The sequence below is a fragment of the Tachysurus vachellii genome, chromosome 2, assembly GCF_030014155.1.
Source record: "Tachysurus vachellii isolate PV-2020 chromosome 2, HZAU_Pvac_v1, whole genome shotgun sequence".
Taxonomy (NCBI): domain Eukaryota; kingdom Metazoa; phylum Chordata; class Actinopteri; order Siluriformes; family Bagridae; genus Tachysurus; species Tachysurus vachellii.
Window position 1 is genome coordinate 7453624 of NC_083461.1, and position 72089 is coordinate 7525712.

Genomic DNA, 72089 nt, shown 5'->3' on the forward strand with positions numbered 1-72089 from the left:
TGGCCCACGTAAACAGCTCCCTGGGGAAGAGAGGTAATAGATAGTAATTACTCACAAGTCATTTATTCTTGAGGAGTGTTTAGCGCTTATCTGTTTTACAATTAAAATGGAGAACAAGCTGCTCCACACACTTATTTTCAATCTACCGAAGGTCCCAGTGCTGCTGACAGCACTTGAACTTTTAAGACCTTCCTAATGTCCCTTAACAGATAAATGTGGAACTATGTATGTCTTGTACTGTAAATGTTTTAATATTAGCTAATTTTCATTTAAGATGCTTCAAGAAAAACAATGCACTTTTGTACTTTACAGTATATGTATTACGGATCAGTGTGGCATTTTGCCGTATGACGGAAAAAGAAAAGACTGAGAAGCTAGTCAACTGCAAGAGTGTACTATTGCACTGATACGTTAGTGATATGCAGGTTTTAGATTCTATTGCATAGTTTGATATGTATCTAAATCATTAAACACTTGGCTTATTATTCAATTATCCATTTTAAAGCATTATTCAGAAGGCATGAGGACAGGATCTACAGTGACAACAAAGCAAAAGAAGTGTGTGATAAATATGTCTGGTCCTTCCAGCGAGTCCTGGAAATTTAAAGCTTTAAAATTTGTGGATTATTTATAGTATATAAGACTAGGGGTAAATACGAGCTAATTGCCCATTTAAGCTCACTGTGTCCTCAAGACTCATATAATACATAAGTGGAAAATAGTGATAGAGTTCTCAGGGTTCGTGAGTAAGATGGTTTGCAGCTTCCTGAGAGACTCACATGCCTCAACGTCAATGAGATGTAAAAAAGCACCAACTATTATGGATTTTCTTTCTTCAAAGTGTTTCTGTTTATCCAACCCTAAAGAGTGATGTGGAGGCATCGAGATAAAGCAAGTACGTTTTATGGTAGACAGTAAATAATCTGAACATCACACTCATAGTTCATAGACATCATGAGAATAGATGTTTGCATAAACTCATATGAATTCATTTTAAAGCTTGTACATGTTTCTTGATATTTGCGCTTTAGAACATAATAAACAAATAGATATCAGCCACAAGATCACATTTTAACCACAGTTATCATTTGTAGTATTCTTATTTCCATTTTAAAATTGCTGAATTACAATGAAGAGTTAATAAGAATAGCATTTCTTGAGTTTTTTTTCTTCCCTACACCTTTAATCCTTATTTACAGAAAACCACATGCATTTTGCCGGTTTGATGTAGGACACAGAACAAGATTGGCGTAAATCCAGTGGCTCTGAAAGTGAAGGTCTCTGGGGAGGACGCCAGGGGTCATAGAGGTCATTTAGAAACGACAGATTCACTGGTGTAGCATGCTCAGATTCACTCCAATGGACTGGACCCTGTCCAAAAACACTAAGCAACTACACACTACAAACAACATTACCATGACCTCTTACCTCTCACTCTCTCTCTCTCTCTCTCTCTCTCTCTCTCTCTCTCTCTCTCTCTCTCTCTCTCTCTCTCTCTCTCTCTCTCTCTCTCTTTCTCTCTCTCTCTATCTATCTATCTTTCTCACACAGACACACACACACCAGACAGAAAATTATGTTTGAACATTAATACTCAGTATTTTCTGTGACGATACAAAATAATTTTTTTCCTGAACAAGCCTAAATGCCCACATTTTTGTCAATCTTCACTAAATAGTTAATAATAGAAATATATAAGGACATTACATTTGGGTATGAACTATAATCGGTTAATGCTTGACTGCCTTAGCACAAGAGGCGGTCATGTTTTTTTTTTTCCTTCCCCTCATTTGATTGTGACAGGCCTCCATTGCAAACAGTATAATGTCTCTCCCTCCAGTGGGCTTTTGCTCTTGACAAGACATGTAGCACCTCTTAGTGAGGGGTTAATAGTGAACAGCAAGAAAATACACTTTGAAACACCACCAATTTTGCCCCTGATGACCAAGAATCCTCACTTCACACTACATCTACTCAAGCACATTTTAATTTTTTTTTCCATGTTGAAAGATTTAATCTTCGTTTGCCTGAGGCCCTCTGGGCAGGAAGCATTGACATTTGGAATAATTGTTGTTACAGGGGTAATCTCTGGAGGGGGCATGCAGGCCGAGAGAGGGGAGAAGATTTGAGTAAAAGACCATGTCAGCTTTTATTTGCGCAGGGATTGCCAGAGGCGTCTTTCACTGATCACTAATATAAAACTGAGAGAGAGAGAGAGAGAGAGAGAGAGTGAGCAAGAGAGAGAGAACATGGCAGCACTAAGGAAGGAAACATAAGCATGTAATGTGGTGAGTTATCTAAAACGTTCCCCATGGGGAGAGGGAAAAAGCTCCCAGGGAAAAAAGAGAAGTGTGCTGATGAGCAGCAGTAGAAACTCAAATATCACCACAGGCAGTTATAGAAAATGGACAAAATTTCACAAGGTAAGAGCTGCTCTAAAAGACCATCATTTCCTATTACACAATATAAATTACCTTACAACACACTCTTTTAGTGATAAACCCCAGACAATGATCAATTAGAAACCTAAGATAGAGAGATAGAGAGAGAAATGCTGTCCTTCCAGATAGCTGATGTAGAGATGCAAAATTAGAGAAAGATAAAAGCTTATGTACAAATTTTTATGCAAAGCTGTATTTAAGAAGCTTGTTCATGAAAAATAAAATCTTTTAAATGTTTCACTCATAACCCCAGGGCTGAAAGCAAAAGCACTCAATGCATTTCTGCTACAATAAGGAGCAATTTTCACTGGAATGGCCTGTAATGTAAGCAAAAGAATAACTATTATCTATTAACTACCTACTGCCTCTAGCCCTAAGCTTCACCACTCATAACTTTGCAATTGACATGCAAGGTTTCAAAAATGCTCTGCGAGCTCAATTGTCCATGGTCCTATCACAGCTCTATAATGTGTATGACTTTATTCCCTGTTTCACTGCACACACAGAACCTTAAGGATTGTTCAGCTGAAAGGTTCTGTGTGGGATCATAAAACCACAGGTTTTGTAGAATCCTTAAAGAAGCTAAAAACCATTAACTCTCCATTAAAATGCTTGCAGAGCCATCAAAAGGTGTACAGATAACTATAGTTTAGCGTTTATGCTTCTAAAATGCACCAATATCATATAATGAAGACGAAATGAATTAGAAGCCTTACAGCCGTCAAATGACTGAAATGAAGGAAGGATGACAAAGTCACTCACATTGAAGATAAAGGAGAGATGCAGTTATAAAGATCATCCTGTTCATACCAGGACCTTTATTTATAATCTGCTCATATACAGTACATAAACATATTAAACATCTTTTCACTCTTAGTACTGTTTCCCCTTTTCTCTCCCTCGCTATCTTTTTTTTTAACATTTCTATGCGTTTATAATCACACTATCCGGCTTTATCAGAAGAGGATTTGTTTCAATCCTGATTTCTTCCTCATGATGTCTCAGGCTGAATTTCCTTGCCACTGTCACCTCTGGCTTGCTGATTAGGAATTGAAAACTTGTATTTAGATTCATAGGATTTTTTTAATGCTGATTTTATAATTAATTTATTGAATTATAGTTCAATTATTAAACAATATTTGTTTTCTATTTCGACGCCTGAGATAGGCACAGGCTCCCCGTGACCCGAGGTAGTTCGGATAAGCGGTAGAAGATGAATGAATGAATGAATGAATGAATGAATGAATGTTTTCTATTTCAATAGATTTAATAACAGAATTCCATTTATTTATTTACTTATTTGTTTGTTTGTTTGTTTGTTTGTTTATATTTTGGTTCACAATTGTAAGATTTAATGATAAGCACATCTGTCTATTTTTATAATTATTTATTTAGTATTTGGCTCAAGCACTAGAACATTTTTTGTTTAAACACAGTGGTTACTATAATATAATAATTCATATACTATAAACTGAAATTCTAACTGAAATACACAGTATGTAAAAATAAAAAAAACTTTTTTAATTATAAAATTATTAGCAATTTAAATACTACATACAGTATAGCCTGCAGTAAATTGCTCATTTATTCATTTTAATTTTTATTTTTATTTTAACAGAACATGTGGTACATGTGCAAAACACAAAAGTGTGAGAATGAGATCAAGAGTGAAAGGTAGAACAGAGTAAAACTCCATGGGTGCCCAGACTGCCCAGCAACCCTGGACGTGGAGAGGAATGTGTAATCCACGCAGGCACTGATGGGGACAGAAGGGCCTCCCACATCCCCACCCGTTTTCCCCTATTGTCCTTCCTCAAAGAGCGGATAGGGAAGGAAGCTTTGGATTTGGGGAGATGGTGGTGCTGTGGTGGGGGTCACTGTCTTTTCTCAGTTGTGTAATTCTATGAGCACCCCAGGCTTTTGTCTGATTATTACAATAACACCTTTCTGATCCTTTGTGCCACCTTGTTGACTCCGCTTATTGGTCAAACGGTCAGACATGGAAAGGATATTACCTACTCTTCCCCACCACACTCCCCCATTCACCCGTACCTCCTTTTCTTCTGCAATTTCTGTCTTCCCCTAGAGGTACTCAGACCAGCACTCAGGTTTACATGTAGAATTAGCCTGTAAAAGAAGCTTAAGCTCACAGTGCAAATTAACACAACCCCCCCCCCCCCCCCCCCCACACACACACACACACACACACCGAATCAAACACAATAGCAGGAAGCAAAAAGAAGCAACAGAGAAGAAAGAAAAAAAGATGGAGTGAGCCAAAACAGAAGAAGAAAAGCTGACTTTTCTTTTCTGTGAGCAATATTTCACATCCTTTTGCCGGCCCTCAAACAGATGCACAGGCAGATGGAGGGAAATTAGTGCAAAATAGGCAAGGAAGAAATGAGAGAGAGAGAGAGAGAGAGAGAGAGAGAGAGAGAGAGAGAGAGAGAGAGAGAGAGAGAGAGAGAGATGAAAGGAGCTAAAAATGCTTTGGCTGGTTAAGAAGCAGGTTAACACAGAGTAATGAACAATCCCAAAGCATGGACGACTTGGTGTTAGCAGCCAAGCTTTGCTCAGTACTGTATGAAGTGTTGGGAAAGACGGGATGCTGGTCTCTGGGTCTCTGGTGTGAACTTGTGAGGCTGCTGCATTTTTAGAATCATCACAGGACAGGTGAGTTAACTCAGTGGAGACTTTTGTGGTGCTCCTCAGAAATCTTAACACTTACAATTAAAAGCTTAATGTTGTTAAAGTGGCAAAAACTTTATTTGTTCTCCTGTTAACAAAGAAACATGAACTAACCTCATGAATACAGTAATTCCTAATTCTCAGTGAGTTGCAACGTATTTATATAGAACAGAACATGGTCCAGTCACTTCATTCAGAAGTATGTGAGCTGAGTGTGAAATAGTAATACATTAGTATAAATAAAATTAGTGTTAATATTCAAATTTGACCCTGCCTTAAACTTAATTGATTAGTGTTTTATTACAATAATGAATTAAGATTTCAGAAGGTTATTACTTAAAACCCAACGCTACAACTACTATTGAGTACAAAAGAATGTCTCAAATTATTTTCAAATTATTTGCTGCATTTAAAGCAGTCAAATGACCAAAGAGATTTCCAATTCAATAAATATTACTAATATTTTTGTACTATTTTTCTAATAGTTTTTGGCAACAATTTAACTGAATATTTATTTATTTATTTATTTTTTTATTTATTTATTTAGGGGCATGTTACATAACCGAAAATGATTATTTGTATAAGGTAGTTTAACATAAATTCTTTATGACAGTGCTACAATTGCCCAGTCCTCCTGCTATGGAAGCAATTAAATATTCTGCACACTACGGCAAAACTTTAAAGCTTTTATCATATGATTTTTAACAATACTTCAGATTTTCTGTTCAATTTTATTCTAAAATCAATAATAGATGCATTTTGCCAAAGTGTTTTTCATTTGTAAAACAAAATCCTACAATAAACCAGAGCGTAAAAGAAGATGAGCAGCAAAAAGTTCAGACAGAGTGAGTTAACACATGGCAGCATTAAGAGCAGTGATCCCAGCTGCCTACAAGATGGATGCAGTTCAGGCAGGGGGTTCAGCATCCACTCCGTTTATAGACGGCAAAATATCATCTCAAACGTTCCTACTCCAGAGGCTCCAATCTCTGTTTTTACATTTCCCTATCATTTCTGCCCACAAGGAATATGGATAACAAATGAAATATTCAGTCCTGTTGTCTGAGTTATTCTGTGTATTATGTGGAAGTATCAGAGAGTCCGTTTAAAGGATAGCCCCCCTCACTGGGCCGCAAGCCGCAGGGGAATTCAACAGCCTATCAACTTCCCCTCGCATAAACAGGTCAGGCGCATCTGAGCACCCCAATATGTTCTACTTTAAGCTTTTCACCATGCAGAATTTCTAAGCAGAAATTGAAAAGAGGAGGGGAGAATCCTTGGGGGGGATACAGCATATAGTCCCTGTCTTAGAAATGATAAATTTGCCTAGCAGACATTTTTTTTTTTTTTTGAAATGGCCAAAGAAAATGTTATTAATCTTGAAATCGACAAGAGGACAGAAAGCAACAATAGAGAAAACTGTAAATAAGATCACAATTGTGCAAATTCATGTGAATGACAGTGCTCTCTTCCCAGATATTCTGTCAAACACTGTTTTTCATATCTGCTCTGTATGGAAAAAGTTTTCAGCAGAGAACAATTATCTGAAAGAAAAATGAGCAGAAACATCACAGAGAATGAAATTTACTACGAAAGAGATGTTTGAATCGGCCTTCGACACCAGTTTTATGTATCATTAAAGAAACTTGAACTTTTTGGACTCAATTATGTTAGTTATTGAAATAGATTTTTTATTGTACTAAACATTACACAAAACAGTCAGTTTTATATGGATATGTTTATGCTTCGTATCTGAGCCAGACTGAACTATAAACTATTTAAACTGAAGCATAAATTTTTTTACTACCCCAATGTTTTCAAACTGTCTTTAAATAATCATTACACATTGGTGTTGCTAATGTAGTGAAGCTCAGCACTGTGTCCTTGAAGGCCAAATAAGAAATGTGTCATCGTTAGCACCCAATAACAGAGACGTGTTTATGATTAGCTGCACGGACCCATCATAAGCACAGAGGAGTCTGTAAAACTATCACAGGCTTCAGTAAAATGGACAGATTTACCCCCAACCTTGAACGAAAAGCCGCTCGTAGCAGCTAAATATAGTTATTTCACCTCTTTAAAAAATGTGTCCTACTGATGCGAAGTTCACATCCTATTGTAATGCTCCACGTTCTCATTAGACTTAGGGTGACAGGTTGAGTGATACGTATGCCCATGTTGAAATAGCGAAAGAGAGAATAAGAACAGAAACAAGCACATGGACATGCAGGTTAGCTAAAGGATATACAGGTACAAGTCTGAAAACTGCAGCACTGTCAGTTCTAACACACACCTTAATGATAATCTGACTCTGACTCGCCATTATATCCGAATGGCAAACACCTGACAGAGATGCTTAAATGTCCGTCTAGTGTAACATCATTAGGTAATTAAATAAATAAAGGACACAACGTATGTGACACTGTAAATGCCACGGCTTCAATTTAAATGTTCAGCTTCTCCAAAGGAGAGAGTGCCATACACAAGAACATGTTTAATAACCTATTAAGTTAAGGCTTCAATTTCGTTGTTTTATGAATATTTTCCTTTGGGAGCAGAGCCATCAGCAGAGAAAGATGGAAATTTAAAAAAGATAAATAGTGTCATTAATTCTAAATGTTTCTCTTCCATTATCCTTGAAAATGAGGAGTTATTATTATTTTTTCTCTGAGAACCAGTCGTAATTAGCTCCTTGCACATGATCCACTAGCTAGAAAATGACCATGTATAGAAAATTAAAAAATTGTCATTAAGTTGGTTTTAACATAATATCATTTGTCTTCATATATTCCTCAGCTGTCACACTGTAGTCTTGAACATTGATGGGCTTTTGTGCTGAATGACACAGAAAAGGAAACAAAATTACAATGCTTGTTAAGCTTTGCGAGTGCCTCTTATGCCTTTTCCTCTTATGTTTTCGATCAAGATGAGCAAAATATTTTCTGTTACACTGTATAACTTGCCAAAACAAATCATGAAAGCAGCAAATCTTGTTTTATTGCATGGTCTAAATAGCTACTTGTACTTAAAGGTATAAACGTTTTAGTCTGTTATATCAATATACTGAAGCACAAAATACTCTCAACACAATACCGAGCTTATCGTTACAAAATGTACACGCATACAAATTTCCATCAAATTATCAGATAGATAGAATGTGTAAAGAGCATCACTTCAGTTCCTTAATGCCCGTACCAGAGATTTCTGCCATCGTTGCAAAAATAGAGAGAGGTGTAGCCTTCATACGGCACCCAAAGATTTGCTGTGATTTAAAATCTAATGCCTGCATTAAGCCTCAGAGCAGAGATCCATTAATCAAAGAACGCCTCCAATCAGATAACATTTTTTAGTCCGGTTTTAAAAGCAGTGGCATAAATTTGTCTTTCGATATAATTAGTCAGTATCAGTGAAAGGCAGAGAGGGGAAATGGAGTGTGAAGCAAAGCTCAATGTTAGCGCTCACTGTCACTTATCGAGCTGACACAGTATTTGCAATCATATTTCGCTGAATCAGGCAAAAACTTTCTGTTCCTCTCACTTAAAGCAAAAAGGTAGCACAAACTGTGCCAAGGTGTAGTGTATAACAAGCTAATTTGAGTTTTCAGTAAGCACAGTTTTCACTAGCACTTTTCACTGTTTAAGGCTGTTTTGGGTAATTAAGAAATTTTATTTGGAAATAAATTTGATGAAATAAAATAATTTGCTCAAAATGACAAATCTGGCACAATACCTGTGTTGAGAATTAAAATAAAAAGCTCAAATCTTATCTGTACATCTGTGATTCCATTTTTTGTCACTAAACTGAATTCATTGAAACTTTATAAAACCTTCTTTTTTAAAATTATTATTAATAGTATAGATGTCTGTAGATCTGTAATGTTTTGTCTGTTTATATTTGTTTTATTGCCATCAGCGCTCTATAACAGACACTATTTAACGCTGTCATTAGTTTTTAAGCATATACATAATAAAGTAATAAAACTTTTTGTAGGATTTCCAAAAATAATGCAATTTATTACTATGACATGAAAGAAGTTTCGGCATTTCAGTCACACCGCATGCTCACTTGTTCCTCTCTATGGCTTATTATCGTGGCCAGACACGTGACCCCAGTGTGTCTGAATCTGTTATAATTACTTTATTACAATACAAACACGTTACTAAGTTTTCTAGCTCCGTTTTGCCCCAATTGCAAATCAATATTCTGACTCATCACCTTTATCCTTGTATGAAATATTTCTATCCTGATGACCTGGTCGCTTCAAGAATTAGATGAGGATAAAAAGGATGCAAACCTTATACTATGGCCATCACATTCACCAGATCTCAACTTATTTAAACACATATGGCAGAAATTCTATGTATAAATGTGTTAGAACACCATCACCGAAACAACACCTGAGATTATTTTAAGGAGAACAGAGTGATGTTTATCAGCCCAGAACCATTCCAGGGACTTGTAGAATCTGTCTCGCTGAGCTTTGAGGCTGTTTGCGGTAATGTCACATCTTACTAAGACGCCCAACCTGCAAAAAATTGTTGTTTGTTCTTTTAACTTGTCATTCATGCATAGAGAAAACTTCTTCTTTTAAGGAATTACCATACTATTTTGGATTTGAAAATGAATTCAACATCCAACCAGAATCATTATATCGTAATATTATTCTTATTAATTACATAATTAAAAGAAACCAGAAATATGTATTAAATGCACAATGTGTTTTTTTCCTGCATGTTACAGAAATACAGGTGTACACTGTCCTCAGACGAAACACAGCAGGTTGTCCATTACATTTTAATTGATCATCAGAAAGAATGGCGAGAGAAATGGAGTTTAAAATGACTGTGGAGCCATTCCCTACGACTCTCATTACTGAGTAACTGCATCCATATTCATTATTGCTCTCCTGTGAGTCAGAAAACAAAAAGACAAAGCGATGCAGACATCATCGTACCCTAGCCCACTCACTTCTCAGTGACATCATGAGACAGACACTGACAAGCACAATCCAACCTTCAGACCCAACAAAACCCCACAATGATCCTGAAATAACAATCAACCAACGGACACTACAAGCCATATTCATTTCAATTCATTTCACGAATACACTGAGAATTTATAGAAGACCAATCCAAACTGTCCACCTAGTGGATAGATACAGTAGCTTACTCCAAGTTTATTCAGAGCATTTAGATTATTTTCCACATTGGAATGAAAATACAGCCACCTTGAGCAAAAACTAATGCATTAATCAGGTTTAATGGACATCGGATCAGCAACAGCTCGCCTGTCACAGTCAAGCTAGCAACCGTTAAACAGGCAATAATACAAAACCAACATGCAGTAGCTTTCATGAGAGTTTTATATCATTATAAACAATTAGATAAATGGAAACTTCGGTCCTAACTATAGCCTTCATAACCTTTCATACCAATGCATGCAAATTGTTGTTAAAAAACAAATGTATATCCCCTGTCCTAATCCCTGAGTGTAAATGTGATTGCACTCAAATTGTGCAAAATGTTCAGCATTTAGAAATTCTACATGAAGCTTTAGTTTTACAAAAGAAAAGAAGAAACCTCCAGAGATTTTTTTTTATAAAACTACATAAAACAACAAGGGTTTAATTCATGAATAAACAAAAATAAAACTAACTCAAAGCATTCACAGAGCACAGAGAGTTATTCATTCATGGTATATAGCAAATGTCTTATTGACTTATTGACTTAACTCTTTTCTAGACTGAGTGTTCTCCTAAATTTGTTTTCATTTCAAATGATTTATTACAGCGAACATGTCTGACACCATTGGCCTTTATCCTAAACTTAAAATACATGAATCCAGTTCTCTTTGAACAGAATTATAACACCCTAGAGTGCTTATAGACCTCATGGTATTCTCTGCTGTACCCTTAAGGACAACATGTTTTCTATTAATAGTTGGTATTTATTAGAAAGTCTTAGCTATAATAACGGAAAAAAAAAATCCCAAGAGTATGGATTGATATGATGTAAATAATTTACAAGCTTTACTATTTATTACTATCTGGTGAGTCAAAAAAGCAACAATATGCCATTTATTCTGAATATAGCCTCCACATGCTAAACAATCCTGACCAATCAATCAAGCTGCACCTCTCTCTCTCTCTCGTGCTCTCTCTCTCTCTCTCTCTCTCTCTCTCTCACACACACACACACACACACACACGTACACACAATTTTCTTTTCAAATACTCCTCCTTTGTCTCCTTCTGAAATATAGATAAATGTGTATACTGTGCTTCCAGAGATTGAAAGATCCGTCTGTAATAACGATCTGCATATGACCTTGGCTTACATGTTTTTCTGCTTCTATCTAAATTATTATCTCTTTAACAGCTAGATTAACACTGAAGATCTCTCAGCACTTCCATGTTCATAATTTGTGATTGCAATTTATTTATTATATAAATAAATAAAACAGAGTTTGTAATGGGGTTGAATTTCACCACATCTTATATAAAGGTACAAGAACTAGTGTGTACCCCAGTGTGTCACATTTCTGCTATTTACAGCTATAAGTTTTTCTCCATAAATCTATTTAGTTTAAGTTTTATTTAAAAAGTAAACACTTTAGAGACTTTTGTTCTAACCAGTGTTTTATTTCGTCATCATTTACTTATTAATCAATCTTAATGAAATATGAAAGTCATTTACATAAATGCAATTTTTATATATTTATAAATACAAAATAAATATAAATAAATATATTTTTTATTTTTTAATATTTTTTTTTAATTGTGTACAGAAATAGGAATGAAGATAAAAAAAAACATTTTAAAAAATGTCAAAAATATTTTTTTTTACTGAATTAAGTAAAGTACTTCACTAAATTAAGTAGTACTCCATTCAGATTAGATTCAACTTTATTGTCATTATGCAAGTACAAGGCAACAAAATGCAGACTGGCATCTAACCAGAAGTGCAATAAGCAGCAAGTGCAAGATGTACAGTATAATCAGTATAAACAGAATAATATATAGATGAATATGCTATGGACAAGATATACAGGTTTAGTGCTAAAGACATGATATACAGGGTGTTATATATTATATAGACAAATATACAGGTGTATTCATTAGTGAAAGCAAGATATTTAACATAGAAACACAGGAATACATGACATTATAGAGCAATATTAATCACTGGACCTAGCAAGCGGTAATGCTAATATAGTATTACTGTAATTTAATGTAACACTGTTACAGAAAACATCATACAACTAACAAACTGATATTCACATACTGTACCTGACCTAGTAATAGACAGGCTGTTCAGTGCACTGCAATATCATCACAAATAAAGGCACAACATCTAATGTAAACCATATCACGCGTATAAAAAACACAAAATATCCATGATTCACTACAATTAGTGCCATCACAGAGTCTAATAATTATTTTATCTTATTATCTTTGCACACTGCAAATTAATAGCAATTTGATTTAATCCTTTTAAAAGGAACATTACAGGGTGAGATAAGAGGACTAGACTTTGCTTCAGACATGATAAATTGAAGGAAATCCAACAATATTTAAATATAATATCACAATTTGGCATTGGAAACATACATTTTATAGACTTTCCAGTGGAACTGATTCTCTGTAAAAGTGCGGAATATTTCAAGGTAATTAGCCTTAGCTTAATAACTAATATTACAATAATATTGGATGGTTTCACACTAATCTTTTTTTTTCATCTTCGTATCTCTTACACCACTTTGTATAGGATCCAGGCTTTGTGAAATGGAAAGTACAACAGAAAGTATATTAAGTTTCACAAATGATAGTTTCTAAACATCATTAATGTCTCCAAGTATCAACATGTGATACAATTCATCAACATACGGACTTCTCTGGCTAATTTGCTTGTGATGAAAAAAATCCAAAATAAGTTTCAAATCACAGAGATGTGTACGATGTCCATCTCTCCAGTTCCTGACAAGAGTTGTGGCGTTTGATTTTAGGAGCTCCAGCCTGAATACTAAAGCTGTTCCTGGCGTCCTTCTGGTCTGAGAGAGAGAGAGAGACATCGATCTCACTTTAGAGGCACAGACACAACGCTGGATGTGAGGGATGTGGGTGCTGCTCGAGAGAGATGATGCCTATTCTTCAAATCCTGCACACTTCACACACTCGAGCAGTTGTGAGTGCACACTGCTACTCTCTGTAGACCTGGACAGAGTTCTGAAAAACTTTGAGCATATGCTGTTGGGGTTTTGTGTCAAAATTGTAACGGTTAGAGGAGTTTTGCAAATATTAATGTTTAAAATTAAAATAGAAATTTGTATTTTTCTGGAATTTTTTTCAGTATTTGTCTGTGCCTTACTGATAGCTGTATTTGGTTCATGTAACCACACACACACACACAGACACACACACACACAAACACACACACTGAAGGCCTCAGTGGGACACTGGTACAGTTAAGGCCTTTATTGTACTTTGGGGTTAAATGAAACAGATCAAAATGAACCATAAAAGCAAAGAGTTTCTCTTTAAGCTCCAAAACACCCTCAAACTCCATCTGAACAGCCTGAGGCAAGGTTGCCAGGTCCTAGCAACACCTCCTGCGCAAATTCACACACAATGACCTGCAGAGAAGTTTGGAGAAGAGGAGTTGTGAAAAAGAAGATGCATTTTTTTCTGCAATGGGGCTCACTGTGTGTATCTACAATTACTTTTTTTATTTATTGACTATTGTGGACATTATAGGATCTTTACAATATATCTTACACTAAAAATGGTTCTGTAAATTCTGTCTCTACATCACTTTGCATTTGTTTTTCCATGAAATCTAAAATCTTTTTAACAGAATATTTTCAAACCAGCCCAAAAAACCCACACTTCCTTTTTATATCATCAACCTTGTTCCATAACAATACAAAATTTGGTGTAAAAACATAACTCTGACAGCCTCGACTTCAGTTTAAAGTATTCAAGACACAGATGTTACTGTAACTACAACTTTTTGTAACATAAACCAATGCCGTGTGGTGTTTAAATCAGTTTCATCAGTATAGGATGGAGAAGGTATTAGTGATAAATTCAAAAATACAAAGTAAACTTTAAAAAAATTCAAATTTACAATCGAATGAGAAGATTAGACAGAGGTTAACACTATATGAAAATTAACCAATGACAACACACCAGTGAAGACTAAAACAAATAAAATTACTAAAGATTATGGTGCTATTCATCCAGAATAGGGGCACTGTGGCTTAGTGGTTAGCACGTTCACCTCAGACCTCCAGGGTTGGGGGTTCGATTCCCGCCTCCGCCTTGTGTGTGTGGAGTTTGCATGTTCTCCTCGTGCCTCGGGGGTTTCCTCCGGGTACTCCGGTTTCCTCCCCCGGTCCAAAGACATGCCTGGTAGGTTGATTGGCATCTCTGGAAAATTGTTGGTAGTGTGTGATTGCGTGAGTGAATGAGAGTGTGTGTGTGCCCTGTGATGGGTTGGCACTCCGTCCAGGGTGTATCCTGCCTTAATGCCCGATGACGCCTGAGATAGGCACAGGCTCCCCGTGACCCGAGGTAGTTCGGATAAGCGGTAGAAGAGTGAGTGAGTGAGAGGGTGATCCAGAATAGAGAAATTAAAGATCATGCCAATGTTTTTCTTTGCTTTAGCTACTTTAAACTAGAGACAATATTTTTCTTTATGGGAAATTACAGGTTATAGGTTACAGTTTTGACATTTAAACCAAATCAGAAAAAAAATCAAATTTAAAACATTTCAAATAGCAAAATTAGGCCAAAGGAGAAGCATCCACTATTGCATCTGGTTTCCAACACTGAATGTTTAATTAATGTGCATCTTAACTTTTTAGGTAATGTTCTAGCTAGTTGCTGTAAATGTAAATGCAGATATAGATTCATTTACCTCATTGCAGTTTATTACAGTCTGTATTCGGTTTTGACTCCACTTTTTTACTCCACATCACTTCACTGCATGACAGATGACTGTGACTGACTAAACACCATTCATGAAAAGTGTTTGAGGATGCTTCGTATTTGACCTAAATTAATTATTATTAATTATTATTTTATATAGGGTCTTAATTTCATTAATAGTCATTAACATAAACTGTAATTTTCAGTCATTATGTTTCTAAATGTAAGTTTTACTGTATATTATATAGTATATTAAAAACAAAACAAACAAACAAACAAAAAAAAAAAACAAGCATTATTGAAATATACCACAATATATAAATATACCAAAAACTTTTTTCAGCTTCCAAGCTCTATATTTTCTGCAGCCTCAAGAAATGTACAGTATGCCTGTTTATACTGATATCACTCAAGCTGAGGTCCTAATACCGTATTACACATGAATACACAATTCAACAGTGTCTTTATTACCGTAAAAAGAGTCTAAGAGCAACTCTTAAACAGCTCTGTTAAAGGTGCAGTGTGTAATTTTTAACAGTGTATTTATACTCATAATAACTAGTAGACTGAGCTAGTTTCTTTGTTTTAGGCTCCTGATTATATTTTTATGAACTGAAAAAATAACTTTTGAGGGAATGAGAAGGGTTGATGTGTTTTTGGCATTTACAGTTTACTTTATTAATCTGTGTTAATGTATGTTTTTTTTTTCTCTCGCTTCCATTTTTCTTTTTATTGATGTAAAAATGTACTGTGTACTAATCAGTGTATGGATGATTATAATTGTGAACTGTGTCAGAGTCACCTGTGATCACATGATGCTGTTGAAACAGGCTCAACAGGACTAGACATAAAGCAGACTACTGCATGGTCTTCTGAAAGACCAGAGCAACATAAACAGCAATGAAAGAATTTTTGTCCATGGCTACAGCAGATCGTCATCACGGTCACACACACAGAACAATTCTTAAACAGAACTTAAATTGTATGGACAGGTACATTAAGATTTAAAGTTTAGATAAGAATGGAGTTTGTATCTGTTCTTAGAAATTTGGATTATAAAAAATAATAATAATATAATTAAAAAAAATGATAAATATTCATATTCATATATTCATAATCAAATATTCATCCTCTGTGTTTGTGTCCACTACAACAAGCAACCATGGACACAACGTAGACAATGTCATGTTGACTATAAACATTTATTCTGATCACTGAGACAGAGAGCCACTTGTGAATTATGTATATGTTTGTACAGTGAAAAGAAAAACTCGGTTTTGTCATCTGTGTCACTGCATGGATAAAATCATAAACACAAGCCAACAGAACAAAATAATATTTAAAAAACAAAATTGAAATAAAAACCCTAGTCATTTAAAGACTTAAATATGATCTTCACCTCAGAAGATTGGGAAAGGATTTCTGACTTCTAAATTCCCTGGTTTGAGCAGCATACATCAAAAGATATTTAGACATATATTTAGATATTTAGACCTTTCACACATATACACACATTGTACTAGTATCTTTTTTGTTAGATGGTGGTAGCAACATATGACACCATAATCATTAGGTAATTAAAATACTGCTAATTTAAAAATTATAACCCTGCACCCACATATAAGCTGGAGGTAATGTGAGTATTTTTTTATATGTAGTAGCTCCAATACCAATGGCACACTAGTATCTTTAATAATAATAATAATAATAATAATAATAATAATAATAATAATAATAATAATAATAATAATAATAACGAAAAAAACACAGTTATTAGGGTTTGAGAGCTTTTGACACTTAGGTCATCATATTTTTAATGTCTTATCAGAAAGTGTGTATGTGTGTGTGTGTGTGTGTGTGTGTGTGTGTGTGTGTGTGTGTGTGTGTGTGAGAGAGAGAGAGAGAGAGAGAGAGAGAGAGAGAGAGAGAGAGAGAGAGAGAGAGAGAGAGAGAGAGATGATTTGTGTACTGGTGACTTTGATTAGCTCTAGACATCATATTTCCCAAGGTATTTTACCAGGAGGCAAACAAGAAAGAAAGAAAGAAAGAAAGAAAGAAAGAAAGAAAGAAAGAAAGAAAGAAAGAAAGAAAGAAAGAAAGAAAGAAAGAAAGCTAGCTAGCTAGCTAGCTAGCTAGCTCAGGCTTAAAATGGTTTCCCAGAGATGAAGGTTACAGTTTCAGTGATCATTATAGCACTGACAGTGACAGCAAACATTATCTAAGAAGGATCACAAGCTAGTAAAAGAAAACTGTTTTATGGCTGTATGATGTTTCAACAAATTTCCTCTCTTACATTTATCTGGGTCTCTCATACAGTATGTACATAAAGACAAAAAGATCCACCAATCAAACACAGACATACCCCAACAAAAGCATCCCAAGCAGGAAAGACAGACCCCTTTTACATTACCATCCCAGTTCACTCATATCAGTGCAGAGCTCTTTAAATTCTTACCCATACTCATTATAGACAGCTCTTAGCCAGGAGGGAGCTCATGAACAAGAGATCGGGACTCAAAAGGCTGATTTATGATCAGTCTATTAGCATAACTATAGACAAACTGACTTGGTCTAATATGCCAGAGGGCAAAACACAGCGAGAAAGATGTACATCCAAATCAGAAGGAACAGGAGGCCTGATTCTCATATTGCAGCAATATGAAGGAAAGCTGTTTCCTGTCCAGACACAGGTTTATTTCAGGGCACACACTGACACAGACACACACATACACACTCACACGATCCTGAACTTCATACAGAACCTGAGAATGCACACAATGGACATAAAGATTCAGAAACTTTGGGGATTAGGATAAATAAAGATATTATTATTATTATTATTATTATTATTATTATTATTATTATTATTATTATTATTATTGACGCATTTATTTCATCATTATTATCATCTCTCTCTCTCTCTCTCTCTCTCTCTCTCTCTCTCTCTCTCTCTCTCTCTCTCTGTGTGTGTGTGTGTGTGTGTGTGTGTGTATGTGTGTGTGTTCAAGGTGCTACCACATCGGCCCACAATTCAGTTCCAGCTGTCAGCTCTCCTGTGAAACATGCTCGTTTAGATACTTATCCTAATTTACGTTTTTAGGATGTTCTGTTTTACGACTCTACTGAAAGAAGCAGATTTCTGCAGTATTAATTTTACAATCTGAAATATGAGCGCTGGAGTTATAACACTTAAACAATGAATATCATGTACAATGACATTTGATTTCCCCAAGAAAAATACAGTAATTCCAAGTGTGAAGGAATTGGCAGTAAAACAGGTTTTACTTCATTTCAGGTCTTTAAAGATTCACACATTAAACGATTAATAACCGCATAGTTAATAAAACCATTAATAGCAATTATGATGTTCTATGTTCCAACAGAGCACCAATATTAAGTGAACACTGCCGGCTTTTTTGCTAATTATTACACATCTAAATAAAAAAAAGCAAACCGATTCACCTTTTAAATTGGGCTCTTAATGGTAAGATCAATGGGAAGCAGTTGTAATGATCTAATTAATGATGTCGAAATGAAAAGCTCGCACAGGGCGGAAGGGAAACTCTCCATCTGTTCAGCCCTCCAACCATTTCACTATCTTCCCTTCCACACGCTTTCCCCTACATACACAAACGCTCTCCAAAGACAGACTATTTATTCTGTATAACAAGCTATAGCTATATATTTATTAGACGCACAAAATACTTTAGACTGGTGAAGAACAAAACCCATAACGCAGATTACAACCTTGTGGATTGTAGGTTAATTAACAAAAATTGTTTAATCAATTTCGAATAAAAACTGGTAATAACAACAACAACAATAACAATAACAATAACAACAACAACAATAATAATAACAATAATAATAATAATAATAATAAGTATTATTATTATTATTATTATTATTGTTATTATTAGTATTATAAAAATATAAATTATTATTATTATTATTATTATTATTATTATTATTATTGTTGTTGTTGTTGTTGTTGTTGTGGCGGTGGTGGTTATGAAGGTGGTGGATACAAAATATTTTTTTTTAAATAAAAATGGATTAATATATCATTAATGTAATATATTTCCCTTCACTCCCATACGTACAGCTGATCCCGATAGGTCTGTTTTTCAGTTAGACATGGTCACTAACATGCAATTAAACTTTAACTAAACCGATTTGGTGTAACGCTGTAGTGTTAATTTTACAGCCTGTCATATGTTATACAACACAAAATACATTAAATGGGTGCATGGAATAACATTTGAATTTTCGCAATAAAAAAGACACAGGCTGGGTTTTGTTCAGGACTCCGAGTATTCATTCATTCATTCATTCATTCATTCATTCATTTAATCACTGTAGTCCAAATAGGGCATCAACAGGGGCTACTATAGTTACTAAAGTACAGACGACACATTTATTTAGTACAGTGGTATATATGTTTTTGTCCATGTAGCACATAATAGGGAATCAGAGCGTGGAAACTGAAGAACATCCTTCCCCTTGAAATAAAACTTTTCTTCATGTGCATCATGAGACTGACAAGAAACCACCTCATCTGGTGGGATGTGGAACATGCTGTATAGTCAGATGCTGTACCCATGTGGTGCTCAGAGAGCTCTTGTTTTTTTCCTGCTCTTTCTCTCAATCCCTCCGAGGAAAGAGGCTGAGAGAAAAAGAGGCAGCGTGCGACTGAAGATGGATCACTTGCTGTCAGTCTGCGAGGCCCTTATGAAATTAGTTCTCACGTTTTACATCACGCACATTACATTTTGATATGTTTTTGCCTTGCTTTATTCGTCTCCTTCCCTTTCAGTCACATTCGTTTGCTAGAAATGATGGCAAAATCTGCCTATTTTTTGATTACTTTTAATCCCACAATCAGAAAAAAAACGAAAAGCAAAAAACATAAACAAGAAAACAAACACACGTCTGTTTCATCACATATTATCAAGGCAAGAAGCTTTTATTGTCATTATTTTTATTTTCAGTCATTATTTTATTTATCTTTATGTTCTTCCAGCATGAAAATCACACAATATAAATAAACAATATGCCTCTGCTACCGTTCTCTGAGCGTGAGCTAATATAAACAGTGCTTTAAGAGGACACGGTCCGATGTAATTGCTTAATAACGGGGTTAAACGGCACAGCGCGAGGTTCACGCGCCTCCCCGTGCAGGCTGACCGGAGTAAACAAAGCGTTGATTCACTATATCTGTTTACAATCCGTTCAAGATTTTCTTCGTACAAAAACACCGACACTTCATTTTAGTACGGAAAGAGGAAAAAACGAGTAGAGCACAAGGGCAAGTGGGGAAAGACAGGAGAGGAGGAGGGGGGTCTCAGAGAAAAAATGTAGCTGTGGGGTAAGTGTGCAGCGGAGGGTGAAATTGCAGCCCGTAGTGCTACATATTGTAGCAGAAAACGCCTCCAAAAGCGGTGCGAGCAAGAAAAATCATCCCCTAACCTAACTAGGAGGCCTGCACCTCCACCCCTTTGGCCCTGAGAGATCTCTCTAAAAACACCCGAGTCCTGCGTCTGCTCTATACCACTTCTCCTGACACTCCTTTTTGTGGTGCATTAAATTACTTTATATTGTTTTACATATAAATAACAGTAAAACAAAATCATACTGATGCCCTAACCTTTTAGCGTGCATGCTTTTAATAAATTAAATAGAGCAAACTTACTGGTTTTGTTAAATTAAATAAAACAGGTTTCTCTGCTCATTATCTTTAAAAAACAAACAAACAAAAAAAAACCTAATAAATAAATAAATAATATTAGGATAGTTTTGCGATACCTCTATTTTTTTAAACAACATAACAACAATTGTTTTAGCGAGATTGAAGAACTGCATCTAAAATGTCTTTCCATTATCTCCGATATTCATGCAAAAGTCTTTTTCGCTTAAATGAATATGCGCATCAGTGATGTCAATGCCTTATCAATAATTAGTAGACCTCAGTGGAAGTTTTCCTTCTTATCATTTTTTTTTGCTCAGCAGCATAAAAACCACAGAGCGCCATCTACAGCGGAAGTGGTGAGGCATCCTGGGTGCCCTGTCGCAAAAGCTGCGCAAATGAAAAATGCACTGAGATAAACTGAAATAATAAACGAATGGCATGTAAATATAGAGAGTGATGCAGTATATGTATAATTTATATATGTATAAAGATATATATATATATATATATATATATATATATATATATATATATATATATATATATATATATATGTGTGTGTGTGTGTGTGTGTGTGTGTGTGTGTGTGTGTGTGTATAAAGAAGAAGAAGAAGAAGAAGAAGAAGAAGAAGAAGAAGAAGAAGAAGAAGAAGAAGAAGAAGAAGTTGAAACGTGGCCGAATTCAATTACGCAAAAATGACTAATTTTACGCGCATTATAATCTGGCATGTACATCAGCATCGCGTCCTATGCTTTAATAATAGAATTAACATAAACCATGTCATGATATAGATGCTAAACTGAATTCGTTCAAATAAATGACAAAAGAGAAAAATGTATACCGTTTGATAATAACAGAATAAAAATATGATCTAGAGAAAATGTAAAGTGCGTCTAAATTCCCACTAAACTCTATTGCCATTGCAGAGCAGAGAGTTCAGAGCGCATCTCCCTCCCCCTTTTTGGAGTGACAGGCGGATGGCCCTCCTTATTTTAGCCGCTCGCTTTTTACGTTGGCGAATCACAAAGTGTTGGAATCTGCTGCCTTTGTCTGAGAAGTCATCCATATAAGCAAAGAGGGGATCTGCAGCTTTTAGACACCGACACTACCGGCCCGGGGCTTCAGTCCCGGCCCACGCATCTCTAGCCCACGCGCATCCACGTTAGACTGTGGTGTAAAGGTGACCGAAGGAAACCCCTGAATAGCTTTCCGCATCTTGTTCTCTTTATCTGAACTAGCCGAGGCCACCCGGGATTTAGGACACAACCAGGCTCGATGGGACCATCCGTGCTGTTCGCGCTTTTCGTGCACGCGCGCTGAAAACGCCTGCTTCTGTAAACATCCGCTTCGGTTTTGGTTATCGGTGTCAGTTTACCAAACAAGCTTCGGTCATGCTTGACACCTGACATATCCTCCGTCCTTTTTCTTTATCGCTGAGCGGACAGTTTCTCAAGAGGGAACTTTTCCCCCCTGAAGTTTTCCGATCGGAACCCGAGGGAATCACAATCTTCTGCACAAACACCTGCGTCTTTTTGCTTTTCTCTCTCTTTTTTTTTTATATTTTGATCTACAGAAGGAAAGCGAGACGGCGACTTCAGTTGATTACCTGTCTTTTCTTTGCTATCCAATGGATATTCACTGCAAAGCAGATCCATTCTCCGCCATGCACCGTAAGTTTCACATCTTTGATAAGACCTAAGGATGTGATTATGACATTATATTTATATATATATTTAAAACCCTAACTTAGCTTAATTCTGAATAGGCTGAAATGTTCAGTGTAATCTCACGTGGAGTGTACTGAAACAGTTTATTTGTTAACAACACCAATAATAATAATAATAATAATAATAATAATAATAATAATAATAATAATAATAATAATTTACAATTTAATTGTAAATTGTAATTTAATATATTTTCCTAGTAACATATTTCATATTTCAGAATTCAAAACTGTTTTTAATTGCAATTTTTACTTTTGAAATGATCCTTTGCTTCCTTAAACGATGATGTCATTCTACTGTTTTCCAGTTAATTGCATTCAAAACCAGCACGGAATCTTTTGCAATAATGAAGCCATATAAAAAAAACCCTCAATAAATAAAAGCTAATTCGGCCTATAGTATTTCTCCATCTAAACAAAACAATCAGCTTTTTCAGCATCATGAACTGTTGCCGCCGTCTTTCATTCAACATTATTAATTTAAGATAATGAAGACATTCTTTTTGGAGATGTGTAACAGGAGGAACTCTTAATTATTTATAATAACGGAGTAAGGAATATGAATTAGCACGTAATGTAATATCCCAACAAAGGACAACAAGCGCCACTGCTGGGATCAGAAAGAAGAAAACAACATGGAACTGGGTTCAATTAAATATCTAATAATACCATGTAAAAAGAAGACAAATAAAAGGAACCCCAAGTTTTTAGAAGAAAAAAGAGCCGAAATATTTAAATCACATATCACAACAGTAATACAGAAACAGTATTTAGCTACCATAATTGATTGCATGACTATAATAATAATAATAGTAATAATAATAATAATAATAATAATAATAATAATAATAATAATAATAATAATAATAATCTCTCAATTATTTTAAAACGTGTAAACGTACACGTTATTTTGTTACAAGGAGTTAACATATACATACAATTATAATTTGCTTGGTCCAAACTGATTTTGGACGCGTGTTGGTAACATAAAAAATAAATGAATCAATAAATTAATGACTTAAGTAAATGCTTTTTACGTAAACATCATGCAGCAGCTAAAGACACGTCATTTCACAATTTTAGTTTCAATGTGCGACTCAATAAATCATTGCTCTACTTCTGTAATTCTGTTTCATTCATGTGTTATTCTAATCGAAGCCTTAACTTGAAATAAATAAAAACAAAAATTGTAGTTTGGTTCACTTTCTTGATTAAGACGCTTTAATATTTATTAGAATGGAAGAAAAAAAACTGAGAAATTGAGCTGAGTGTGTTTTTCGTGGCGTGTGTGTGTGTGTGCGTGTGTCTGCTGTCTTTCTGTCCGTATATCTGTCTGTACAGGGCATGGCGGAGTTAACCAACTGGGTGGTGTGTTCGTGAACGGCAGGCCGCTACCGGACGTCGTGCGCCAGAGAATCGTGGAGCTCGCGCACCAGGGAGTGAGACCATGCGACATATCACGCCAACTGAGGGTCAGTCACGGATGCGTCAGCAAGATCCTGGGCAGGTGAGAGAGAGAGAGAGAGAGAGAGAGAGAGAGAGAGAGAGAGAGAGAGAGAGAGAGAGAGAGAGAGAGGCGTTGATAATTAAATTGTTTGTTCACGAAGTCATCTGCGTTTTCTGCATTGTGCACGTTGCATGGATGTGAGAAGAACAGTTCGTGAAGGAAAGCTCACAAATTTTGCACTGAACTCAAGTCCAGAAATGATTAAGAATTACTTTCACATACAGCTCCACTTTAAGTCCACTTTGGACTTAAATGTTCACTCTTGACAGCTCTTAAATAAAAGCCATCTAATACCTAATACATCATTAGCTATAAATAATATATCTAATAAAACCAGACAGCATTCGCTGTAATCCACGTTCAGTTCAAATTAAAGCTCGGTTTGACTATAGGCAAATTATTGTCACATTATAAAAAAATAGAGAATTTAGATTAGGCTAATCACAACTCAGCCCTTTTGTCCAACCAGTCAAGCTTCATAAATGAAATATAGTCAATTTTAATACATGTGTAATTTTAAGAAATCTGTTTATTTCTTTTTTTATGTCTACTTTTATTTAAAGCTATTTTATCTAAATTATTCTCGATAGAAAAAACCTGTTTTAAACATATATATACGAATACCATATGACTTCTTGAACAATAAAACAATCATTTTGTGTTTTAATGAAATTAGACACAGCGTAAATTCGATATTGTTTATTCGTTGTATGCTGTATTTTAAAGGCTGTATGAGATATATCAGATGTGAGAAATTATTGTTTTGTATTATACTACTGTGTACTGAATTGCTGTAGGCCTGCGTGTACCATTATTCCTTCTGGGTGCTCCAGGTACTATGAAACAGGCAGTATAAAGCCCGGAGTGATCGGTGGCTCCAAGCCGAAGGTGGCCACTCCGAAAGTGGTGGATAAAATAGCGGACTATAAGAGACACAACCCCACCATGTTCGCATGGGAGATCCGGGACCGGCTGCTGGCGGAGGGCATCTGCGATAACGACACCGTGCCCAGCGTCTCCTCCATCAACAGGTAAGCAACACGAACAGTCATTATTAAAGCACACTCCATGTGTGGAGAGCAGGGGATTGGCTTTAAATATGACTTAAACGACGCAGAAACTTTTTAATAGCTCTCCGAGCAGGAATATACAGAAAGGGCGTTTGTAGGGCGTTGTGGCACCAAATATATAATATAAATGTGATTTTCCATAAAAAAACATACAAAAGATAAAGTTTACTCCAATTCACTCTCCTAAATATTTCTACCCGATTTATTTCCAGTTTGTTGATTTCTAATAGACGAAATGGTGTATGTACTACTGCTTGGGAACATGATTCGGTTCGGTTTTCGTATTCATATTGAATCTGGTTCCACCTTGGGTTTGAAATCCGGGCTGAATCTCGGACCCAAACAACACGCTATTATATTAAATAGCATGTCAGACTGATCTGGCACCGGATTTGACGCGTTATTGAGGATGGCTTCCACAGCGCCACCACCACTCCACATGGAACAAGATCACAGACTGAATTCGTAGGATTTCTGACGCGCGACTGAGATTGAGATGGATTTCATACAACAGATACACAACTGCCAGATAACGCATTGCTAACTTTTATATAAGTGGCCGAACAAAATTCTATTTGAGGAAAGGTTGCTAACAAATGAATAATAAAAAAAAGTCGAATTAAGCTGCAAAAAAAAAAAAACTCCACACAGATTTGGTAGGAATTCTAAAGAGGGACAGAAGATTCCACATGAAGCCCTACACAATATGTTCATCCAAGCAATAAATCATCAAATCTGGAATTAGGCTCCATTGCAGAAGTCTGAAGTAAAAACGAGACGGTGGTTATTGATAAAGAGCAAAAGTGCATTGGAGTAAAAGCAGCAGGAGAGGAAAAGAAAGGCCTGTGAGCTTTGGTTAAGAGTCACTCTTCCATAAAACCAGCCTCGGCATTATATTTTAATGAGCCTGAATGCCAAAGAATAGACACGCCTCAGACAAGAAAAGGGGGAAAAATCATTTCATGCCTTGTGATTGCTTAAAAAACAGCTTTTGACACAAATGGATGAGAAATTCAAAATGTAGCCTGCGTAAATACAATTAATACCACCTCTTTAAGCTTTTATGAATTTAAAATCAATGCCTGATGGCTATTTAGAAATGGAAAACTGGGACTTAAAATTAGGAAAAAATAAAATATGAATGTGAGGTTTCCATAAAAAGAAGAAAAAAAAAGAGAATGAAATCGAGTATAGTGAGTATGAAACCCTGTTATATCTATCATATTTATAAATATTTTGTAAATATTAAGATTTTTAGTTGTCTCTCTGACTTCTATAAAGTTCTTTAATGAACTCCATTATCAGTGTTTCCCTATCAGAGAGGGTTCAAAGTAGAATCTCCCATAAAAGAACCCTTAAAGAACCTTAATAGTGTACATTAACACTCCATTGGTAGCAATACTAACAAATATAAATCTGAGGAACGCGTGCAAAAATATTGATGTGATATAAGGTTTACTTTTCAACACATTTATTTAATACAAATTAATTATGCAATAACAATCTCAATAAATATTTGTTTTTCTACTTGTATGCGTAAGAGTGTGTGTGTGCGTGCGTGTGTGTGTGCGCTTGTGAAATGCTGAGCTTGGGGCTGTTGACAATGAGAGGATGGTTCAGCTTTAAACACCTTTCTTTGGCATGCATTATTAACTCTTACAGAGTTCCTGTTGCACTGAGGTTTCTGCTCTTTTAGTCACTCACAACACTGACCACAAGATATCAAAACAGCCCTCAATGGCACTCAATATTATTGATTCCTGTGTAAGGCAATTTTAATATTTCTTCAGGGAATGTTCAGCTATGGGAATGGCATTAATTCATTCTCTAAAATTACTTGTTCAATAAGAAACCAAATAAAGTGTTTGGATTTATGGAGACTGCACAAGTGATGGGGTCAAATTACTGTTTGAGAGAGAGAACAAGAAGTAATATATAATTATTGATATTTAATAACTGGTAAAGCTAAATCAGTTTCTTTACAGCTGTGACCTAAGAGCAGGAGTGTCTGAGGTGACATTAATGCATAATATCATGATATCAGTGGCAGCATTGTCATTTCACTGGGTACATTTCTGACTTTTAAACAGGACAACCCCAAGACAAATGTTTCAACAACCAAACCAATTTGTAATTCAACAATTCGTTTCAGAATTACTATTGCCTATAGATTATAGAATAAAGCTTTCTCAACCTCATAAATGTTTAGTATTGTTATATATGTTATGTTATGTTATATTAGTAATATTTGGTTAAGTAAATTTATAAAATAAAATTTTCATGCCAATTTTTCCAAGCCAGATTTGACATATTTGAACTAAAACATACTCAGTGGCGACTTCAAGCTTACAAATGAGTCTGACAGCCTCCTCTATTCCTAAAGTGTCTCACAGATTAAAGCAATCAGATGCTGGCGTAAGCTGGTGCAAAGGCACTAAGCAACTATTGCCTTCCTGTCACATGTAATTTACAACCTTTTATTTGCATCTGTTTGCCCATGTGGCTAATCCTGATCTTTTTATTTCTGTTTGTATCAATAAAACCTCATCCACTCCAGCTCTGGGGTTTTCCTCAGGAAGACGTAAAGAAGTCTTTAGCTCCAACTACAGGGTTCTGCTTTATTAACTATAACCAACATCCTTTTATCTACAGTATAATAATCTAAAAAAGCTCACCAAAGAAGATACATAGCTTGATTACTGTACATAAAAACTTTTCAAGTATCTGTACTTCACTGGAGTTAATCTAGAAGTTAATCAGGCAGCTTTAGCAGTTTGAATTAATCCGATCAAGAAGTTGAACAACCTAGCTTAATTTGTCAACATTGTCAAGTATTTGTCAACATTGCTTGTTTCTTCACCAAACTGCACTAACTACCAAAAATATAATATACTAATTTTTATGCTTTTGATTTGGGTACCAAATTTTTTTTTGACGTCTGTTTCTTTTATTATTTTACTTTTATTTCTACTTTATTTTTGCATAGATGTTAGGCTGTTTCTGCTGTACAAGTCTAATCTGATACAATCTGATACCAAGTCTTCATCATAATTAAAAAATGTTATAAACTCTACAGAAATTGAAACTTTGCAAACTGTAAATTTTTATTTCACAGGATTATTCGCACTAAAGTTCAGCAACAGTACCACCCCTCTCCTGATGGAACATCTCTCTCAACAACGGGACACACTATAGGTGAGATCTTTATTGTTAGATTTTTTTTTTGTAAACATGTCAATAGGGTTATACATACAATTCATATATGTACCTAGGCATAGATAAGTAAAGAAATAGTAGTAAACTCTTTATGAATTCGAGGAGTTTATCACCTCAAACGACATGTTTCTTAGCTTAAAGCTCATCACCTGTATCCATTTATAGTCCCCAGCACAACGTCCCCACCAGTATCAAGTGGATCCAGTGATCCTGTTGGTTCATACTCTATCAATGGCATCCTTGGCATCCCTCGCTCCAATGGAGAGAAGAGGAAAAGAGATGACGGTAAGCACATGGGTTTTCTACATGTTTTATCCTTCCCTGCTGGATGACGAAGCAATAACTGCAAAGATTTTATTCTTACTGATACTTTCATTTAGTTTTTTCACCCCAATGGATCACAAATTCACTTATTTATTTATTTAATTGCTTTTTAAGAAATATTTTTAATCTAACTTAATAGTCCTAATTAACATGTATTGTTTTCAAGAAATGAATGGTCAAACCTGTATTATATTATAATTTCTTCTTAGGCTTTAAATATTTGCGCATTCATGCTTGCTTAATATAAATCTAGATAAACTACTGCTAAATAAATTATATTTATTGCTACTGGAAGCATATTTGTTTTTGTCCAAATTTTTTTTTAAATCCAAATGACCTGAATTATTTTGCAAGGCAAATTACATTGTTAAACTCAGAACTGATGTTTTTGTGTCCTTTTAACACTGCAGTCGCATTATAAAAGTATGCATTTTTGTTGTTTATACAATAGCATGATAATTCGATGTTTGACTCTTGAAGCCGTTGTAGCTTTTAAGATATTTGCTTTTTTTTAAATAATAAAGCACATGACATTTGTCTGTCTGTCTGTGCTCTTATTGGTCCTGAAGTATGATGAAGCGTGATTATGATATGAGTTTTGGTTGTGAGGCCGTGATCTTGGCTGATCTACTCTGCTGTGATTAAAAGCTCTTCAGTAATTGCATGTCAGGCCAATTCAATAAGAACAAGAGTAGTTAGTCTCAAGAATCCACTCAGCACAAGGACCCCAAATAATATTCTCTGTATTTTTGTGAGTCAGTGCTCTTTACAGGATATCCATACATCTCCAGATATCGCTGTATACTGTATACATCTAGCCATGAAGGACCTAGAGTGCGTTTACATCCATTCTATCCTGCACATCAATCAGCCCAAAAAATCACATCATATGATAAAATAAATTGAATGATTAATATGAATTTTGCAAAAAGCAAACATGACTTATTCATGTGCTGTAATTCTCCTCCATGAGGTCAAAAATTATGAAAGGTTTCAATGCTGTAGTGCAATCTGATGTTCCTATGTACAGGGGGTAAATAGCTTGCTGTATGTAGCCCGTAGCTTCTAAATCACCTCAAAGATGAGTACAGCGCTCAGTGTGAGGCTGATACATACGACAGACGCATTTGGCCGGCGTATGGTACAGAGATCTGGGAAAGAGGTCATTCGCCTGCTTATAGTATCAGTCACTATGGGATGCATCCATTTGTTCTGTTTCGGTTGGGCACCGCAAGCGGCAAGGGCACAGCGCCACATTATAGCTGAACCACAGAAATGATGGGAGTTAGGAGACTGGATATATGTGTGTGATGTGTGTGTGTGTGTGTGTCCCATGTTTTAAGATGACTGACTGTTTCAGGGGTTTTCCTCCTTCTGAAATGACCCTCCTGATGGGAGCCTATTTTCTTGATTTAAGTATCGGCACTGAGGAAATGGTGGGGAAAGAGTAATGGGAGGAAGCAGAAGAGAAAGTACGAGGTCTGGGGGGTGGGGCTTTACAGTCTGTATGTTTTATGTATGTCTGCATGAATGGATGTGAACTATAAATAGATGAACACATACACACAACCATATAAGCAAGTGTAGAAATATTTTTTAAAGACTTCATTAAAAATATAATATTCAAATATATTAGCACAAAGCGATGTTTAAGGAGCGGGGTTCACCAGTTATTATATACTGTTCCTTAAAGACTTTTTAGATTACATTCACTGAATTTATTGTATATCTAAAATGCATATATTTTTTACTTATATGTTGTAAAAAAAAAACAATCAACTAATATGTGACAGTATTAGTCTTCTAACCCAAAATCAACCACAATCCATTTGTGTGTTTGTTTGACTACTCAATTCTACTGGTTATTAGATTAACACGACATATTTAATATGCTTGCACACACATACACACTTAGGATTTTTAAACACCAAGCTCAGTGTTGAATCAGAGGTTTCACAGCCATGACATTTCATAACAAGAGAACATCAGCTGTTTCTGTCCTTACAGTAGGATTGAATTCAGCAGGCTCTAAGTCTAGCTCCTCTTACCCACGCAGTGATGAGATAATGCACCATGACACGCGTTTATGTACACCACCGCTCTGCCAGGGATGGCCACAGGGACACAGGTGTCAGCTCAGCTATTAATCTGCCACTGCCACTGGATTACTGCAAATTAAAAGCAGTGAGATGGAGTGTGAGAGAGCAAGAGTGCAAGAGCGAGCATGAGAGAGAGAGTAAGAGAGAGAGAGATATAAAGAAAGATCTGCTGCGCCTTCGCTCCCGTGGCTGTCCGAGCAGAGATGGAAGTGACATTTAAGGGAATTTGCAATTCCGCTGAGAAAAGTAATTACCTCACAAATTAACATCTACCAGCCATACTGCTCCCCCAACCCCTCCACTAGTACCTCATATCACAGAAATTACTGTACTGCTGCTTCATACGCTTCGGCTATTAAGGAGATGAAAGATCACACCGATCACCCTTACACTCTGCTCAGTATGGGTTCACACACACCGCAGCTGTGATTCTGCCTGGATGTATTCTAGGTATGCTTGATATCTGACAAGTAAAGGTGTGCTGGTGTTTCCTTCGCATCACTTTAGCAGAAACTTGATTACTCTCGGTTTTGACTTCAATATGAAGAGGTATAATGTTACATGCAGGAAATCAGAACAGGATTTTAACATGGATCTAATCCATCGCTTCAATACAATTTTGTTTCTATAGAGATTTCAAATGTAGACATTAGACATTATCAAAAGCGGTTTTATCGAAGTAGAAGTTTAATTTAGATCACTCATGCGCAAACTGCGGTGATACTGCCAGATAAAACTTCTGGTGATGACATGAGGAGACACAAAAGAGAACCTTCTTCTTCTTGGTTTCCTCCATCATCTGAATACTGTAACATAATCATTATTGTGAATAAGAGTCCTGAAATGAACACAGCACGCTTTATGATAAATCCGGGGCGGCTGATTTTATTAAGAAATAAAATTGCACAAATTTAGGGTTAGGGTTAGGAACAGAGGTCCTGCTCAAACCGTTCTGTACAGCTTCATTTAACTAAAAAACAAAATCCAACCACATTTCTCACTCTTACATTCATATAAATTTATCATGAGATTAGGTTCAGGGTTTAGGGCTTAGAAAATGTACATTTAGGATTTTAGAGCAATGAGTGTAAGGAGAAGTAATATAAGATATTTTTAAACCACGACCTTGAGTGTACAATATGTACAAAACAACAAATTATTCAGATTTTTTTAGTAAATTAATTATTACTCAATTTCAATACAAAGGCTCATTTGTATATTTCAAAAGAAGCATTTGAAGACTCTTATGACTTTTCATCATGGAAACTGTATTAGAATAAATGCTGACAATTGAACTCAACAGTTTTCAACGAGGAAGACGGCTGCAGGATATTGCAAACCTAGCTTCACAGCTGGACTCTTATTGCACAAATACTATAAATTCATTCATTCATTCATTCATCTTCTACCGCTTATCCGAACTACCTCGGGTCATGGGGAGCCTGTGCCTATCTCAGGCGTCATCGGGCATCAAGGCAGGATACACCCTGGACGGAGTGCCAACCCATCGCAGGGCACACACACACACTCATTCACTCACGCAATAGGGACAATTTTCCAGAGATGCCAATCAACCTACCATGCATGTCTTCCATCTATTATATGGTATGACATGACATATGATATTTTTGCTCTTTAAAGTTTACTTCTTTAGTTTTTTACCTGAGCTGTGAAACTGATGTACCCTAAAAATTAGATATGTTTACAGCCACCAGATTAGCTTGCGTTAATGACCACACTCAACTCAAACAGTCTTGCTTATGTGGTTTCTTACAGTGTACTGTATAAAAACAGACAAAAGAAACATGCGTATCTAAAAACCTTTAAGCACCTTCCTTGAAGCAAAAACAGTCTGTAAGTGTTATAGACGTATAGATGGGATTTGTAGCATGTAATAGCGCAGTTCACACTTGATTTGCATATTAATTTATTTATTAATTTGATATAGTTATGAGTCAGACTATGTACAAATGTTATTACTTATCCAGCATTGCTTATTGTATAATGGTAAAATGGTGGCTATAAGCATTTGTTACGTGTTGGCTACATTTGCCAACTGTGAGCCAAAGGTCTTTGGTTTATTGTGGTAGGGGAATATTGTGTACATTTCATTTATGTACAAAAGATAAATTTGAACCATCTTTATGAGAATGTATGATGATGTTTCATGCATGCCCGCTCCCTGTCCATCTACTTCTATCACATTTTCCTGTTACAATCTTTTCACCCCCTCTATTATCATCTCTCTTTCTCTTTTCTGTCCCCATTCTCAGTCTTTCTCTCACTGAGAGGTCATGCCCTGTGGGTGTTGTGCATCCCGCAGTGTTTCAGAGCCACTCCTGCGTTCTGATAGAGTGGCCTCCCTCGTTACCTCAGCTCTAATACTGCCTCACGTCAAAACGAATCCAGTGCTCACACTCGCAGATCAATACTCCAGCAGCAGGGCAGGAGAGAATGCGACTCGGGGCCGGAGGCTCAAAGCGCGCAGCCGATCTGACTCCAGGTGAAGGCTATTACATAAGCACTGATGGGGGGGAAATGCAGACTCCATCTCTGACAAGCCAAGGTGTTCTTGATCACTGGTTCATCAGATGCTTGATTACCCTCCAAATCCTGAATAAAGATATTTTGTGTACAAAATACACAGCGATTTATTGTTATCACTGTGGATATGATACAATCTCACTGATTCCAAAGAGATATAAAAGAATCACATTCTCATATTTTCTGTATTTATTACATTTAAAGCATGTTTTTCAGCTGAGTCAAACTAATATCGTAAAACCAAACGTAAACACAGACGGGTCCGTTTTCATCTTCAAGCACATTTTTTTTTACAGCTTTTGTGTTGGATTTGCAGAGAGACGCTCTGCTGACGATGACATTTGATAACTGCAGTCAAAATGCCAAAGCCACATTAGCCTGAGCAGTAATTGGCTTGTGTGTGTTTGAATGTGTATATGTGGGTTTGTGTGTGGGAAGTTTGTGTCAATGGTGTGCATGACAAATGCACTTGTATTGATCAGGTTTGTGGTCCTGGCCCTGTAATGGAGGGTAATTAATGACTCCATTTGCCCCAGTGCACACTAGAGGAAACGATCCCCCTGCCATTAGGACCCACGAGAGCTGCATCAGAGATAGCCATAGAGAAAAGAAAGCATATGGACTGGAAAAATTCTCATGGTAAAAACTAATATCACTTCTCTTCTTACAAAGTTACAGAATCAATTGAAATCCCTTCAAGTCAGTTTGAGGCCTAAGTCTCTCTTCTCAGTGCAATATGACATCCGGTCATCGATTTGTCATAATTTCATGACCACACCCACCCATGCATGCACACCGGGTGAATAATGGGCAAGGTGCTCACGCCTGGGGTTATGTGGTGGGAAGAAGGTCACAGAGAGGAGCACAGAGGCAATAATGTGCTGAAATGGAACCAGCAGACAGACATGATTGATCAATTGAATTCAGCAGTAGAGAAAAGTGCTGGATTATGCTCAGCATTACAGGTGCGATGAGTCAGGCCATGATGTTCATCTCAGCTTCATTTCAAGCTTTGTCCTCTTCCCCCCCTCTATCACACACTCTCTCTATCCAATCACTCTCATACTACCTCACTCACACTTATACTCTCTCTCTCTTGCTCTTGCTCACTCTTTCATAGCTGGGCAATCGATATTGCTTGTGCATATCATACATTATCAGGCTCATGAGCCAAGGAGACAATATAATCTGTGGCAAATTTAGACTGGCAGCTCCATAGGAGAGCAAAATACCATTATGTGTGTGTGTTTGTGTGGTGCTGTGGGGGATATGTGTTTATGTGGCAGATAAAAACACAATTGTGGTGTGGAAGGCAACAAAAGCAGACACCTCTCTCCTCTAAGAGAATGGCTAATCAGGTCAGCAGGTTATGTAGAGGAATTGCTGCATTTGCAAATTGTTGTTTAACCACAATGGGGCCTGAATAATCACTTTATACCTGAACAATAGTTTTATGTGACCTGTGTCAGCTTCATGACCATAGTAAATTAATAAACCCAGGGAATACAAATAAGTGAGTAAGTGAAAGGAAAAATCTAATAATTTGATTATAAAGTCATTTAAATGTACAAGGATCCCAAGTTCTATAATACTCTAGGTTCCTTTTGGATGGACCTAACTTTTCACAGAGCTTGGCACATGTACAACTTTGAGATTATATTCTCTCTCTCTCTCTCTCTCTCTCTCTCTCTCTCTCTCTCTCTCTCTCTCTCTCTCTCTCTCTCTCCATTTTTCAATAATTTCAAACATGTTCTAAAAATCTCTGATTTTACAGACAGATGTTGTTTTCTCGCTTTGGGAAATGTTTTCTGCCCACCATATTTTAACGTCTTTGCTTACCCATCCAGACAATGTTTAATCACTTCAAGCAATCAGGAAATGACAGACACTTTTTGAAAATCGTGCAAAACAGTGTCGTTTAATATAATTAACTGCATTATCAAATATTAAGAAGGCCTTCTGGTGGTCCAGCGACAGGATCCTGCTCTCTCATTGCCGTGGCCAGGATTAGATTTTCGGGCAGAGAGCTACTCACAGTGCCGGTCCTAAGCCTGGATAAAATGGGAGGGTTGTGTCAGGAAGGGCATTGGTCGAAAAACCTGTTCAAAATCTAATATGCAGGCCACGTGATCCACTGTAGCGACCATAAACAGGAAGCAGCCTTAAAAAAAAAAAAAATAAACAAACATTAAACAAAGGTCTCTGTTAGGCTCTGGTACATATTCCTGGAAATGTTATTTTACATTTACGGCATTTGACAGAAGCCCTTACCAAGAGCGACTTATATTTTATCTAATTCAAAATTTTCAATGTAAATTTTATATAATTTTATACAAATGAGCAATTGACAGTTGAGGGTCTTGCTCAGGTGCCCAGCAGTGGCAGATTGGTGGCCTGGGAACTTGTAACCTTCCAATCTGTAGTCCATCACCTTAACTACTAATAATTTTAATATAAATGTTGATATAAAACAAGTCAATACACTGCAAGTTGTTGTGAATATTTTTGACTTTTATTTTATTTAATTTTTCTGTAGATGGCTCCGAAGGTTCAGGGCAGAACAGTGACTCCCAGGGCAGTGTGGAGAGCCTGAGGAAACACCTACGTGCTGATGCCTTTACCCAACAACAGCTGGAGGCTTTGGACCGAGTGTTTGAGCGTCCGGGCTACCCTGACGTCTTCCCCAGCACAGAACATGTCAAACCAGAGCATGTGAGCATCTTTATCCCTCATGTTGACACAAGGACCATATAATATAGTATATATATATCTTTCTTTTTTAACTTTAAATGTAATTAAATGCAGCAGTAACAGAGCTGTTACAGTTTTATCTGAGAAAAATGCTTCATCCTATGAGTGGAAAAATGTCTAAAAATATATATGGATAGAAAGATAAAAGCGGCTGAGGAGCAGCTGTGATGTTAAACAGCAATGTATTATCCTTCTAAAGGAACATGATAAAAGCTTAGACTTTATTGATCACGTGAGGGAGAAAGAAATTATAAAAAAATCGACTTTGTTGTTCAGCTTTGTAATGTCACTTATGCATGGAAATATGAACACAAACATTTGAATGCTTTTCAAGTCCATCTGAGCAATTAGTTAATTAATACATTGAATATATTATATCTGCCTACTTATTTGTAGACATTTTCACCAAATCAGGGAATCGTGTTGCTATTAAAGCAGTGACACTTAATGTAGAATTTCTACCTTAGTGCTCACTGTACATTGTCAGGTTTATTGAAATGGATAACCTTTATTTACTTTCAGTAGACTATTAAAAATAAGTGACTATTAATTTTCCCTTGAAAGCAGAAGTCTGAGCCATAAGGGGAACGACCTAATTGAGTTCATTTTAATTTGGGGGTGATCGCGTGGCATTACTTCAGCGATTAATCAGGCCGACAGCACTCACCTCCAGAAGAAGGCCTAATTTGCAGCTAATTACAAAACTGATTTTCACTGCAAGATCAATACCAAAACGAATTGGAAATGACTCGCTATCACAAAGACAGTCAAAGAGAGTGCTAAATGTGTGGGGGAGGTACAGAAGGAAAACAGCGATGGGAGTGAAAAAAAGGAAAATATGGCCAGATAATGTTCCAGAAAAATCAACTTTAATTTGTGGCAGTATTAATCAGAGTATTTTCTTATTTGTAGCTCCCCATAGCACAGGCCTCATTATGCTTAGTCTCTCTCCCTCTCTCTCTCTCTCTCTCTCTCTCTCTCTCTCTCTTTCTCTCTGTGTCTCACTCTCTCTATCTCTCTCTCTGGTATGTAAATGTAGGGTTATTAGTTAGGTGTCTGAGTGCTGTTGAGGGCATTAAAAAACCATTTTGGAGTTTCTAAGCCTGATGGCCTCTTCCCTCCCATGCTTCTGCTGGCCATGTGCTCATACTTTTTATATCTTTCTCTTCCCCACGACCACGGCATCTGCATGAGAATACCGCTGTTCCGCACAGGGGCCTCTTAGGAAAAGAGAGGAACATCGGCTGGGGCCACGCCGAACAGTTGTAGCAGACAATTAGAGTTTATCTGTGATAGAGACAGACATGGCTGGGGTCAGGGGCCTCCCCTGTGACACACACACACACACAAAGATCTGTGCAAACATTATTAATGTGTAGACGCCGGAAGTCTCATTTTATTAAATAACAAAAAGAGGGGGCTGTCTCACATCTGTTGATACGGTCTGAAGGGTTTGTTTGATAAAAAAGGAAGCCACTCATATTGATAGCATCCATGAAATAATAAGCAAAGAAGAATATAATCAAATAGATGCAGTTTTCTGACTCCAAAGACAGAAAAGACAGTACATAGGTACTTGAACATAACTCATCAGTGGTGTGTTGCACATATTATTCAATCTGCAAACATGATCTTAAACAGAAAATTAAAAAAAAGAAAGAAAACAGGAAGTGGAGACAAATGGTCTCTCATCAGTGCCTCATCCTTTAATCCACATACAAACAGCAACCAATTATATTGTTCCATTTGCTGTTTATTTATTTTTGCCGAGGCTTTTTATCTAAAGCTGCTTATAGAGACAGGATACAATTCAAGCAGGGATAAAGGATTCCTCAAGTGACTTTCTGGGAGTCCTGGGATTTTACCCATCAACCATCCAGGCTCTGACTCTTAAAGACACGTGAAAGAAAGAAAGAAAGAAAGAAAGAAAGAAAGAAAGAAAGAAAGAAAGAAAGAAAGAAATCCATAGTGTACTTATTAACCATTATTATTTCTCTGTGCTTGCAGGCTAGTGAGTACGCCCTTCCTGCACTAAACCCAGGACTGGATGAGGTTAAACCCAGTCTGTCCTCCAGCAGCTCCTCAGACCTGGGTGCCAGCGTGTCCCAAAGCTACCCTGTAGGTAAGATCAACTGGACTCTAACTAGCATCCTATACAAGCCACATATTTGGCATGGTATCACATACAAACCATATTTACATATTCACATAATTCATATATTTTGTTTATTAAATCGATTACACGACGAACAAAAAGTAGCAAAAAATCTAAGCATGTCCTTTAAGCGAAAAGAAAAAAGAAAATAAAAAAAAAAATCAATAACTAAAAACATTTATAACATAGAGAGCTGTTGATATTGTTACACTTAAAAATAATAATCAGCTATAATTAATTAAATAATTAGTAAATAATCAGCTATAATTAATTAAAACACATTAGAGGCTTGGCTTTGTTATTTACTGTAGGAATTCATTTCTGATCACATGTACTATATAATTTACAGCAAAGCAGACAAAGAAACAATATTTAGTTGAAGAAATGATTCTTATGAAATAACAGCAGGATAGTGTTCAGACTGAGCAGTTTTTGAAGTACAGCTCACACTGGGCAGCGTTTGAGCCTTTTTTTATTTATCGCTGTCCATTCTCAAAGGTAAATAGGAAATGAGAATGCGTATTTGACCTGTGTGCCTTAATATCCCCCACTGTAACTACTAATACTAATAGGATTTGTGTAGGATGTTATAATCAGGTATACAGTTTGTGCCCAAGTTAATGGTAGAGCTACTGTTTACACTCGAGTGATAAACAGTTGAGGGAAACTCAAGCCTCCATTGAGTGGTGGCTGAATGATCTCTCACATTTAGGCCCAAATCCAATTTACGAATGAATAGTTCCTTTACAAGGGGAAAGGAGCGCAGATTATACTCATCCTCAAAATGTTTTCCAGCACCAATTAAAATGTCCACAGTTATTGATCATGTTGATTTTAGGCGGGGGAGAAATTTGCATAATCTATTAAAAATAAATTATTCATGAGGCAATGGGTGCCAAAAGAGACAGGGATTGTTGGCGAAGTGTGAATACTTTTCAGATACAGATCTTTTGTGTCCTTCGCTTATGGCATAAAGAATTTGCATTACCTACATTACCAGATGAGAGAGATTTACATTTAATTTTGCTTTCCGTTAAAATTCAGACACATTGCATTATTTATTATTGTGAGATATATAAAGATCCTTATATGTGATGTTTATATGCACATTATGTAAATAATTCCTTTATTAGAATCTGGACTAGCTGTTCCTTGCTAAAATGTTTAAATGCTACAAAATAATTTGACTCTGATCTAGTGTGAAAAAAATATGATAAAATTGAGGTCTGATCCTACTAACCTGTGAGGAGAGTGTGAGAAAAGTTCCTGTGGCTTCCAACGCTTACTTTCTTTCCTAACAAAGCACCTGCCATTGTCCTCACCAGAGGCACTCACGCTCTCAGGCTCAAAAATTAATGCTTAGCTCCTTTCCACAAAAGCAAACTAACCTTTGAGCACACATTTGATAATGGACGACTTTCAATGTGCAGCCAGGGAATTAAAGCAATTTGACTTTCCAAACATCCTTTGCTTAGTCGTAATTAATTAGGGTGCAGGGGCTTTTGGCCAGTGATAAATTGCTCCATTCTGAATATAGAAAATGGAGGTCAGAAGATCCCTCTGCCATGTTGTTTCACACACAAAGGTGCCCCTATCATAGGAAAATGCTTCAGATTGACCCACTGCCCTAAAATCATCTTTTCTCCCCTGGCTCCTTCTCCTTCTCCTGTTTGTCTTTCTTCTTTCTCTTCTTCTTCTTCTTCTTCTTCTTCTTCTTCTTCTTCTTCTTCTTCTTCTCCAATTGCAAACACAAAGGTGTCCTTTTCATAGAAAAATGTTCCAGCTTGATCTACTACTATTATTACTCCTGCTACAACTACTACTAATAATAATAATAAGTTGTAGTTTTCATGGTATAGATGTGGGTGATGTGTGTCTTTTATCTTTACAACAGGATAAATAACTGAGTGGCAATGTTGACTTTATGATTAAGAAAAGCATCCTCAAAGCTTTTGCAGCTTAAAACAGGATTAGAGCTCACAGGATAATAGCTGTTGATTTTTCTCAATCTGATATAGACTCGTAGACTCTATAGATCCTCTTGTGTGTGAATTTAATATGAGTGTTCATTAGACTCTTGCTCATGGCTTGAACTTGCCGATTTGTCCATGAGTTTTTCTACGTTTACACGTAAACTGCCTACATTTTTTTGGGTGCTCTTTTACCTTGGATTTTTCAGTGATCCTCAATGTTTCCTGCTTTGGAATATAAATTCATAAATGCATGCAACAGCATAAACTGGTAAGCAGTAACCTGGGATGATATTTTTAGTTAGACGTGTCTTATCACAGCCAGAAACAGAATAATTTTTTGGTCACTTTGTATAGAAAGAGAGGATGTAAGTGTCTACATATAAAGAATTTTTGGAAGTTGGATAAACTTTTAACAGTATTTGAGAATGGAAGTACTGCAGAAAAAAGCAATGGCAAAAGCTGCTTCTTCCTGTTACTCCCTGTGGAACAGACTCGATGGTCTGTGATTGCCGTAATGGTTGCTGGCCTGCTCATTAAAGTTGCACTGGTGACCGACTTTCCCCTCATCCCCTGCCACCTCTCCCTCTTTCTCCCTCTCCCAATTTTTCACTCTCTCCAACAATGTCGTTAAGGGCCCCCTGACTGGCTGCTTCGGCTGGCTCGGGGCTACACGTGGCTGCCTAGGACAGCTAAGCGTCAGCCCCAATTACTGCTCTGAATACAGAGCTTTTCTGTTGGTCTATAGAAGGAATGACTGTCCGAAAGGGTCAGTATTGGTTATTATGACTCATGCTTGTGGTTGTGCTCATCTCTGAGTCATGGGGTGAGGCCTAGCATTAAGAAGTGTCTGGCAACATTAGCAATCTGCAATATTGGACAAAAGTTGATTTGTAGACTCTTCTATCTATTCCACAGGTGAATTTATCCTTGTTCAAGTGTATCAACGGCAATCATTTACAGTGAGATTTATTCTCTATAAAAAGAGCTACAATGAATAACAACTTACAATACAGTTATGAACCTTAAAGAAAAGTCATATAGCGGAGACATATTGCTTATAGCTGACACTAATGAAGTGTTTTGTATACTGTAGGCAGAGATATGGCCAACACAACCTTACCTGGCTATCCACCTCACGTCCCCCCAACAGGACAGGGCAGCTACCCAACCTCCACACTGGCTGGAATGGTTCCTGGTGAGTAAAAACCTTGAATGTTTTACACACATCTTAATTAATACATATCTAACTGTCTAGCAAAAACGTTTCATAGAGATTGGGATTGATTTCTTGATATTCCTTTATATGTGCAGCACTAAATAAATGTATATAATGAATTTAGCCTATATAGTCATGTCTAATTTTGAATTACATACTGTAGACAAGTTTCTAAACTGTAGTCAGTTCCACGGCTAGGTCTTTCCTATTCTCCAGGTCTTTCTAGGAAGAGATTTAGCAATAGGTCCCAAAACACTGTTAAAGTCAAGAAGGCCATTCTTCACCTTTTTCATTTAAAGCTTGCTTTTTATAGTGTCATAAAAATGAGAGGGTGTTATACCAACAAAACAGCTCACTGCCACTGTCTGAATTCCTACACAATGAAATTCCACAGCACAAAAAGAAAGAAACTTGGGGAAGTAAAAGAAAAGTGCAGAAGAGCAAGTTGTCACTAGGGAACCTACAGTCAGGGAGGGAAAGAAAGAGAATGAGATGGGAAGAGAGTGCAGAGCGAAACACCAACATGAACAAGAGAGGAGCACCACATTGATTTTAACATGAGATTACTGTTCACAAGAGACCAGCAAAATGAGGGCAAATTTTCAGGCAGCAGAATAAAAAGGCTATTGGTCCTGTCTGTGACTCCCTTGCTGATTCTGAATGTACTGCATTTCTCTGATAAAGTACAAGCACTTTTTTAATGGCCTTATATGTCTTGCTGCAGGGAGCGAATTTTCAGGGAATCCCTACAGTCACCCACAGTATACAGCATACAACGAGGCATGGCGCTTCAGCAACCCAGCCTTACTGAGTGAGTACTGCAACTGGGTAAAAACATAACAAACATAACAAAACATAATATGTTTGAAAATCACAACCAACATAATTCTATATAACACTCAATTACACAATCTGCATGAAAAGCTACAAAGCTTTAGAAATAATGTTGGACTTCATATGAAATTAAGATGCATGAAATTCAGATGTGACTTCTAGTGTGACTTCTAGTTTGTGATTAATCTGTGAAATAGTTTAATAGGGCTAAATTTTAAACTTTATAATTTTTTAAAGAATTAAACATTCTATTGTTAAAAGTGCTACACAAATGAAAATTAAACATTTAGAGTAAATGGAAAAAGAAAGATTATAAATATTACAAATGCAAACAAGCTGCATGTTCTCCCCGTGCCTCGGGGGTTTCCTCCGGGTACTCCGGTTTCCTCCCCCGGTCCAAAGACATGCATGGTAGGTTGATTGGCATCTCTGGAAAATTGTCCGTAGTGTGTGATTGCGTGAGTGAATGAGAGTGTGTGTGTGCCCTGCGATGGGTTGGCACTCCGTCCAGGGTGTATCCTGCCTTGATGCCCGATGACGCCTGAGATAGGCAGAGGCTCCTCGTGACCCGAGGTAGTTCGGATGAGCGGTAGAAAATGAATGGATGAATGAATGAATGCAAACAAGCAGTAATTATTTGATCTTGTAAAATTTCAGTTAAAACAATTCAATCATTACAAGAAACTTTGTAAGAAGGAAAAGAATTTTACCATTTATTTTAACCTTTTATAACCTTTACATAAATTCAGTTATGTGAACTCTTCCAAATGTCATTTGATTTATTTTTTTATTCATGTGTTCAATTTATACCGTGCCTTTCTAACAAAGTATGCAACAACACATAACACTAATCCAACCTTTAATGAGGAGAAAAAGTGTAAGAGTGTAATAAAAATAGCTCATAATGATAAAAGATACAGACAGATAACCAGTATGAATGATAGAAAAGCTACTGAGTAGATTTGATACAAATAGAAAATTAAATTAGGATTCTGACTGTATATTGTAGGTCTGGTGTTTGTCAGTGCCATATTGAAATGGTGTGTATCTCTTTTGTTAACTTTCAGGTTCCCCTTATTATTATAGTGCATCCCGAGCCTCTGCACCACCAACTGCTGCCGCTGCTTACGACCGCCACTAGACGCCATGCAAACCAACCCGAACACCGTCTCGGACTTGCTGTCATGCCCGTGTGAATGGTGGAACAGATTGGACAAGGGTCGCTTTGAACATGTCACATGATGATGAACGAGCCAATCAGGACATCAGATCAGGCTCACCCACATTCAGCCATCCAAATTAAACTCCATATCCAAGCAGCCAACACTTACAGTGGGTGTCCACATCACAATGACTAATGAGAAACCTTGTGAGAAAATATATAAATGCGGAAAACGACACAATGAGGCAAATTGAATCAACAGAATTTTTTCTTTTTAATTTTTCAAATTTTTTTATTGTTGTGAATGAAAACATTTTCTGTGACTGTCATGTGGCAGAACATCATTTCTCTGCTCATATCATGCTGCTCTCTTTCTCTCTATCCCTCTCTCTCAACTTTGCAATGCAGTATTATTCATCTAGACTCACAGCTTGGTGTTTCTTTACATATCCACACACGCACCCTTACAGCGGAACATACCTAAACTCAGCCTGTCAGCTCCTTTGTCTTCAGTTCAAAGCCCTGAACTGAGGATTAACACATCTCCTCTGAAAACAGTGCTAATGTGACGAGAGACGAGAAACAGATTTATGGGAAAGAAAGGACAAGCCTACTGTATACCCTTGTTTCCATCCACCCAGACTGGGAAATTAGTAAATATATATTCGTAACTTAATTTCTTTTGCATTTTACTTTTTTTTATATAAACTTCCAGGCTTAATCCTAAATGACAATGCAGTATGCATGATTTATTTTTGTTAATTGTGTGAATTTTCTGGATATGGCAATACCAGGTGTTATCATTTTCTCTTAATTTTGCACTACACATCATTCTTACTTCAAATATACACTGGAATCTGATATTCAATACTGAACTAATTTGTGATTACACTTAAAACTGGATGTAGTGAAGGGATCTAGTGTAAACCACACTGTAAATTATTATGGAAAACCCTGTCAGCTTGGTCTACACGTGAAAAGTGATTTCTCCTTTAAAAACAATCTAATCCACTGAACTCAAACATCTTATACTATATTTACAGTATTATAACTTGGATTGAAGGTTTTTTGAAATTAGGCACATTATGAAGAAATATATCACACATACTAATGATCCAACATGGCATCTAATGCTCTAAAGGTGTTTACAAAGCATTTCTTCTGCTTCATGCTTTCAAAATATCTTCAAATCTTACAATATCTTTGATTTCTTAGTCATTTAAAATTGATTCAATGCTTAAAGTTAAACTTCTAGTTAAAAAAAAATCCTGTGCTTTAGGATGATCCAACTTTCTTTAAAAAAGGGCAAGTTATTTCATCCAACTCTTTAAGTGCAATTGCTTATCATTCAGAGCTTGTTTTACACAATCCCTTCTACATCAATTCAACTGCGCTCAAAAGGAGGAGAATTTCATGGAACACAAATCGTCAACAGTGAATAAATGATAATATATCAGAACTTACATCACACTTGCCAAAGACTTTTGTTTTATGTTTTATCTGCAGTCTAATGTATTAAGATAACAGTATTATGGTAAAACCATTATGATAAAAAAAAAATATTGTACCTATGCAGAGGAAAAATGCTGTCATATGCATATAAAACTACTGAAATCATTTTTAGTCTGTTTATTTTCCATTATTTATATTATTTTTGTTCATTTGTTAATTATGCTTTATTATCTTGATTTACTAGGTGTCATGTCACCCTCTGTAAATAGTCGTTTAAAAAATATTACACGTTGCTCTGAAGCAGTATCATGCATATTGGTCGTAACTGTCAACTTTAATAATATGATATGAAGAAGAAAGTACAATACGGGACAACTGCCCTGTCAAACAGAGTTCTTAAAAATAATGGCCTCAGTTTGCTGTTGGGTGCGAATAAATAATATTAATTCATTTTCACTGATAAATCTTTGACCTGGAAATTGCTATGCATATGTAAAGGAATATTACTTTAAATCATTCACTGAAATTAAGATCATACCAACTTTATGTTTTTTAGTGAAATATTCCTTTCATGCCACAAAAACTCCTTCTTTTAACCAGAGCGCTGTCTGAAACACTAAATGTTTCATACCGATATCAATCAAGAGAAAATAGATAAAAATCTTTCAACAAATATGTTATTTTCGGCATACAGTGATGAAACCTGTATTCGTCACTCAGAACACCTAACGTGTATTAAGTAGGGAAGAGCTGAAGGATTTTGTTAAGGATCTTCTAACCTTAATCCTTGTGTCCTCGTTGAGTTTCTCTTGAAATCTGACTACAATCTTTCAGTGTTCCTGAATGAATCCATGATGCTTAAACTCACATAAGACGGTCACACGTTACTGAGAGCTTACTGTGAAGCGATGTGGATGATTAATGACAAAGCCGTATTACTTCAATCATTGTTTAAATATAAGTCTGAATTTTTGTGCATATGAAAAATAAATTTTATATGTCAAATTAACGACCTCATTATGTGACGTTTGTTTCTAAAAAGCTGCAAACAATTTATACACACATAATTAAAAAATTGAAATCTGTCTATCTATCTATCTATCTATCTATCTATCTATCTATCTATCTATCTATCTATCTATCTATCTATCTATATAAGTTCTAAAACCATACATATACATTAAGTAAACAATAACACATGACAGGTTATGCTGTTGTCAGAAAATAATCAGTGACAGTTGATTTGATGTCCTCAAGGGTTTTAACTGTCCTGAAGACACCCCAGTATCGGAAAACTTGTTGACTGTTGCAAAATGCTGTCACTGGAGACTCGTTTATACAAACACTTTCCTACTTGTTTAACCTAAATAGTTATTAGATTTAAATCGCATAGACCGTCCATCAGATAAGTCCCTGTGAATGAGGTGTGACTATAGTAACAGTAGTACTAAGTATTACCACGTTAATGCAAACCAAATTGCTCTCATGACTGTCAAGCTGCTCTTATTATAAATCAATAAACACATTTTGACTTATAAGAATTAAGAATTGTGGTATTATGTAATCTAATCTATTCATATTAAAGTGGTAAAACATTCAGAATAAGTTTGAAAAACACTTAGAGTAACCATTTCAAGTTCTGGACTAAAGCCTTCACATGGAGCTTTATATACAGCTTAATGCTTTTCGAAAGGGAAATTCTTCTCACCCAATCCAAAAATGTAATTAGGAAATTTAAAGCTACGTGAATGAACTTCTTTAAGGTAGGAAGAGAGTGAGAGGCATTTATAAAGAGGGCAGAAGTAATGTTTTCTTCATGTTTTGGATCACTGAGCACATAAAGTGTTTAACCTCTCTATGCATTGGAAAGCAGAAATATTATTTCGAAAATGGAGCAGAATTCAATTAGCGTAACTGAACAAAAAAGAGAGAGAGAGAAAGAGAGAGAGGTATTAATGCAGGAAAGCTCACACAAGAAGCCATTTCTGCCCTTTTGAAATGTCTCTTAATCCTTCCAGCTTCTTGGAGAATTCTTTTCTATGTGGTTATTGATCATGAATAGGTGGAGGATGGGTAGATTAACATTGTAAGATTGCTCATGGATTTCCTTTGTACAGAGGGAGTGATGCAAGACATCCTCCTGCCCTCCCTGACTAAACGAGTTCACTTAACGTGCTGGAGACTATTTCAGTGAGTGTAAACTGACCATCACATATTTTTCAGTTGTGAAACTGAAGAACAGAATGGCGTTTCACTGATTATGAAGCAGCGATGAAGATCCTAATGTCATTAAGATCAACTAATTCACACAATAGTAAGAACCCTACATCAGTGTCTTACATTATATAGTTGGCACTAGAATCTGGCGGTTGAAATGAATTCTATTTTTTCATAGATGGGTGACAAATTTACTGGCATTTGTATCAAAGTAAATGAATACAAAGTTCTGACTGGTGTTCAATGAGAAAACATTTCTATCCTGATTGGCGTGGTTTCTTCCTGAATGACTCCGACCCCCATTCACATTTTACATAGGGATAACTGAATGGTTTCATTAAAATGATGCAAAAATGATGTAAATCATATGATATGGCCTTCACACTCATCATATCTCAACCCAGTTTAAGAGATTATGGAGCGACGTGTTAGACAGCACTCTCTACCACCACCATCAAAACACAAACTGTCAATGCCAAAATACATTTAAAGCTGTTCTGTATTTAATGTTCCACAGATACAGATCAAATGGATAAGTTATTACTGTTGATTATTTATCATAATGAAGCGAAAGTGTAGTAATTTCATTTAATAAATCCTATTCACATTAGATTACAGCTTTTAGAGTATTTAGTAAAACTATTGGCTGTGAATTTCATTCATTTCCAGCATTATCCAAAGCAACTCACATTATTCCATTTATTTTTATACAAATGAAGGTTAAAGGGCCTTGCTCAGGGGCCCAAGAGTGGCAGCTTGGTGGACCTGGGATTAAACTCACAACATTCCGATTGGTAGCCGAACATCTTAATCACTAGGCAACCACACGTCCTGATAAACAGCAGAAAGAACAGCACATGTAATTTTAAAATATTTAGCAATTTAATATTTTATTTTACAAAATAGAATTCAAATGAGTTACTGATACATGTGCAGAAAAAAATTATATGCTAAATTACCTTATTTATATTTACATTATTTACTGTCCAGTGTCACCCAAATGAGGATGAGGTTCCCTTCTGTGTCTGGTTCATCTCAAGGTTTCTTCCTCATATCATCTCAGGGAGATTTCCCTCGCCACCATCACTTCCGGCTTGCTCATTAGGATAGATGTTGGAGATATATAGTATTTTATTTTTTAAATTAATATTTTAAAATTTATTTTAAACTATAAATGTATGTATTCATTTATTTAATTTTATTCTTATTTTTTCTTATTTTTATTATTAAATATTTTTATTTTTGCTCTTCTTTTTCTAGACTTCTCTAAAGCTGCTTTGAGACAATGAGAATTTTTAAAAGCACAATACAAATAAATTGAATTGAACTGAATTAATTTCCATGTTTCCTGCAAGGTTGGATTTTTATTTGATAAAACTAAAACAAAACTTGAGCCTTTTTGGACTTTGTGGACACTTGGCAATGTTGGTAACTGATGGACATTTGGTAATGTTGCATGTAACTTTACCAAATGGCCTAAACTTGCATCATTTAAACTCATACTTGCATCATTTGACACTTATGTAGTGTACAATATTAATGTCATTTCAAAGTGCTGGTGTTTAATGAAGCATGATGTGAAAGCGACTGTAAGGTTTTTATTTATTTATTTATTTATTTATTTATTTATTTATTTATTTATTTAATGCATCAGATACACTAGTCCTTTCTGTGTAATCTCACAGTTTCTGAAGTGCTCAGCATAGAAAATCTCTAGTAGAATCAAAATAAATGAATAAAATTAATTGCCTAAACAGTCAAACAGGGCCTGAATCACTTTTCTTGCTGCACATATCTTTTTTGATTCCGTAATATCAAATAAAAAAACATCTTCTCTGTCGTTGTTTGTGTCACTTCTGCAGTTGATGTCCGAAATCTGTTGTGTCTTTAGTCTCTAAAGTAGAGCTAATGAACACAAATCATCATCTCTGTTTCATCTGACTTGCCAAACCTTTGACAAAATAACCAAATTATTTTTACACTGTGTGAAATAAACAAGCTAAACAAAAATACTGTGACATTTATTTCAATCTGAACAAACCTCTATCTGATGCGGACAAAACTGTGCTTTTTTTATGCTGATGACATCAGTATATTTGCTCACAGACAGAATCAAACCATTTCATCCCTGAGGGAAAAAAACTTTGGTTTCTGTTTATTATGAATAAAAACTAAGTAATGTCAAGTTTTGGACCCAATGAAACTATAATGTCCTTCTGTGGTTAATGAGGAAGATCATATTCATGAGCAATAAAATTTAGAAACCAAGAAATTTTCAAAACTTTCCATACAATTCAAGATCTGCTTCTAAGAGTCAATGTCAAAGTTTTTTTTTCTAATTAAAAAACTTTATTTAATGTTTTCATAGGATATTATAATATGTACGATATTACTATATACAATATTGACTAACTTAGGTATTAAATAAAAGTTGTAAGTGAGAGCAATTATTACAGCAGAATATACACCAGTGGATAAACTAATGACATTAGAGATATGTTATGTATTATTTTCATATGTTGAAATCTTTTTTCCTGATGGTGTCAGGAGAAGATTCATCCGTTCTCACTTTCTCTCTCTGCCTGTTTATTTCACTGCTCCCCTGTGAAGCTTCACGGCCGGATGTTCCGTCAGCTCCGAACTGTCGTCTGTGTTTGTCATTCAGACCTTGTTAGTGAGAGGGGGAGAAAACCCACCTGATTTCTTCCATCCCTCTGCTGAGAATTCCCTGTGGTAAAATTATTCCATTTAGAGGCAAAGTTTTTTTTGTCACTCCACTGTCTAAATTGGCATATCTGGCTCCTTCACAGAAACCAGTAAACTGTGAACCTGGATGCAGCTGCCAATCAAGCGCAGTGTCTCTTCAGCACGCCAGATGACATCCGGAGCAGAGAAAAAAAAAAGACAGACGCAGATTGAGATGGGATAAAAGGATTGGCTTTCATCAGAGGCATACTACAAAAAAGACACCTGTCACTGTCAGGGCTCCTCAATATTATACTGTAAATATACACATACATTAAAAAAAGAACATATACAGTATGCTGATAGTGTGTGCGTTCACAACTTGTTAGGGCACACGTCAAGTTTGCAACACTGTGGATTATGAAAACTTACTGAAACATTTCATTACTAAAACATGTCATGATTTTATGTTATATGTTCAAAAGAACATTCATCAAGAACTAAACACACACACACACACACACACACAACAGAAATAAGAGACAGAAATATACATTGTGTCAAAATAGATATCTATATTAAGCCTGCATTATAGAACTTATTATTCATTTTTTATTTAGTATTAGATTAACTATTTTAACATTTGCATTTCATCTAATTACATACAGTATGTTCTGAAATCGCTCTTAATTACTCGGTAACAACAAAGAAATAATAAGAATGGCATGAGATTATGAAGAATTGTGTCACTCCTCCAATAAAAAGAAATTTTATTTCACTTTGTTATACTGAGAATTTTTATTCTGCCTCTTATTAACAAATAAGCACAATATGTGGTCTTACTTCCATTCCACGCTTAAAGAATAATGGAATTAATTTAAACTACAGCTGCAATCATATAACTTGAGTCATGTGAATTTAGAAAATCTGACTCCAGTTGCTAATCCTGTTTAATGTTTTTAACAACAAAATCTTTAAAGATGAGATCCGAATCCCTGTTTCTGAGAGCAACTGTTTCTTTATCTCCACTGCAGTCAGAAACTAACTGAGTAAATTGTCACAGAATAATGACTTATTTTGCCATCACTCACAGGTTGCGTCTGTAGAGATGTGTTTGATTATAATAAAGACTTCATGTAATGTACAGACTAGGATTCAGTGGTTTGGTATGTGCTGCAAGATGATTTCTAAAAAGATCAAAATGTAAATGAGAAAATTTGTACCATGACAGAAATGAACATAAATCTGATTATCTTATCTTATCTTATCTTATCTTATCTTATCTTATCTTATCTTATCTTATCTTATCTTATCTAGTGTTGTATAAAGTATTAGAAAGCAATACTTGAGTATTGCTATCGTATCAATACTTGAGTATAAGTATCGTACTAGAAAAAGACTTTGGTAGAAGTGAAAGTTACCTTTTAGAATATTACTTAAGTAAAAGTCTTAAAGTATCTGATATTTACTGTACTTAAGTATCAAAAGTCATTTTCTGATATTTAATGTACTTAAATATTAGAAGTAAAAGTAAAAAGTAATATTTCAGTGATTTTCGGTAGGCATAAGAGCAGGGGCAGTTCTAGGATTTCATCTTTAGAGGGTTTTAGCCCTCAGTGAGAATTTAAAACAAGAAGAGTTTTATATTATATATTATATGACTACATAGTAAGCCAAAAGTTATGGTATTATTAAATGGCAAAAGTGGACACCAAAATTTTATGCATGATGTAATGATGCCAGTCTTGAATCAGATCAGTTCATGTATGTGTGTATTCTCTACAAACAGTGTGTCCAATGAATGCAGTCATTAATAAAAAATATTCACAAGACAAAGACCAAATCAATAAATGTTATTTTTATTTAGTATTGAATGGATTGTTTGCATTAATATTTTGTTTGTGCTATCAACTCCGGTAATAAGAATATGATTAATAAGAATATAATAATATGAAATTTCACTGCTTTTGGTTGCCGTCTTTGCGGCTTTCCCCCGATTAACGTTATAGATAAACGCCTCCAGCTCTGCGCTGCGCGTGCCTGTGCTTCTCCGTAGAGCGTGCGGACGTGCGTAATGCAGTCTAGGAGCAGTGATTCGCCAAACCTCCCTTATTGCAGTCACACAGATTTCTTCTGATTTTATTTTGTAGTAACAAGTAACGAAGATGCTTAGTGGAAATATAACGGAGTAAAAGTACACATTTTATCTAGGAAATGTAGTGGAGTAAAAGTGAAAGTTGACATAAATTTAAATAGCGAAGTACAGTAAAGTACAGATACGTGAAATTTCTACTTAAGTACAGTAACGAAGTATTTGTACTCCGTTACATTACAACACTGATCTTATCTTATCTTATCTTAACTATGAGAATTTAAAGCTCCATTCTTTCAGCTACTTTACAATCTACAAGAATTCCATGGTATTCAATCCAATTTAATTCAAGTTTATTTGTATAGCACTTTTTATAATGTCTCAAAGAAGCTTTACAGAACATAAACATAGAACAAAAAGTCTTCATGACCAATGACAGCTGAAAAGTTGTCGCAGTGTCAAGAAGGTTATATTTATTGCATTGTATTAATAGTGATAAAGAGTTGATGATGGTTCTTGAGCTTCTTGAGGGCTCTTATCGTATTAAAAAGGTAAATGCTCCAGCAGGAAAAAAACAAATACGCAAATTCTTGATTTAACCTTTTTTTAGAATACACATCTTTCATATTAATTAAATGCTTCTTGAAAACAAGTGATGGGAACTCATATAACTGCAGTCTGTATACAATTTGTTGCATGAATGAAATAGATTTGCCTGTTTGTTTCCAAACCTTAAATGAAAGTGTCAGAGCAGTGAAGCAACAGGCCTGGTGCAACACAACTGCCATTCTTTCAACACTAAAAACCCCATCATACTACGAACCCATCTGATTTTCACAGCCCAATGCACAAACGAATAAGCGTTTAACAGCCTCCTATCTGTGACTTGTTTAAAACAAGGCCGTGTTATGCCACAGCTTCAGTTTGTCTTATCAGTTCATCTTCTCCACTAATCCCCGGGACGATCTCATTTGCCATGGCATCGTGCTGGAAATGGAGAAATCAGATGCGCATTTCACGTCTTCATATCAGGAAGAGCCCTGTGACATTACCCAACAGCAAATCTATCTGCTGCTTTATGTTCTGCATCTAATTGGATTTGGCAATAAATTATGGCAGTCCTGGGGATCCATCATGTCCTACCTCAGCCCTGCGAGGCAGCCGAGCAGCCCAGCTTGTTATGTTTCCTGAGCAGCAATTATGGGTGATTTTTGACCAGAGCCAACAGGGCTGGGCAAGAGACACTGTGTGCGCAACACCAATGGACTGAACATAAATACACTCCTAGTGTGCAAGAGAAGAAAAAGCAAGAAATGAGATTTAATACTCCATTGAAATCTTTGTGTAAACCTTTTACATCACAATTATGTTTTTGTTTTATCTTAAGGGTCACTTAGTAATATATATTAAAATATATATACATTTAGTCATTTGTAAGTCCATCTATGATTTCAAAGATCAACAGAACCAAATATATCCCAAACTCTGAATATTATTTCATCAAAAATTTCAGCATGATCTTAGAGACCACAGTGGAGTTGGATATAACTTCTAACTATTATCATCAAGCAGACAGTCGCAGTTTGAGGTACAGCCAGGATTCATTGTGAAATATATTTAGAAAAAGTTGTTGCTTAAGGATTTTATGAATGGGTAATATTTATTGCTTTCTGTAAAGCTATTACAATCTTTTGCCATGGCGTAAAAATAGATTAATCCAGTTCTATCGTTATCAAAGCGCAATTGCAAAATGATAAAACTGATTCATTTTCTAACAGATATGCAATATTAGTGGTTTAGTCAGTGGTCAGTGACAGCTTGTCCTCTTTCTAATAGGTTTGCGAAAATGAAAACAGAAAATCTTCTGTTTCAGAATACAATAAATGAGGAACACTAAATATATGATGCTAAATTTAAACTTTTCTTTTTTTTTAGTAATATTGAACAAGTGATACAAGCAAATAAAACATGCTATATAAAAACTAAGACAGAGAGAGAGAGAGAGAGAGAGAGAGAGAGAGAGAGAGAGAGAGAGAGAGAGAAATTGAACAGGCTGTGCCCAATGTTCTGGCCAGTCGTGTCAGGGCCAAACCTCATTCTCCATCACTGTTAGCTAATCACCTCTAATAGCTATTGTGTGATACATGATGCAATTAAAGGCTAATGCTTAGTGCAAATGTGATTATATTGGGCAATCTGATTGGCATTTGGGGATTCACGTTTCAGCACCACGTTGCTTTAACAGTCCAATCAAATGTCTGTCCACTTTCTATCAGAAGAGCTTGGGTTGCTTCCAGAATGTGTCAGGACAAAATCCTGTGTGCATTACACTGATGATCATGGTAAAATATGAAAAGAGAAGAGAGAGAGACAGAGAGAGAGAGAGAGAGAGAGAGAGAGAGAGAGAGAGAGAGAGAGAGAGAGAGAGAAATCTTCTATAGCCCTCTTTACTTGGCCTGTCTCTCCTCTCAACCCTCCCCCACTCCTGCCCCGTCACTGTCAGGCTAAACTCATGATGAATTGCCCTGTCAACAGAATTCATTCAGGGACCAATTAATCCAGCAGAAATGAACTAGAGCCATCAGATGCTGGAAAACTCTGAAAGAGAAGAAATAGTGCTTTATATTCAACAGAGGAAAAGAATCAAGATGGAAGCAAGAATTCAGAAAAAAAATAATGGGAGGGGAAAGGCAGCAAAAAGGTATTTTGTACGGGTGTTTCGTGTGGAGTAAAAATGATACGAACACAGAAAAGTCATGTCCAGCAGAACTCAGTTGTTTCAGGGTGTTTTTTTATTTATTTAAAATCGTATTGTGCTAATTCATCTTTATGCGGGAATGTACTTTTAAGCCACTCAAACACTGCTTGGATGAATGCCACATGGTTTCCACTTCAGTACGTACAGTCATGTCATTGAAGAATCTACATACTACAGTGTAAACCTTAATAGAGCACAATCTGAGATTCAGAAACTGAAGTGTAGGTGGAGGAACATTGGTGAGTGAAACGAAAGTCGTTACCTTAAAAAAAAATGGGATATGAACTACTCCAATTATTACTGTACATGCATATGGTCATGTCAGGAATGCAGACTGAATGGAATCAAATAATTCTAAACTATTAAAATATTAATTTTTTTTCAAATTATTCCAAAGAATTTCTCTGTACAGTTTATTAAAAAGGGTTTGAAAGGTGCAAGATATCGAAAAGCAAGCACACAAAATAAAAAAGGATAAATAGCTTTTTATAGGAGACAGAGGAATGGGCAGCATAGAATAAGTAGTGTGTGTGTGTGTGTGTGTGTGTGTGTGTGTGTGTGTGTGTGTGTGTGTGTGTGTGTGTGTGTGTGAAAGAAGTGAGAGAGCTAGAAATTGTGAAAACAAAAGTGCTTTGGAGAAGTGCTTTTGTCTAGGGACTGCAGTGAAAGTTAGCCTGACAGGACTTGGTCATTTAATGCTTTAGTGCTCTGAAGACAGGTCCTGTCATAGCGGCCAGTGCTACAGAAATCCCATGGTACTCCGTTTATTAATTATACTGAAGAGTGAGGGGGCATCCCACTGTCTCGTTCCAGTCCCTGTCAACCCCATCAGCTGTCATTCGGCCCTCTATAAACACTTCCTTTAGCATCACTCAGCATTTAACACAATAGAACCGAGATGCCCAATGCAAATAAATGCACAGCTTTTTTTCCCCGAAAGCTGCCATGTCTTTTCATCTAAAGTGCTTCATGAGCCTCAAGAGACTATAGTGTTATATCTGACCTCATACATACTGTAGTGTGACAGGTGATAGATGATGCAGCAAGATTTGTATCAAATGAAAGACTGAAAGTCAGCTAGAAATGAGCTTTTTGTATTTCTTAATGAATCATGTGTGGCTAGGATTGGAGGCAAAAGATGATTTTTTTTATCACAGTAGAAGCTTTATAAATGTGATTCAGCCTTTCTAAATGAAATTAGCAGTACTATAACAAGTTATAGATATACACATTGAAAGTTTCTTGCCAATATATGCTTGCTCACATGTCTGACAAAAAAAACCAAAAAAACCAAAAAAAAAAACCCATAAAATTAAATACCAGAATACAGCTTAATCCAGACTTTTACTGTAAATAAATGACTACTACAGTATGCCACCTAAAGTAATATTTAATCAGCTAACAAAGTTGATTCACACAGAAAACATCACTAAATTCCCCAGAAAGTACTCCTGGGGACTCCAGTTTTCCCCACACCTGATTAGGATGTGACAAGAAACCAGAAATGTAATTTTGCTTAAAATAATCTAGTGTGGTGTTGCCTTTAAAGTCATAAGTCCGTCTTACATCCTGCAGTAAAAGAAATAATCTTGGCAGTTGGACACCAATGTTTCAGGCTGTCACACAAAAAAGGCATTTGGATATAATCAGTGATCATATTCATTACAAATCTACAAACAGGGGACATGAAATTTGTTGAAACCTGCTTGAAACCTGGATCTATTTAAATTCAAGTATGCAATTTTGACAACTTAAAAAGAATTGCTCATGCAGTGTGTGTATGTGTGTGTGGGTGGGTGCGTGTGTGTGTGTTTGTGTGTGTGTGTGTGTGTGGAGTCACATGTCTGGATACTAAAGCCAATTAGGAACAGGCAAATTAGTTATCTAAGCTAGTGGGTTAACAGGCCAGAGAGATAAGAAAGCTGACCAGCCTGAGACATGAGATGCAAAATCAAGTATCATTTACCATTGTGCTGATACAAAACAGACATCCTCAAACTTATCCGCAAGTGTCCAGTATGGCTGCAGGTCTTTTTGCCAACCAAGCAGGAGCAACAACTTCTTTAATCAGTTTGTCTTAGACTCTAATCGTCTATCAAATCAGGCTTTATATTGAAAGTAATTAAATCCTGCAGCTACTGTATGCTGGTCCTGTGTACAACAGACTGAAGAATATTATAAAATTGAAATCCCTATTATAAAAGAAGATTCTTAGATTCTTGGTAGTTTCTTAAAATGCTGTGAAGTTTGCATTTCATTAATCTGCAATATTCAGCATGGTAAACATCGCCCAGCTTCTGATTTGCAGATATGAATCTATTCTAGTGTCAAAATAACTCTTGTTGACTTCTGCTCATAACTAAGAAGTGAGCAATGCCTGCTGAAAAATGGGACAATCACAAGCAGATTTTTAAATTAGGGTTGCATTTACCTTCAGTAATGAGCACAAATATGCATCGCAATGTATTTTATTTTGATAGGGCAAATTAATTGTTAATCCTTAGCTCTGTGTTGTTTTATGTAGCTTTAGGTCATTAAAGGGTTTAGGACAGGTCATCATGGCTAAATTACCAGGTCAGAGTATCTCCAAATCAGCATTGATGCTCACTGATGCACATGGGGAGCGATGGCTAGCCTGTATGATCCAATCCCACAAGAAGAGTTATTGCTAGATAGGATAGAAAGGTGTCTTGTGGACAACTTGTGTCTGACTCTGCTCACTCTTCTTGTGTCTGATTTCTAGGCCAAGTATTTCTAAAGTTTGTTTGTGATGACTTGATCCCTCATCCCTTCAAGAGGTCATGTAGAAAAACAACTCTTAATATGGATCAGATAACCTTAAGATAACCTTGAGGATCCCCTAAGGGGGGAAACGGCATGGGGAAAAAGTGTTCAAAGGCAGAACATTGTAGCAAATATCAAAATTATTCATGGCATTGTTGTCCTGAAATTGGGTCTTCTGGCAGAAATGCACCCAAATTTCCTGATATACTTGCAATAGAGTTAAGTTCCTGAAATGTTTTCTATAGTGAACAAATGCACTTGGTGTGTACTGGCAAATATATCTCACAAAAAGAGGGAAATTAACCTCCACTGCTTTGCATCATGTATTCCAATTATTCCTCAATTAGTTTAAATCATATTTGGCCTTGAGCAGGATCATGGCCTCAGAGCACTAACCAGGTCACAGTGGTGTGTGTGTACACATTCCATATGGCCAGTGTCAACATGTAGGACATACAATACAGCTGCATGCCACAATGCTGCCAAAAGTTACTCTAGATCGAGCCCATTGTGCCAGAGTTGATCAGAAGGTGAATATTTCATAGGCTCTTTTCTCTGCATGTGAATTGACACTGCAGGTAGAGCAGAGGCCCGGCAGCTGCGAGGCAAAGGATACAGGCAGGTATTCCCTTACCTACACACACACACACACACACACACACACACACACACACACACACCTTATTCAGTTTATAAAGTAAGGGGAGCATGATAATGGGAACATATTTTACAATTTGCTCAACAGTTAATTTTACAGTTAACATTATTGTCCTCGCTCTCTTCACGCAGCCCTTAAACAACATACACGTTACCCTTACACATTAACATAAAATAGCTTTCTTTTTCGGTTTAAGTCATATTGAGCAAATTAAATTATTTTGCAAAGACAAAAATATCATGACTTTTGCATCAGATTCTAGTTGGTGTACAGTATATACACAGCACAATGCTGGCCTTATATTTTATGAAATGGAGAATGATGTGGTACAAAGTAAGACAGATCCTCTCAGGATAAGAAGAAAGAAGAGCCCAAATACTCCAAGGATGTTGTGCTGGTGAATATAATTAATTAAACAAGTCTAATTAGGAATGAGAGAGCAGGTGCAGCCTGTGGTGTGACGATGCTGACAGTGAGACAGTGATGAGAGAGAGAGAGAGAGAGAGAGAGAGAGAGAGAGAAACCATCCGACTAAAGACCTACAGCATGACATGAGGAGGAACGAAAAGACAAACCATCGTTCTGCATTTTGTGATGTGAACCCTCAGAGGAATACAGAGGGAGACGAAAGAGACCAAAGCACAGTAGGGTTCATTCCTCACCTCCTCAGAGCACACACACACACACACACACACACACACACACACTCCTGTTAAATCAAATACAGAGTTAACATACATTTTTCTAGATGAAATATGAAAGATTCCAAAAAATAATTTTTATGTGTATGACGTTCTTGGATGCAAAGCTATCCTTCCTATCTGTACCACTAATCATTAAAAAACAATCAAACTAATTAATTAGTTAATTGCTTTATTCATTACTTCAATAATAATAATAATAATAATAATAATAATAATAATAATAAGTGTGTGTGTGTGTGTGCCCTGCGATGTGTTGGCACTCCATCCAGGGTGTATCCTGCCTTGATGCCCGATGACGCCTGAGATAGGCACAGGCTCCCCGTGACCCGAGGTAGTTCGGATAAGCGGTAGAAAATGAATGAATGAATAATAATAATAATAATAATAATAATAATAATAATAATAAGTGTGTGTGTGTGTGCCCTGCGATGTGTTGGCACTCCATCCAGGGTGTATCCTGCCTTGATGCCCGATGACGCCTGAGATAGGCACAGGCTCCCCATGACCCGAGGTACCTGTAGTTCGGATAAGCGGTAGAAAATGAGTGAGAGTGAGAGAATAATAATAATAATACAAATCAGGCCGATTTATAATTAAGATGTAAGGGCAACTACTGAATTCTTTTAAACTATTACCCTTAAACAATATTGTAATTTTACATTTTAAAAAGTTTATTTACCCTTGGAAAAAATATTTGAAACATTTTTAGTAAAGAAAAGTTTCAATGATGCTGTTCTTATAGTGTATGCAGCAATAGATTAAATAGTAAATCAAGTTACTGACACTTTCTGGTATATTTTCTATTAAGGCCTTTCCATCAAATGAGGTACACGGACTGCGCAAACATTTCCTGATTTCACTTGAACCTCACATTGACAAATTTAATAAAGCATTTAGATATCAGTTTAAAAAATTATGTATGTATATTAACATTAGAAGTTTAGCTTCAATGGGAAAATTCATTACGTTAAAAGACCATGTACAAGCTCCTTCATCTTGTGTCTTTTTAGCTTGTAGCACATCATCATCTGTTTATACCAAATGATTCTAAAGACAAATTTCAGTATATGGAACAAATCACAGAGTGATGGAATCAGCTATTACCCAAGAATCATATCAGAGTCAAGACTTGTGGCACCAAACAGTTTTTCTGCCTGTGTATTACACTGAATACATGCTAACCTTGATGTCAAGGAGGAAATGGGTTATGTATTATGTGTAAGGGGCCAGAAATGCTAAAAAAAAAAAAAAAAAAGAGGTGATCATCTTAAATAGGAACACTTGGCCCATGCGAGTGTGTGTAGCAGAGTTCACATTGTTTAAGTGCACTCAGAAGAGGGACGATCGGCCCATTTTATCACAATTTGCTCCTTAACAGGTTACAAATGTGGCATGTGATGACAATAACGAGGCTTGATGTCACTTAGTCTGCAAGAAGTGTGCGTGTGGAATAGTAAATCAGTGTGTGGAGAGAGTGAGAGAGAGGGGGAAGGCGATTCTGTTGCTGTCCTCAAGCTTTTCACCTGCAAGGTGACAGGCTCCTTGGTCACAGAAAGCTCTGAGCACCCAAAATCATAATAAATTACAGTACATCCAATTTGTGTCAAAGAAAATGCGAAGCAAGAACGAGGAAAATCCAGCAGGGACTTTATTATCCCTTTTATTCATTCACTTAAGTGAGAGTCTGGGAGAAGTGTTGAGGTGTACAGAAATACTCCTTCATGTACTGAAAAGGTAACCAATTTTTATTGTCTCAGGTACTTAATGTTTAAGAATACAATGAGAAGCTGCAAACAGCAATACATTTCCAAGGTGAAACACTAAGATATTAATCTCATTCAAAATATACTGCAAGAAAAGGCCCTTTTAAAAAAAAAAATAGGATGCCACTGGATTTGAAATTTAAGATCCCAAATAGAGATCCTAATTTTTGGGTTAAAGCTTTTATTTGCTGACTTAGAAACAGATAGTGTTTTTTCAGAGAGCTGAAATAATCGGAGCAAAAAAAAAACTATGTATGTAGCTAATTTGAGGTCAGATAATTTTATATTAGTGGAATTAAGTTACTTTTCAGATCAGCCCACAGTAACAGTCTGTGTAATATCCCCATGCATCTTCATTGTGGAAAGAGAGGAAATCTCCACTACTTCTCCCTGCAGAATCAGGGAGACGTAGTGGAGAATCAAATCAAATGATTTGCAAAGCATTTCCTAGCAGACCAAATCAACATCAGGAGTTTCAGGAAAATGCAAGACATGACTCCAAAAGCATGGTATACAACAAAACTAATGTGGCACTATGATATACCACTGAGATTGTAGAGAAATTGGAAAGGAGAATTAAGAAGAGCCATTCACAGGGACTGGGAATCTAAGTTTCTCTTTAGTGAGACCATAGAGCTAGCCAGGTACAGCTCTTACTTTCAGTGGCGCAGTCAGTGGAGTTTTGCAAACAGTTGGGAAATCTTTCAATCAGTGGGATACAGTGGCAAAGTGTAGAGTCTACAGAGGATCTACGGATGATCAAGTCACAGAAGCAAGCATCATAACAAATAAACATATAAACAGGCTGAAAATATACTGAAACCATGGGACATCATCAGAAATCCATTTTCAGTGTGACAAGTCCTTGGATCTACCCCTTTTCCAACATCCCTAAAAGAGGGGAGAATCGTGATCCAGCTTGAGTTTGAATCTGGTGGAAGAAGGATGAATAGATCAAAGGCTGTGGAGTTTGCATCTTATTTTACATTTATTTAGAGTTAATCTGAATAATAAAAATAATAATAAAATAATAATAAGTCATTCTTATCAAACTGGCAGTCCACTAGGAGGAAGTTTGAAAAGGAGCTTTTGAAAGGAAAACAAACATGTGCCAAAACCTAATGCAAGAATATGAGGGAAATGGTGATATTGCTGTTCCTGGTCATGGTTGTTTGCAGGGGTTTCCTTGAACAGTTTGTGGAGAAAGCATTTAAATAAAAGAGATGAGGAAGATAATGGTTTGGAAGAGAATTTTTCTGGCTGTGGAATACAAGGACAGAGCTGAACTGGAAGCCACAAGGAGTCAGGCAGTGATTTTGCTACCAATGCTGACCTTCCAAGAAGAGGCAGTTGTGGTTCAGAGTAGAAACATGGACGCATCTGATGACATCACTTCCTGGGCAAGGTCATAATAAATCAAACAGGTGTCTGAAATAGAAGCCTCCTTTGATGTATTTCACATGTAGCAGTGGGATAATGATTCATGTTCACTGACCTTACACCTCAACAATTGCATCAGCAGGAAACATTTCTCGAAACAGTTGTAACAAAGTTCAATGCACACAAGTGCCTAAAATAGCTTTGTATTCATCATTCACTGGAACTACAAGGCCAAAACACGTTCCAGTATAATATTGTGCTTGTATACAAAGCAAGGTCTGTAATGACATGGTTATCCAATGTTGATGCGGAAGAACTTGAGTGACCTGCACAGGGCAATGAGCTCAACCCAGTGAACCTTTTAGATGAATTGGAACATTAAACATGTGCCAGCTCTTCTCATCCTGCCTTACTAATGCTCTTGTGGATGAACGAGCACAAATCACTAGAGCCACCGACCAAAATCTAGTGGAAAGCCTTCTCAGAAGAATGGAGACTGTTACAGTAGCAAAGGGGTCAAATTCCAAAATAATGGACATGATTCTGGCCTGCAAATAGGATGTTCAACAAGCACATAGAGATATGATGGTCAGGGGTTGACATTCTTTGGGCATGGACATTTGTTGCAGGATATTCAAGCTCTTGAAGAACTTAAGCCAGCATTTAAGATGGCTTATACTGAAGGAATACATATATCAGTCATGAGAATGTAACTAAACTAATACAATGACTGGTAAATAGAATGGCATAGTGTATTGTAATGATTGTGTGCTGTAGGAGAATTGTTGTTTACTGATGTTTTACGTACAAAGAGGTTCCGATTTGGTTGTTATTTAATAATGCACATGGTAGGCTGTTATTTTGATTGCAGCATATGTATAAAGAACTGATTCCACATTGAGTTAACATTAGTGCCACCATACACCGGAGCATTGTACATTGGTCCTGGTTTTTGTTTGTTTGTTTATTTGCCTGGGTATCAAATAGGAACTAATTGTAATGCCACCTTGAATGTATACTGGTGTTTGTTATTTTAAAAAGGATGTGTATATCGGCTATGTCAGTCTGTTTTTGTCATAATTGTAACTTAACCCCACATTCTATTTTGCACCTTTAAGCAAAAATACCTTCAACTACATAACTATACACAACTATATATATATATATTCATTCATCTTCTACCGCTTATCCGAACTACCTCGGGTCACAGGGAGCCTGGCATCATCGGGCATCAAGGCAGGATACACCCTGGACGGAGTGCCAACCCATCGCAGGGCACACACACACTCTCATACACTACGGACAATTTTTCCAGAGATGCCAATCAACCTACCATGCATGTCTTTGGACCGGGGAGGAAACCGGAGTGGGAGGAAACCGAGGCACATGCAAACTCCACACACACAAGGCGGAGGCGGGAATCGAACCCCCAACCCTGGAGGTGTGAGGCGAACGTGCTAACCACTAAGCCACTGTGCTCCCCTATATATATATAAAGCAAGCAAAATAAACAGACACACTACTTTGCTTACATGAATCACACTATCCTCTGTTGATTATCCACACTATCCTCTGTTGACATCTCAACAGGTTTCCATATTAAATACAGGATTTAGCTCCTGGGAGATTTAAAGAGACATCTTTAAAGACTAAAATCCAGAACAGGACCACAATGTACAATGTAAAAAAAAAATACATTACAGAGTAAACACTGAGCTAAAGTAATTTCCCAGGCATGCTCTGCCAGAAAAGTCTTCCAGACAGACAGTTCGATATTTTCTCAGCGTGGGAATCTGTCACTTGCAGCCAGCATGGATGTGAAGGCAACAGCTGAGAGTTTTTTAATTATCAAAGGGATGGTTGAGATTGTGCATCATCATTAGCCAGACTAAACAGAAGCAGTTGAGCGGCTGTGCCTGAACTAAATGGCACAATTAGCAGGTGAGAGGTGCAACCGAGAGGTGCGTTCAATTTGAACACCTTCTTTCTTAATTTAACCATTGATCATGGGAAATCCTGAGCTGCAGACTTTTTATATTCAATTAACTTAATCAGGGCAATTCTTAGCAAACCATCAACATTTTAATCAGACATCTGCAAACTCTGGAAAAAAAACAGAATGCTCCCATTTTGACACCACACCAAAATGGGATTATTTTTAACATCTTTTTTTTTTTTTTAACCTTATAAGTCTTTATGAAAAGCAGAAGATTAATATGAACTACTATAGATACATTTATGTTCTACCAAGAGAATAAATATATAAATTATTGGTACTCAACTTCACCATTTTATCATCACCAAAGTTTCCATTTAATACAAAAAATCTGTTAAACGTTTACTGACCAGTGCAATTTAGTTTCTTACTATTTCAAATGCTATAAAATACCCGAGTAACTTGATATCATATTAAACTCATGAGGAAACAAGTGACCCAAAATGTACTTCATTGTTTTCCTGGCTCAGAATCACAAACATGAAGGAATTCATTAATAAATGGCAGTGTAACTCTGAAAATACTGCTGAAATGATGTCAAAAGAAATAAGACAACTAAATGTGAGACTATGCAGGGGATGACGGTGGACACTGAATTAGCTGAATTTCTTCTGATCAAGCTACATTTATTATTATAAACTGTTCATTCTGGGAAGGGGATATGTACAGACAGTGAGCTCAAGGAGTATGTAAAATCAGTGATTTGTACTGTAACTGCTATTACCCAAATGATATCCAATTCACCTCTAAAATAATATCTGGTATATTGCACATACTAAAAGGATACATATTCTTCTTTTAGAGTTCTGCAGTGTAATCAGCTACAACTAAAGATATACAGAAATGATAACAGTCCTTATATACATACAAGAACTGAATTTAAATAACCCATTGTCCAGACTGTTTTTCATAATATACCTTTTCATATAAGCATTTAAAAAGACCCATCAGATCACAGAGGGTCTATTAACTAATGATCTGTTATAATTTCAGAAACTCTGTGAGAAAGGAGTGGGTGGAATTGTGAAAGCTGCTATAAAAAACAGTCAGACTAGGATGGGATTTTAAAAAAAATGCAAAAAGAAAAAAAAACTGGTACAAAAGGGAGTTCATTAAATGAGATTTAATTGTCTCTTGGGCTTCAACTGGCCCTTTCTGTGGGTAAACCATCACAGTGCTTTAATTGTCTTATCACTTGCCCCTTAGGTTTTCAAGAAGTGGGATTACTTTATTTAATTTAAGTGCCACAAGATGAGGAAGAACTTGACATCTCTGCAGATCCCCTTATGTATGCCAACACAGACACACACACACACAAACACACACACACACACACACACACACACACACACACACACACACACACACACACACACACACACACAAAGACATTCCAATGGCCTTGAAGCAGAGATAAAGGATACATGTTTAAAGCAATACAGTTTAAACAACACTTTAAATTATTAAATTAACACTTTACCTCTGATTGAGAACTTAATTCGACCCTGAGGTGTTTTTTTAAGCTGTACCTTTTCTATGCCACATTGTTCTACTTCTGACTTAATACTGAATACTTAATAGAGCCCAGGGATTTCCAGGCAATCACTGTGTTTGTGATCAATCAACAATTTCTATAATGAGAGGGCAAAGGGCCCTTTTTAAATGCATAATCAGGATTATGAGATATTTATTAATTAGAGGCGTGTTAATTCATTACGGGAAAAGAAACAGCTTTTGTGGTGCTGAGGTTTGTTTAACACTGTGTATTCTGTAGGGAAATGCTGCAGTGTTGACTATAATTAACTTTACTTGGAGCAAAATCACGTGTTAACAATACTTTGCATATGTGTCTTTCAAAATATTCTGGATTGAAGGAAGACCAACTGTCTCGTATACGTTTTGAAGGACTGTAAATGTGTGAGTGAAATTAATTAATGTACAAAAATCACACTTCAAATTGTGCAATTTAATCGTAAAAACCTTTTTATTTTATTTAGACATAAGTTGAGGAAAAAGAGGAGGTAGTGAATGATGTAGCGGCACCTTTAATTCAACACTTTTATACTGTCGGATGTCAAAAGATTAATTAATGCTAATGCCTTAATTGTACTTTTCACCACAGGTTGGATGTTGTGCAGCTCATGTCTGCATTTTTTGGCTCATATAATTGACACATCATTATCATACTCAAGACAAATAAGAAGATAAATTTGGACACAGATGTGCCATGGTCTCAGACGTTGCTGCTGCTAAGCATTTAGCAACAAAAACTGTTTTATTTTGATTTGGTCAATTTGAATGACATTTTTATTTACTATTGTCAGGAATGGCTGGGATTATTCCCTACCTGGACACTAGGGGAACATTCTAAAAGTTTTTGTGTCTGTGCCATGTGCTTTTGTTTTTGTTTTGTTTTTTCAGGTGTGTTAGCCCCGCCCTTTCCTTATCCATTCCCACCTCTGCACACCTGTTCCTTGTGTTTCAATTATTGTCACCACTACTTATACCAGTTGTATTGCGTCTGTTTTTGTTGAGTCCTTGTATTGTGTTTGTTTCTGTGTTTCCAGTTTCCTTGCGTTTCTAGCCCTTTGCCTGCCCCCCCACCCCCCCTTTTTTATGTTATACCTGCATTTGGATCTTTTCATCTGTTAAGACACCCCTGTTCCCTGACAACTATTTTCTGCCCTTGCAAACCACCATATTAAGTATAAACCTTTGGAATTTTTTTAGGAATCTTCAGTAAGTCTATCTGGAATAGAAAATTGATCACCCCTGTCAGTTAGCTTTATTATTATTACTATTATTATCGTGGTGACACTCTGTCTTGACATCAAATAGAAAGACTACAATCTGTATCTCACCCCCTGTGGGGCATATGTATAGTCTTTCTTTTTCGGTTAAAGGGGGTTAATTTAAATCCAAATATTCTGACAGCACATTTTCTGCAGCTTTGGCCACTCTGTTCTGCATAAGTGTTTGGATCAAAGACTGGTTATTGCCTGTATTGAGCAGTTATAACCTCTGTCCTGTCTCATTATGGAAAGTGAATCTGCTGCTAAATAAGAGGCAGCTCTTAGGGGGAAGGGAATGTAAACTATGTAGAAATGACTGAAAACATGAACATAGTTATTTTAGGTTGGTCAGTGACTGAATATCTCAAGGGACATGAAGAAAAAATTATTTTTATTATAATTAATCTTTATTGGGATATTTATGTTAGCTGTTGCTGTTTCTGACACATCATATTCAGTTAATGTTGTGTTTGACAAGAAAAAATCCCCAAAACTTAAGCTTAAATTCAAAAACTCTAAATGTGCCCATGCTGTTTGTGGGACTGCAATGGGTAATTATTCTTTGGTTAGTGTGAAGGGTGAAAGGGTTATTTTGCAGGTGCAGTGCAGAGGTTAGAGGCTGTGTAGGGGGCAATTTAGCTTAAAGACCGGCCAGCTGTGTTTATCACTCCATTCTACACACAATAAGATTAGGATAATGCAATTCAATTAGCACTAAAAGGGGCTACAAAGTGCAATGCACCAGAGATGCAGTTATATAAGTTTAAATATCTGTTTAAAAGTAGTACATTAATACATTGATTTCTGTAGTGTATATGATTCATGTTCAACAATTGAATGCACTACTGTTTTGTGTACTAACACCTATAAAAGCTTTTTTTTTTTGCTAGTTTTCTAAGTCACCAGCTTCCTTGTCATTTTCTTTGTAACTATATGTGCCATCAAACCTAAACTCAAAGGAAAATCAAGTGTTTTTAAAGAACTCTGTTGATTTAGCGGAAAAAGTTCAAAAAGTTGCAAATGCTTTAAACTTTAAACTACAAAATTAATATGACTGCAACTGACTATAAATGTGAAAGGGTCAAGGTGAATGTTTAAGCTTAAAGATGGAGGATTATGCTTAAGCAATGTTTGATATTCATAATAAGGTAAATATGAATTTTTAGACCATAATGAATATCACCACATTTACTGACAAAAATGCAGCTCGTCGTCAGAAAATAACACTTGGAAAACCTCTGTGCTAAAAGCTTGATCTTCCTTACAATTTCTGAACAGCATTATGTTCATTTTCAGCTACTGATTGTTTCCTGATCATCTTTGTCCCTTAGTTTCACCATGTGTTTATTCCTGGATGATTTTAAACTAAACTCTACTACTGCTCCAGATGTTCTATATTCCCACATTTGTATTTAGTAGCATCCCTTAATTTTTCTTCTACATTCACTATGAATTAATTTCAATCTAAACATATTCAAATCTTCATGCCAGCAACTTACTTCTGATGATGAGGGTCAAAATAAGTAACTTCATATTGATCAGGGTTTGCTGTAATCAAGTCTATCTGTGTTCAATCAGCTGACTCTATGTTTTAAATTAGTTTCAAATTTAACTAGGAAACAATTTGCTACTCCACGGGGTAATTGTTGTCGGATAACTATATAAAATAATTTTGTAAAAAAAATCTATTTGCTTTAAAAATATATTCTTGTTAAGACCTCATTCAAAAAGCTACAGAACAATTTAATTCTTTGCTAGTATAAAAAATTAATGAGTTTTAATATTTTAGACCAGTGAATAACTGATTATAAAGTGTTAAAAATTCTGGAAATATGCTTAATTGACATGTTGGCATACAAATAGCTTTTGGTAAAAAATAATAGCTTTAAACAATATATTTTTAATAAAATGCATCTATCTAAACAGTGGGTCATTTTTTGAAAAAAGTCCTTTTATTTTTTAAATTCTGTAGGATTTTTGTACTGTCTGGTATTACCACATATGTCTGTGTTTTCATTCAAACTTGATTTTTCAATTTAGTCATTGACAAATTTAGCACAGCCTGGGTTAGTTAAGATATTTATTTTCTCAAATGCACTTTTTAGTGCATGTTCAGTGTAGAAATCGTGCTAGATGCAGTATAGCACAGTTACAAGTGTGAGTGCTTACATACCCTTAGGACATAATAAACAGAACATTCATTCATCTTCTACCGCTTATCCGAACTACCTCGGGTCACAGGGAGCCTGTGCCTATCTCAGGCGTCATCGGGCATCAAGGCAGGATACACCCTGGACGGAGTGCCAACCCATCGCAGGGCGCACACACTCTCTCATTCACTCACGCACTCAAACACTACGGACAATTTTCCAAAGACGCCAATCAACCTACCATGCATGTCTTTGGACTGGGGGAGGAAACCGGAGTACCCGGAGGAAACCCCTGAGGCACGGGGAGAACATGCACACTCCACACACACAAGGCGGAGGCGGGAATCGAACCCCCAACCCTGGAGGTGTGAGGTGAACGTGCTAACCACTAAGCCACCGTGCCCCCATAAACAGTACAATTTATTTTAATTAAAAGAATGAAGAAACAATAAACTTTGTGTGATAATTTCTTCTTTATTACAAGCAAAATAATAGTAAAATAGTGCATGCACGTTACTAAGTCAGACTTGGATCAGAGCAGATATATTTTAGTCCACTTTATACTTTTTGATTTTTAAATTTCTGAATCTAATATGGTTATATTGATTATTAATATGTCATTAAATGAGATGAAAGTAAATATAAGTTACTTATATTACTGTACAGGAAATTGTCACAGCAAATACATTTTATAATATGCAAAAAGAATGTTGTCCCGATCCATTAATTTAAGCAAATGCTAAGCATGCTAGCATCAAATCAACTGAACAACTGAAATGCTGACATTTATGGCTAATTTAGTCAGACAGTTATCTTTTTTATTTGCAGAAAATTAATATGTGAAGCTTTGTAAAAGAAAATTGTCATAGCAAATATATGCATGTATGAAATATATGATCACAGCCCTGTAAGTTGAAATGCACCAACATTATCTATTCCAGTGTGCCTCTGCTATGCATGCTGAGGCAGCCATTACTAGTGATAGACATCCTCCCTGTGCTGAAAATGAGCAATTGACCCTGCCTGATTCTCCAAAACTGGCGTCGCATCATAACCTGAGGGAACATGTTGTCATGCGAATGAGATAAGTTTATTTTCCACAATCCAGCATTTGTTCTGACAGGCAGGGAGTCTGCACGGTAGCAAAAAGGACCAGCGGGGATTCTGTCCTCGACGCACGGCAAGGAACGAGTGACGGGTGCGCAACATTTGGCCATCACCCAAATCTCTGCCTCCACCTTCTGTGCAGGCCTCCAGCGTGGGAGAGAAGCAGGAGGCGGCAATATTGTGGAACAAATTTCCCCTAATGTGAACCTGCTGGGATGGGAGGCGGGAAGGAAAGGTAGGCTCTTCTGAACACACACAGACATACACACACACATACGACTGTCTTTCCTTGTTGCAACCTTCATAGCCACCTGACAGAGAAGATATGAAAGATTTTTTGCAGACCTGGGTCAGAGCTCCTGTGCTGTGTGGTTTCAGCAAGGTTGCCAAACCCTCACTCATGACAGATCTCAAATTAAATCCCTACACTACCTACAGCTGCAGTCGATCCCCTACTGTGTAAACAACATGTTAGGCCTTACCTGTCCAACAGAACGTCATAGTGACCTTCTCTATCCTTGAGATCTGTAACAATTTTAACTCTGAATAACAGACAAACTAACATGATTCACCATGGAGTTTGTTATTTGTTGGGCTGTTGGGATTTAAGAACGCCTTTACCTATCATATCACTGTAATGCATGGCCTCAAGTGGCTTTATTTGACCACCTGACTTCACTACAATATACACCATCAGCTATAACATTAACACAGCGTCTTGCCAACAAAACAGCTCTGACCCATTGAGGTATGAAATTCACAAAACTTCTAAAGGTGTGCTGCAGGATCTAGCACCAAGACACTGCCATGAAGATGTGTACTAAATCTGCAACCATCTTTACATGTGGTACATGCTTCTTTCTTCTGTTGCTCCATGGTATATTTTGATGCTCATGTGCCCATTGTAGACAGTCTTGGTGGTGGACAGAGCTCTGGTCTGCAGCTACAGAGATTCATACTGTATGAGTGTGATCTGATGTCTTTCTATCACAGCTAGCATTAACAGTTTCAGCAGCTTCTGCTACAGTAGCTCTTCTGTGAGATTGGACTAGTTGGGCTAGCCACATCAAAGAGCCTTGCCTGCCCATGGCCTTGTTGCTGGTTCTCCAGTTTTCCTTCCTTGGACCACTTTTGGTAGTTACCAACCATTGCATACCGGGAATGCTCCACAAGGTCTGGTGTTTTGGAGATGCTCTGACCGAGTCTGTTGTCTAACCATCACAATTTGTTCCTTAAAAAGTCACTCAGATCTGTACACTTGCCTAAAAAGCCATACTAATGCTAAATAGTGTCCACTGCTTCACAGATTTAGGGTACTTCATTTCATTGCTTTTGGATGCACTGGTACTATGACACTAGCTAGTGTTTTGGAAAATGAATCTAATAAGATAAATCAAGCACCACATTTGACTTGTGACAAGCTGGTGTTCCTTTCCTTTTAGCCTTTTCACATCACATACACCCAAAAATATGACATTACATAAGGTCTACATTTTTTTTTTTTTTTTTACATCACTTAAACTTTTCTGTTTAAAAAAATAAAAACAATGTCCTAAATACAGTACTTAAAGATCTAAAAGGGACTAGAAGTTTAGTATTCCACAGCCACAAATGAGCAGTCTGTGTTATTTTCAAACTGTAGTCTAAGGGGTTGAATGGGGTGGTGGTGGAGATTTCTATAGCAGCAGCAGGGTCCCCAGCTGTCCTATTTGAGCACAGATAGGTGGCGTGAGCTCAGGGACCACTTAACCTCAGCAGCGTTTCAACTCAGAAAGTTCAGCGGCTGTTGAAATTCTGTATCGCTGTCCCATTTAAAATGCAAACTGTACACCCAAGGGGGAGGACCAGTCATGCTCCCGAATTAACAGAGGAGTGCAGACTCTGCACAGTGGCTCTTTAGACGTAATTAAGCATCAATATCAGGCATGTCAAAAAAACAAAGTGTGGGTTAAATAAGACTTTGTGTAAATCAACATCCTCTGATTAAATATTAATCCACTTGAGAGTTACATTTATTTTTTTTTCCAGAATGTGAAAATTAGCTTGAAATATAACTGTTGAACTCGGTTGATTATCTGGTATTGTAAATTCTTATAAAGAAAAGAAAACCAATAGAAAACACTATTATGTGACTATTACTAGACATTATAATATTGTATGTTCTTTACGAATATCAGAAAATTCAAAGTCCACATTAATATTTTGAAACTCCAGAACAGGGCAGTTT

General features: G+C 36.4%; 1 protein-coding gene across 1 annotated transcript; it reads left to right on the forward strand.

The window, feature by feature from the left end:
• The first annotated feature begins 22374 nt into the window (after positions 1-22374).
• pax2b (paired box 2b) lies at positions 22375-43875 on the forward strand. Its single transcript, XM_060889684.1, has 10 exons — positions 22375-22417; positions 23815-23980; positions 24814-25011; positions 28166-28245; positions 28432-28551; positions 35770-35945; positions 37992-38106; positions 41206-41307; positions 42053-42139; positions 43230-43875. Exons 1-10 carry the CDS (start codon positions 22375-22377, stop codon positions 43301-43303), a joined length of 1161 nt encoding a protein of 386 aa, XP_060745667.1. The 3' UTR covers positions 43304-43875.
• The last annotated feature ends 28214 nt before the right edge of the window (positions 43876-72089 follow it).

Bases quoted from the DNA above. Each gene is read 5' to 3' on its own strand.
- pax2b (XM_060889684.1), top strand. From the start codon at position 22,375: ATGGATATTCACTGCAAAGCAGATCCATTCTCCGCCATGCACC. The intron at 38,107-41,205 runs GTAAGATCAACT...TGTATACTGTAG, and splicing joins GTCCCAAAGCTACCCTGTAG to GCAGAGATATGGCCAACACA. The intron at 42,140-43,229 runs GTGAGTACTGCA...GTTAACTTTCAG, and splicing joins CAGCAACCCAGCCTTACTGA to GTTCCCCTTATTATTATAGT.